The sequence below is a fragment of the Odocoileus virginianus genome, chromosome 30 (genome assembly GCF_023699985.2).
Source record: "Odocoileus virginianus isolate 20LAN1187 ecotype Illinois chromosome 30, Ovbor_1.2, whole genome shotgun sequence".
In the NCBI taxonomy this organism is placed as follows: Eukaryota; Metazoa; Chordata; class Mammalia; order Artiodactyla; family Cervidae; genus Odocoileus; species Odocoileus virginianus.
In genome coordinates this window covers 37,100,686-37,160,624 of record NC_069703.1, presented here as the reverse complement: position 1 = coordinate 37,160,624, position 59,939 = coordinate 37,100,686, and the positions used below count along the sequence as shown (strand labels likewise).

The 59,939-nt window shown below is 52.3% G+C and overlaps 6 protein-coding genes, 1 long non-coding RNA gene and 1 pseudogene across 15 annotated transcripts; 3 read left to right on the top strand and 5 right to left on the bottom strand.

The window, feature by feature from the left end:
* Positions 1–10,499: 10,499 nt before the first annotated feature.
* CATSPER4 (cation channel sperm associated 4) lies at positions 10,500–25,901 on the bottom strand. 2 transcript variants are annotated; one of them, XM_020909223.2, is made up of 11 exons: positions 25,741–25,900; positions 25,540–25,614; positions 24,908–25,051; positions 21,922–22,023; positions 15,209–15,306; positions 14,948–15,068; positions 14,593–14,726; positions 13,141–13,312; positions 12,165–12,376; positions 11,679–11,844; positions 10,500–10,963 (listed from the first exon to the last, which is right to left on the bottom strand). In XM_020909223.2, exons 1-11 carry the CDS (start codon positions 25,810–25,812, stop codon positions 10,916–10,918), a joined length of 1,344 nt encoding a protein of 447 aa, XP_020764882.1. In that variant the 5' UTR covers positions 25,813–25,900; the 3' UTR covers positions 10,500–10,915. The 2 variants fall into 2 exon arrangements, with proteins under 2 accessions (XP_020764882.1, XP_070315066.1); XM_070458965.1 differs by lacking the exon at positions 10,500–10,963 and having other exon boundaries at positions 11,758–11,844; positions 12,156–12,376; positions 25,741–25,901.
* LOC110147610 (large ribosomal subunit protein uL30 pseudogene) lies at positions 15,319–20,617 on the bottom strand (annotated as a pseudogene).
* A 41-nt stretch (positions 25,902–25,942) lies between the features above and the next one.
* LOC110147611 (uncharacterized) lies at positions 25,943–35,800 on the top strand. Of its 2 annotated transcripts, none has more exons than XR_011484762.1 (6): positions 25,943–26,246; positions 26,479–28,039; positions 29,251–29,347; positions 30,015–30,090; positions 32,351–32,432; positions 35,711–35,800. It is a non-coding gene; the product is annotated as an uncharacterized lncRNA (long non-coding RNA). The 2 variants fall into 2 exon arrangements; XR_011484761.1 differs by having other exon boundaries at positions 25,943–26,379.
* Positions 26,528–39,019, bottom strand: CNKSR1 (connector enhancer of kinase suppressor of Ras 1). 5 transcript variants are annotated; one of them, XM_020909216.2, is made up of 21 exons: positions 38,912–39,019; positions 36,069–36,226; positions 35,785–35,966; positions 33,238–33,322; positions 32,776–32,817; positions 32,590–32,694; positions 31,927–31,986; positions 31,753–31,821; positions 31,374–31,475; positions 31,217–31,287; positions 31,066–31,142; positions 30,805–30,911; positions 30,696–30,726; positions 30,126–30,289; positions 29,219–29,292; positions 28,983–29,054; positions 28,144–28,217; positions 27,926–27,987; positions 27,733–27,832; positions 27,429–27,610; positions 26,528–27,174 (listed from the first exon to the last, which is right to left on the bottom strand). In XM_020909216.2, the coding sequence occupies exons 1-21, from the start codon at positions 38,961–38,963 to the stop codon at positions 26,905–26,907; spliced, it is 2,139 nt and encodes a 712-aa protein (XP_020764875.2). In that variant the 5' UTR covers positions 38,964–39,019; the 3' UTR covers positions 26,528–26,904. The 5 variants fall into 5 exon arrangements, with proteins under 5 accessions (XP_020764875.2, XP_020764873.2, XP_020764871.2 ...); XM_020909214.2 differs by having other exon boundaries at positions 32,590–32,817; positions 35,785–36,226; XM_020909212.2 differs by having other exon boundaries at positions 31,753–31,986; positions 35,785–36,226.
* A 4,257-nt stretch (positions 39,020–43,276) lies between these two features.
* ZNF593OS (ZNF593 opposite strand) lies at positions 43,277–43,793 on the top strand. The gene is made up of 2 exons (XM_070458441.1): positions 43,277–43,321; positions 43,601–43,793. The coding sequence occupies exons 1-2, from the start codon at positions 43,277–43,279 to the stop codon at positions 43,745–43,747; spliced, it is 192 nt and encodes a 63-aa protein (XP_070314542.1). The 3' UTR covers positions 43,748–43,793.
* A 290-nt stretch (positions 43,794–44,083) lies between these two features.
* On the bottom strand, positions 44,084–45,077 carry ZNF593 (zinc finger protein 593). Its single transcript, XM_020909315.2, has 3 exons — positions 44,768–45,077; positions 44,466–44,528; positions 44,084–44,371 (listed from the first exon to the last, which is right to left on the bottom strand). Exons 1-3 carry the CDS (start codon positions 44,965–44,967, stop codon positions 44,230–44,232), a joined length of 405 nt encoding a protein of 134 aa, XP_020764974.2. The 5' UTR covers positions 44,968–45,077; the 3' UTR covers positions 44,084–44,229.
* A 1,324-nt stretch (positions 45,078–46,401) lies between these two features.
* C30H1orf232 (chromosome 30 C1orf232 homolog) lies at positions 46,402–50,176 on the top strand. Its single transcript, XM_070458964.1, has 4 exons — positions 46,402–46,485; positions 47,979–48,062; positions 48,172–48,269; positions 49,900–50,176. Exons 1-4 carry the CDS (start codon positions 46,402–46,404, stop codon positions 50,174–50,176), a joined length of 543 nt encoding a protein of 180 aa, XP_070315065.1.
* A 1,094-nt stretch (positions 50,177–51,270) lies between these two features.
* FAM110D (family with sequence similarity 110 member D) lies at positions 51,271–54,403 on the bottom strand. 3 transcript variants are annotated; one of them, XM_020909317.2, is made up of 2 exons: positions 54,281–54,403; positions 51,271–52,502 (listed from the first exon to the last, which is right to left on the bottom strand). In XM_020909317.2, the coding sequence occupies exons 1-2, from the start codon at positions 54,286–54,288 to the stop codon at positions 51,593–51,595; spliced, it is 918 nt and encodes a 305-aa protein (XP_020764976.2). In that variant the 5' UTR covers positions 54,289–54,403; the 3' UTR covers positions 51,271–51,592. The 3 variants fall into 3 exon arrangements, with proteins under 3 accessions (XP_020764976.2, XP_020764977.2, XP_020764975.2); XM_020909318.2 differs by having other exon boundaries at positions 51,271–52,499; positions 54,281–54,402; XM_020909316.2 differs by lacking the exon at positions 54,281–54,403 and adding an exon at positions 52,691–52,787 and having other exon boundaries at positions 51,271–52,499.
* Between the last annotated feature and the right edge of the window lie 5,536 nt (positions 54,404–59,939).

Below are 59,939 nucleotides of genomic sequence, written 5' to 3'. Positions count from 1 at the left end.
TGTGGGTGGCAGAACTAGATACTGGAGGAACTACATCACCCACCTTACCCCACCATTAGAACAAACTCTGGTTTTCAAACTGAGCCTGGAGAGCTCCAGAGCCTCTTTGAAGGGGCGTTAAAGTCTACCCATGTGTTAGGTGGAAGCTGACCCAGCAGGGCACCCTTCCTCCTGCTGCATTCAATCAGAGCTGCTCTATTTTTATATATTTCTTTTTATGTTTGGCTTTTCACAAGAGCCCTTTCCAGGAAAGGAGATAACAGCAGAGTGAGCAGTTAGGAGCACAAGTCAGCTGGGTTAATAACTGACTGTGTGACTTGGGATAATCCCTCAGCTTCTCTGAGCCTTAGATTGCTCATCTGTAAAATGGAAACTTCAGAGGATTATTGTGAAGCTTTAGTGAGACATTGCATGTAAAAAAATTTCTGACCCACAGCACACGCTACACAGTATGTGTGTGTCAATCAGTCATGTCTGACTCTTTGTGACACCATGGACTGTAGCCACTCTCCAGGCAAGAATACTGGAGTGGGTTGCCATTCCCTTCTCCAGGGGATCTTCCTGACCCGGGGATTGAACCTGGGTCTCCTGCATTACAGGCAGATTCTTTAACATCTGAGCTACCAGGGAAGCCCCGCACACAGTAAGATATTAATACATACTGGTTGCGGTTGTGGTTGTGGTAGTTATTATTTTAAAGGATTCTGTGGCTGACAAGTTTGGAAATCAATTTCCCAATCCATCAAACATGGCACCATTTATAAGGGCATTCCTAATCTGATGAGAGACAACATGGTCTCCTTCCCCAAAAGACTAGTCTGATTGCTAAGACTTGACTTCATTCCAGAGAGTTATCCTTCATTTCGAAGGAAATAAAGTCACAACTGGTACCCAGTCATTCATTTCCCAGTCTGCCGGGAGCCAGCACATGAGATCCCACCCATGACAAGGTCATGAGGAGAAGACCTGACAAGCAAGACAGATCAGGACTTCAGGGATTTCAAAAACCTGCCCTGGCGCTCACCTTAAAGATGATCTCTGTCTTTCTGACGCTTGCTATATTAGACTACTCCCTAATTTCTGGACACAGGCAGAAGGCCTTCCCCAATCGATCTCTCTCCAGACAGAATCAACTTAGAACTTTAATCAATATGTCCCCCAGATGGTGGTATCCTATAAGATTATCCAGGATGAAAGGGGTGTTTCAATTTAAACCCCTTTGCTGGCATTCTAGCCTGCTTGGCAAAAGCGTACTAATGCACATGACTGCTCACAACACTTTAATCATAAACAGCATAAAGAACCTGATCACACAAAAGGCCCTAATAGGTACAGAGCCTTTCGGGGGGGGGGGGGGAGTGAGGAAGCCCTATTAGAGAACACAAAAATATTATTCTAAAAGTGCTTATAGTTAAAGATTTGGAAAAATAAGAGTTTAGAATTGTTAATTTTAACCAGGAATGCTAAACAGGGGCTGCCTCGCTGGAGCTGCAGAGTCGTTGTGTGGTAAACCTTTTAGATAAATTTAACTGATAACTTCTGCAAAAAGACTGACTTTGTGTTAACAGGATTGTATTTCTACTATGTTGTAACCTACTGTACCGTGAGACTTCCACTTTTCTGTTTTCTGCTAGGCTCAAGGCAAAATAGAACAATGAAAAATAGACTATACGGAAAACAGCTTTGCATTCTCCTAGGTCATAAAATGGCAATGGGCCCCAAGGCCAGAAGATAATGTACAAAAAATCTACTATGGAAAAAGACTCTCATAAACAAAGAAGTATGCAGAAAACTTCCTGGTTTCATGAAGGACAAGCTGATGTAATGTTAAACTAACTCTGTGTGCTTATCTTTCCCTTAGAAATGTACTCACTTAGGGTATGAGAGCTACGGTAAAAAAATAAAGCAATGCCAGACCCTGCTGCAAACCCCAGTCTGGTCTCTCTCTCTCTCTCTCTCTCGCTGACGCCGTTCATCCTGAGGGTACCCCTGGATCCTGCTGAAGCTGGACCCCGGCACCAGTCCCTCCCCCAAGCACACATACAGCCCAACTTCCTGTCAGAGGGTCCCTTCCAGATTTCTCACAGAGAGGTGGAGTCCACAAGAACGCTCTTTCTTCTCCATGGTGAAGACCTGGGCTCTGCGGCCCTCCTCTGACTTGCCGACGCTGGAGCATCCTGAAAAGGTGCCTTCGCCCAGGACCCAGTGGCGAGTCTTCAGGAAGCAGCTGCTCAGGACCACCTCAATTTTCTGTGGCTGGCAGCGCAGAGCCACCAATGCCCCGGATAGTTCTGTAGGGGACAAGAGCCAGGACAGAGGCTTCGTGAGGCTCCCAGGGTGATGCCATGGGCAGGGGTACTAGTTCTAATCTGGGTGGAGGAAACACTGTGGGGATACGAGCCCAACCCATAGCCAATCCCTTAAAGACTCTCCCTCATGGAAGGAGAGACCCCTCTGCCATGATTGCACTGGGGACCTAATCCCTGGCCTTAGCTGATCCACTCAGAATCTCTTTCCCAGGAACTGAGCCTGCAAGGAGGCGGTATAAAGCCCGAGAGTTGTGAGGCAGCCCTCTCGTGCCTTGTGGGCTGAGATGCAGGAATAGCCAGTGTTTGGAGAGAGGATCAAAGCAGTTGCGGGTACAGAAGGGGGTAAAACAAGACTGAGAGAGGAGAGAGGGGTGACTCGCTGGTTGCCACCACATCCATCGTTCCAAGTCCCTGGGGACCCTGGCTGGAGCCTACGCTTGGGCTCCATGAGACACCCTTGTAATAAATTCTCCTGTTTCCCCTTCTCCAACCCCATTGGCTTCTGTTACTTGCCTGGAAAGATTATTTGAGGAGATAATAATTTGCTTTGTTCTTTGATTTCCTTCTTATTCCAACAGGTAACCTGGGCCTGGGGGTTTTTGAGGGACCTAAACTGTCTGAACTCAATAGCTCTTTCTGTCTTGTAAAAGCCGAGGGAGCACCATTGAGAGTCATGAGAGAGAAGAGTGCATCTTCACATACTTTTCAGGATTGCTTAGCTTCACAAGGCAACAAATTTTGCTTTGTTCCATGTTTTCTGTTTTTTTTTTAATTAATTAATTAATTATACTTAAATCAATTAGCATTGATTTCTCTGCCTCTGGCACCACATGGTGCCCTGATAATGTCAGCACCATGTTTTGGGTGATGAAGGAGAAGCTAATATTTAACCCTTCTGTTCTTTCTGTGTCTGCGCGTTCCATACTTGCTGTTGAATTTGGGATGAACCACTTACAGTTAGTCATTAAAAAGTAAAATATCAAGGAAATACGAAACATTTCTGGACTTGCTTCATTACTTTGAATTTAAAGATTTTTGTTTTTGTTTCCTTTTAAAAAAAAAAATCTCCTTGATTCTATTTTCGCAGGCTTGTTTGGTCAGAAGCATGGACTGAGATATAAGAGCTGATGCTTTGGAAGTTCCCTGGTGGTCTAGTGGTGAAGACTCTTGCGCTTCCACTGCAGGGAGTATGGGTTAGATCCCTGGTTGGGAAATTAAGATCCCACATGCCAACATGGCATGGCAAAAAAAAAAAAAAAGGCAGACTAGTCTTTTTTAGAAAAATCAGAGTTTTATTATATTGAAGTATTGTGGGGGGGTTAGATTTATTTCCACTGTAGGGGACATATGTTTTGTTCCCAGGACCCAGCTTCAGCCCTGCCAAGAGGCTGAGCCTGGGAGGTATTTGCATTGCTACTCACACAGGGAGATCCTGTGACCTCCACCTTTCTATAATATCTGCTACACTTGTCTTGCCTCAACAAAATTTTTGCTCGTTTCCCTGCTTAGCCCTCCAGGCCTCTGCTGGGGTTTTATCTTTGATAACTCATCATCTACTCCCCGCAGGAAGGCTTAATCTCAGATCACTCGCTGGAATCCTGGGGGCTGGAGGTTGATGAGTTGCCCATTCTACCTCTGCTGTAGACCATATGTTTGCACCACCACCCCCAAATCCATATGTTAAATCCTAATAGCCAATGTGACATTATTAGGAGGTGGGTCCTTTGGAAAGGGATTAGGTCACGAGAAGGGAATGGCAACCCACTCCAGTATTCTGGCCTGCAGAATTCCATGGACTGTATAGTCCATGGGGTCGCAAAGAGTCGGACATGACTGAGTGACTTTTGCTTCACTTAGGTCATGAGGGGAAAGCCCTCATGAACAGAATTGGTGCCCTTATAAAAGGGACCCCAGAGAGCTCCCTTGCCCCTTCCATCCTGTGAGGACTCAGTAAGAGGACAGCTGTCTGAACCAGGACGTGGGTCCTCACCCAATTCCAAAGCTACCCGTGCCTTCATCTTGGACTTTCAGCCTCCAGAAATGTAAGGAATAAGTTTCTGTTGTTCATAAGCCAACCTATGCGTGGTATTTTGCTATAGCAGCCCGAACTAAGACAAATTCATATGTCTAGCTACCTTTGCTCTCACTGGAAATCACCTCTGCCCAGGTAGACTTTTTAGATGCCAATGTCTGACCAAACCTCACTAGCTCTCCCATACCCTTTGGACTTAGTTCATCTGGGCCTTCACAGACTTGTGGGGAGTTCTTAGCTGCACTGTCGGGAGTTCCTCAGACTTACCTGAGTGGGCATAGTAGCTGTTATTGCACATACAACCTCCACTGTCAGCTAGGTACTCATCCAAAGCACAGATTTCTGCTCCAGGACTGCTGCTCCCGGTGTGTTTGGGGGCCACTTGACTGACTCCAGTCCTGGCAGAGGATTTTGTTGTCCCTGGGGAGATGGGAGTAAGGGTTGTTGAATGAGCAGCTGTTGTCTCAGGTGACGGGGTCGTGGCAGCCCCAGCACTGGGGGCTGATTCCATCGGAGGGGAAGGTGTTCGCATGGTGGTGTTGTGATGTCTTTCGGACTCTGTGCTTATCGTGGAGGATGTTGTTGGGGTGGAGAGTGCAGCTGTAGTTACCCCTGCCTGAGTCCCAGGCATGTTTGTTCCAGGAACAATTGTCCCCAGGGTGGTCATGGTTAGTGAAACAGTGTGAGTAACAGCACTGGTGGTCACAGGTAAAGATTCTATTGCATCAGTGGTTTTGTCCAATGTCACTCGGGATGTTGTAGCTGACATCTCAGAGACAGTGGTTGTTACGGACCCTGATGACGTAACGTCAATGCCTGATGTGTTTAAAGCCACTGGAGTTGTGATCGTGGCTAATTTTGAAGAGTCAGTTGCCACTGAGGACTCCAGTCCATTGGCTGCAGATCTCGATGTGAATGGGGCTGCAGCTGGAGCACTCTGCTTCTGTTTCGAGGGGTTTGCTGTTGTGGCCATGCTGGATGAGGCTGTGCTTCTGGATGTTCCTTCCTGGGCCTTCAGTGTGGAAGTCATCATGGAACTTGGCAGTGTTCTGCCCTCAGAAGTTGTGGTGATAACTGTATTTAATTTCTCCTCCTGAATCTCATGTGTTGGGCTTGTCTGCTCAGTGGACCCAGCAGAGCTGCTGGTTGGTGATGAACTTAGAGGAGCAACTGGTGTTGTATGTTGCTGGGTCTTAGACACTGTTGTCCTCCCGATTGTTGGTGAAGCATTAGATGAAACTGCAGGGCCATCGTCTCTCCCACTGTTGGATGAAGTTGTGTAGGAATACTCTGTAGTTCCCAAAGCTTCAGAGTCGTTCATGGAGGGTGTTGTAGTTGACCCCCGGGTTGTCATAATGCCTATAAAACAAACAAAAAGAAACCAGTATACCTGTTCCCTCCACCAATCCAGATGTTCTCACTTTACCAAATATCTTTATTGCAAGATTCAATTAAGTAATATCAACACCAACTATATTATTACTGGCTTGCACCATTTATGTGCCAGCTCTGTGCTAATTTTATTTTCTTGGGCTCCAAAATCACTGTGGATGGTGACTGCAGCCACGAAATTAAAAGATGCTTGCTCCTTGGAAGAAAAGCTATGACAAACCTAGACAGCATATTAAAAAGCAGAGACATTACTTTGCTGACAAAGGTCAGTATTGTCAAAACTATGGTTTTTCTAGTAGTCATGTATGGATGTGTAAGTTGGATCATAAAGAAGGCAGAGCGCCAAAGAATTGATGGCCAAAGAATTTCACATTGTGGTGCTGGAGAGGACTCTTGAGAGTCCCTTGGACAGCAAGGAGATCAAATCAATCAATCCTAAAGGAAAGCAACTCTGAATATTCATTGGAAGGATGGATGCTGAAGCTGAAGCTCCAATAATTTGGCCACCTGATGCAAAGAGCCAGTTCATTGGAAAAGATCCTGATGCTTGGAAAGATTGAGGGCAAGAGGAGAAGGGCATGACAGAGAGTGAGGTGGTTGGATGGCATCACTGACTCAATGGACATGAATTTGAGCAAACTCTGGGAGATAGTGAAAGACTGGGAAGCCTGGCATGCTGCAGTCCATGGGGTTGCAAAGAGTCGGCCACAACCTAGTGACTGAACAACAACTGTGCTAGTAGATCTTAGCTGATGCATGCCAGGGAGTGCTAATTTAACTAATTCTGGCAACTATGTCTCGTTATACTTAAAGACTATTCCAGAGACAAGAGTCAGCAAAAGATGGAAATCTATTATCACACTTGATCTTTGATTTCTTTTTATTATGTTCATCACCTAATTATTATTAAAGTAACTTCTCACAAATTTTTATTTACATGCATATGTATGAGCATGATCTTTGATTTCTTAATACCTTTTTTGATGTGACTTTCATACTGCATTGAATATGATTTTAATATTTAAAGGTACCCTTGTGTTTTTTTTTGCAACCTGACCCCTAATTGAAAGCCAAGTGCTTCATTTACTGCAATAGCAGTCAAGGATAGTTTTGACAACCTTCAGTTTTCACCTTGTCTGAGTAAGGTGCTGTTCCAATGTGCAAGCCTTGGTGCCCTGAATCCTCACATCCACCCTTAGGTAAGGACTATTATTTCTATTTATCAGATGAAGAAACTGAGGCTCAGCCAGAGGAAGACATCTGTACAAGGTCGCACAGCCAGGAAGTGGTAGCACTGGATTTGAAACCAGATCCATCAGACTCCAGAGCCCAATGTCCTCCCTACTATGCTGCACTGCTTCACAAAAACACAACTTTATTCTCATGGCTGAGCCAGCTACCCTCTCTAGAGAAAAAGGCCCAAATCAGTTACACTAAGCTGTATCCCTTGGAAACCTTCCTCTCTCTCCTGGGCAATAGGCAGAAATAGGTCCATCACCTGATGCCCTGTCATTGTAACCTTGGCAGTTGTCAAGGGACTAATTCAGAAAAGCGGAGGTGACCCAGCCCAGGTGATGGGCTTGTCCTTCCCCCAGTTAGCTCTGAAGAGACACTGAAACTTCTCCCCAACCCCACCCACATCTGGCATCTGCTTCTTCCAACCCTCACTTTCTTCTATCCCTGAAGAGAGCTACGGGGTCACAAAAGGACAGGAGTGGTGACCAGGATGCACGAAAGGAAAAGCTAGGCTCTGGACCTGGCTCTGTTACTGACTTGCTGTGTAATATTGGGGAAGACCACACCTCTCTCAGTCCTTGCACATCCCACTTAACACAGTGAGGGACTTGGACTTTAGTATCACAAGACCTCTCTAAACCCTAGTGATCCATAGGTCTGTTTGCAACAAAATTCCAGGCTGAAATGAAGAGAGATCCTGCTACAGGGGTCTTGTGTTTTTAGTTTCAGGGACAGATGTTTCCACTGGATCTGATTTTATGTTTTTTTTTCCATGTGGTTAACCAGTTGTCTCTGCCCCCTTTTGGAGAAGTCTGTCCTTTCCCTACTGGTTTGTCAGGCTACCATTGTTATGCATCAAGACTGATTTTCCTGCTCTTTCATTCCCTTGGTTCGCTTGTCTATTGCTGCAACACCACATTATCTTACTGTTACTTTAATGTAAGTCTCAGTATCAGGTGGAGCGAGTCTCCCATCTTGCTCTTCAAAGTTACCTTGGCTATTGTTGACCTTTTGTTCTCCCTCATATGTATTGAAATCTGCATATCAGCTTTTGCAAAAAACCCCACTGTGATTTTGATTGGAAGTGTGTTGCAATTAGAGGTTTGCTAAGAATTCACACGGAGAAGGCAATGGCAACCCACTCCCGTACTCTTGTCTGGAAAATCCCATGGACGGAGGAGCTTGGTAGGCTGCAGTCCCTGGGGTCGCTGGGAGTCAGATATGACTGAGCGACTTCACTTTCACTTTTCACTTTCACGCACTGGAGAAGGAAATGGCAACCCACTCCAGTGTTCTTGCCTGGAGAATCCCGGGGATGGGGGAGCCTGGTGGGCTGCCGTCTATGGGGTCACACAGAGTCAGACACGACTGGAGCTACTTAGCAGCAGCAGCAGCAAGAATTCACATGTATATGATATGGAGGTCTCCTGCCCACAGCAGCTCCTTTGAGAAGCAATGGAGCCTGGCATGGACTCCAAAACCAGACCTGGGACAGACTCCTAGTGCTGTGATGAGCAGACAAACCACTTCATGTCTCCAAGTCTGTTTCCTCAACTGTAAAACAGCAGTGATACCAGTGCCTATTTCAGGGGTGCTCATAAAGATTAAATGAGACAATGCATAGGAAGCACTTGGCACAGTGCTGAGCATACAGTAGGTGCTCAACAAGCAGAACCTGCTGCTGGTAATGATTTCCCCTCCTGTGCTTCTCACCAAAACTGGTATCTGCTTCCTGGGTATTATTTTGCCAAGGAAACACCCGGTCTTGGAAAAAGTCGTGATTCAGGAGATTGATGACACATGCAGTTTCCTGACAGCTCCCCATATCTTCCCCTGCACTGTCCCATGAACTCAGGATCCAGGGCTGCACTCCTCTGTTGGGCTCAGTGAGACATTGCCGGTGGCAGTTGGGGTAGGGCAGGGGAGGGCAGCAGGGGTCCAAGCCCCTGCAGGGGCCCTCAGTTCTAGACCAGATTGAGGGGGAACTAGCCTATTGAAACCCCTAGCTACTGGCCCAGAGCAGATGGAAAGGACAGACAGAAAAGGGGAGATGGCTGAGATGACAGACGACATGGAAGTAGATGAGGATAGCGTCTTGAGTGAGGATGGACAGGCCAAGCCAGAAGCTCTTTGGAGGTCATCCCATCATGTTCCTGCCCTGCCCCCCAAGCTCATGGGTGCCCTAAGGCTTAAGATCATTTAGGGGTGGGTTGGAGATGGCTATGCTCACATAAGTTCTTCCTAGGGACAGACACTAACATCTTCCACCACCTGCTTCCCCTCCCTGGTGAGCCAGAAGATGGGCTGTGAGAGCCCCCAGAGAAGGATGGGTGGAAAGGGTGTGTGTGGATACTCACCAGGAAGATGGAGGGCTCCATCCCCAATTAATAGCAGCAGCAGCAGCAAAAGCCACTGTCCGCCCATCGTTCTGCCGGTCGATAGTCCCGGAGGTCACTGGCAGGGAGTCCTGGTCCAAACGGAGGCACAGACAGCACCTCCAAGACTGTGAGGAACTGCTGGCGCTGGTGTGACCTCCCACCTGCCTGCTGAGTGTCCCAGCCCTGCCCTAGTGTTCCAGACTCCTTCCCAGCAGGCCCCAGGGGGCTTTTCAGGGCTGGAAGCCATGCCCATGGGAGGGAATGAAGGGTGGAGTTTCCCATCAGCTGCAATCAGTGGACCTCTGGGGATTCCCATTCCAACTGGTGACTGTCCCCAAGGCCCCTAATTGTCAGTGTATGCTGAACAGCCGGGCAGAACTCTGGGCCTTCCAGTCTTTCTCTCACACAACAGCAGGGAACCTGAGTCTCAGTCACATGGCTGATCTCATCAGCCTCCCAACTCCAGGGAGTTGAGTTCTGGCCATTTGATTTTAGAACTGGCGCTCAATCTTATCCTCTCCCAGTTGCACCAATGGGCAAAATGAGGCCTGGTGACTTACCCAAGAATGAGCATCCATCAAGTCAGCTCTTCATAGTGTCCACCACCGCCACCACTTTGTCAGACTGAATTGCCTAGCTCAGGGACCTGCTGTGGCTCTCAGTGGTCTTACTGTGAAGGTCCCAAAGAGGTCTCACAGGTCCCAAGTTCTCTACCAGACTTCATTCACCTGAGCCTCAAATTCCTCCTGCTGCCTTCCATGCTCTTCTCCTCCAGAGAGCCTGCCAGGACCCACATTTCATTCTCCATTGACCCAGGATGGAGTTTCCATACCTGCATGACTTGGTCAGTGGTGACCCCATGAGACTAGAGCTCTCCAGAATGAGGACCAGTGTTTTACACCTTCAGAGAGAGAGAGGTAGGTGTTTCCATCAGAGAGGCACTCCCAACCCTGAAGACCAGACTTTCACCCTTCAAATTTAGGCAGGAATTATCTCTCTACCATTAAATCAAAAATTTTCAGGCTGTAGATTCTCTATCCCATTAGAATGGAAGCTCTGGGGGACAGTCAGTGACTCTCTCGTCTGACGAAAGAGGCTTTTGAGGGGGCAAGGCTGCCCCCAAAGGTTTTGGAGGTCTACCAGTCAGACACATTAATCCCAACACAAAACTTTATTGTCGATACATGATACCTGGCCCCACCGGCCTCATCTTTCTCCTCTTGGTACTTGGGCCTGCTTAGACCCCATCTAGTTCTGGTCTAGCAGGGGACCAGGGATGCCCATCCTGAGGGCAAATCCTGGCTGCCCTGGCCAGCACCCCCTTGTGGGCTCGTCCTTGCTGTAAGGCTCCCACTCTTATCCACTATCCTTCTCCATCCGTGCTCCTCTGGACCTGGGGTCTCACAGGCCCAAGTCCTAGAGATACCGCCCCCTTCCATCCCCAGGCATCTGCCCAGGTGTAAGGCAGAGGATGGGCTCAGGCCAGGATGTGCCAAGTCATGCTAGTGATGCAGGAAGATGCAGCAGCTGGGTGTGCGCTCATGCCCATTGGCTCCTGCACTGCCCTCTCAGCGGCTGGTCTTGTGTTTGTTAACATTTGTGTTGGATTCCTGAACCTGCAAACCAAGAGGTCTTCTTGTCAATTCCCCGCCGCCGACATGGCAGAGGCTCCCTTACTCCCCTCCTCCAGCTCAACAGCGGCTCATCCCGGCTTCCCAGGGAAGTCCTTCCCGTCTGTTAGTCTCCTCTCTGACCGTGGAGCTCTCCTCTCAGGCCACAGACACCCATAAGGCTCCCAGGTCAGATGGGATGGGAAGCAGAGAAGGAAACGAAATGTGTGGGAATGTGCCTTGTTCTATGGGGCTTCCCAGGTGGTGCCAGGGGCAAAGAACCCGCCTGCCAATGCAAGAGATGTGGATTTGATCCCTGGTTCAGGAAGATCCCTGGAGCGGGGCATGGCCTTTTTCTCCCTAGAATTTTCCTCCCTCAGGAGGCTGCTCCTCTACGTACCTGACAAGACCTGGGGGGTCCTATGCCCCCCTGGTGGACCTAAGCATCTGCCACCAAGCAGGAACTGAGCTGCTCAAGTCCCCTTAAGAGGAAGCTTGAGGGCGCTGAAGACCAAGATGGCTTAGTGTGTGGAGCCCTGGGCCTCCCAGAAAAGCTGAAATCTAACCAGATGGGCAGTGACTGCTGGGGTGCCTGGGAGCCCAGGGGGGCGGGCCAGACCGTGAAAGAGTCAGAAACCTTGACTAAGGGAGTGGTGGCTGGGCTGGGTGAGGTGAGGGGTGAGCACTGATTGGGTAGGAGAGGGAAGCTGAGAAGCTGCACCTTTTTCCTGTTGACGAGCGCGGTGATCAAGTCTTGCTCGCGAGTCATCTCACGGATGTCCACGGAGGACTTGCTCTCCAAGGATATGTTCCATGACAAGCGCCTCTGCAGTAGCTCCTCCTCCTGCTCCTGGTTGAAGCGGATGGAGCGGACCTCGTCCACTATCCTGAAGGTGGAGGGGTGAGTGCGTTCCAAGGGAGGGGGCTGGGGGGCGGCCCCTCCATCTCTCCCCTGGGGTCCAGCCCCCTGCGCCCTCCCCTCCTTGACTCTGATAGAGACCCAGGCCAAGGCTCAAGGCCCCCTGTGAGATTACAAGGAGATATATATCCTGCACAGACAGGCTGGGGGTGGGGGCTGGGCAAGTCACTTAACCGCTCTGGGTCCCAGGGTCCCCATTATCAATGAGGGTGTGAGGCCAGAAGAATCTGAGGGTCCACTCAGCCCTGACTCATGAGACTCGGGGGGTACCCCCAGTACCCGCCCTACGTGTTGAGCTCATCGCGGATCTCCTTGTATTGCATCAGGTTCTCCTGTATCGCCTCGAGCACCAGGCAAAAGTTGTCACATGTCCTTTCCGAGAGGTTTGTCAGGGGGCCCCCCATAAATGGCTCTTGGGGGACGCCAGGCATCTCCGAACGGGCCACTGCACAGTGCACCAGCGGCAGCTTGTTATTCCCATTTCCCTTCTTGTTGTCTACCTGGGGAAGGGAGAGTGGAGAGGGAAGGATAGCTTTGCCGGGACCCCCTCCCCTGGCCCCTTCCTGCTTGACTTCAGGGGAGACGAGTCTCAGGATGCCAGGGTTCTCATGCCCCTCGTTTCAGCTCCAACCAGTCTTAGCCTCCCCTCCTTGACTGTGGGAGCTCAACTTGAAATGCAGCAGTCTGTCCCTCACCTCTGAAAATTCTCACCCCTTTCCACAACTTAATGCATCCCCCATCATTTCCCTCCTGATAAACCCTACCCAGCAAACCTCTGAAACCCTAAATACTCTCGGGTCACAGTCCACAGCCCTCAACACTTTATACAATACTCCCCACCTTTCGGAAGCTCTACCCCTGGATGAGTAACACTATAGCTAATGTTCATCGAGTTCTTAATATGTGCCAAGTACTGTTCACTGACCCATGAAATTCTCATAATAGCCCTATGAAGTACATAGAATTATCATCACTTCAATTTTATAGAAGAAGAAACTGAGGTTTAGATTGGTTTAAATGCCCTAAGGCCTCCCAGCTGCTCACTTTCAAGTTGTCACAGAGCAAGACATCTAGGAACGCCACACCCCTTAGAAGCCCCAGTTGGTGAGTTGGCACTCAAAGTGAGGGTTGCTGCCTTTAGGCCTCAGGCTTGGCTTTCTTTAGGCCCTCAAATGTGTGAGCACACTCACTCACACACACACACTCAAGGTAGCACTCATATACACTCTCCCCTTCCCCCCTCTGCCCTCCCTATCTCACTCACCTCACTGAAGTCTATTTGATGCTGTTGCCCCTGTCCTGCCTTCATCATTTGCTCCAGATTGGTGGTCACCACGACGACCAACAGGTTGATGCCAATGAAGGCACCGATGGTGATGAAGATGGCAAAGTAGATGGCGCCCCCAATCTCCACTCCGTACTCTCTTGTCTCCATCCTGGAGATGGCAGTCAGGGACCCTATCACCTCCCTGGCCCTTTGGGCCTCAGTTTCCTCATCTACGAGATGGGAGAAATTATCTCAAAGCCTACTGGGACTTCTGTCGCCTCCCTGCTGCTGTGCAGATCTAAGGCCTGACTCCTAACTGTCCCCACAGCTGCTCTTGAATGAGCATCCGCTGTACTGCCAGTGGGCTGTCCTCAAGCCAGCCCTGCAAGGTGAGGATTCATACACCAGCATTATCAAATTTCAGCTACTGGCTGTACTCTTTATCATGTCATTCTTATTATAACTCAGGTTCATGATAGAAAAATCAGAGGGAAAATGAACAGGAAAAAGATCCCACCACCGTTAATACCTATTGCAAACCTTCCATAAAATATTTTCCCAAATAATAGCTTTCGCTCTCTTGCTACACATGTGAATGTGTGAATGTGTGTGCACAATGCCAGTCTCTACTAATCCTCAGAGCAACCCATGACATGGTTAAATATCGTATTATAATCTCCAGTTGACAGATGAGGAAACTGAGGCTCAGAAGGTTGCATGGTTAGTACAGTGGAGCAAAGACTCAAAAGCCCAGGCCACCTTTATCGCACATTCCATGACTTGTCCACTGTCTATAACATAATGGGTAATGAGAGTAGAAGCCCCTTTACCAACTGGGCTTCTACTTTCACACGAGGGAGATAAAAAGAAATCAGTCAGGGGGATCAAGCCCCTGAAATGGCCTGGAAACAAGTAGGATTTGGGCTAAATGGAAAGAGGTAAAGAACAGAACCCAGGCAGCCCTCTGTGGCCAAACATGACCTTGGACAGTGGGTCTCAAAATGAATAAAATGAGACCTTACATTCCTAGGAGTCGAGGCAGTCTGGTGGGCTCCAGTGTGGACTGGGAGCTGCCTTGGGACCCTAGATGCAACCACAGGCCTGCTGCCTGGCCCAAGGCCAAGCTGCCCAACTGCTGAGCATGAAGGGAGACTGTGGTCCATGAACAAGACTGCCGCGGGCCTTTGAATACATGGAGTTTCATAGGGACAAGGCTTCAAGTAGATTACAAAGCTAGAGGTCCCAGCCCCAGGAGTCCGCTTTTCTCCAGTTTAAAGCCCCAGGCACCCTCCCCCCACCTCCTGCCACCCTCATCCCAAGCCCTGGAGCCTCACTCCCACCTGAGAGCCCTTCTCCCTCCCCAGGTAGTTTTTTCTGCCCCTGGATGCCCCAGCCCCTCATTGCCTAGCTCAGCTGGACTGGGGGCCCGGAAGCCCCATGGGCACTCACTGAAAGTCACTGTAGATGTCCACCCAGCCATCCTGGGTGATGCAGATGAAGAGGGTATACAGGGCAACCTGAATGTTCTGGAAATGCTTGGGCACGAACACACCAAAGAGAGTGACCCCAAACACGGAGAACACCTGCCAGAGAGACGGGAGACCCGCCGCGGACTTCACCCACAGGCCTGGGACACAGCACATGCAGAGAAGCTGCCAGGGGAATCGCAGGGAGGCAGGCCTTTCCTCCTCCCATCCCCAAAGCCTCCTTCTTTCTGCTCCAGACACCCTGTATCCCCAGAGACCCAGGGGCCTGTTCAGGAAAGGGGGGGGGGGGGCGGCTGGGGGCAGGGGAGGGCACTGACCAGCATGAAGAAGAGGATGAGGACCATGATGTTGGCCATGTCGGGCACCGACTGCAGGATGACGCGAATGATCCGGGCCAGAGGCTCCACCCCCACGCACAAGTGCAGCAGAAGAAGCGCCCTGCGGCAGAGCCTCTCAGGGCGCCCCCTCGGCCCTTCCCAACACCCCCCCCCCCCACCATCGCCCCACCTGCAACCATCCCCTCCCCTCCCTCCCAGGATCCAGACAGGTCCCTTCTTCATTCCGAGTCCCCAGCTTACCTGAGGGTGTAGGTGATAGCGACGGCATTGAGTTCAGTAACGAAAAACCCCAGGAGCAAGATAAAGATGATAAGGAAGTTGAGGATGTTCCAGCCGTCCTGGGGGGGTGGGCCAGCCCCAGCAGGGTCTGTCAGGCCCAGCCCATGGGTTCATCCTGGGTCTGCCCTCCCCACACCCTCAGGATGGGGGACTCCACGGTGCTCTCGGAGCCGGGCCAGTCACGTGCCATTCACTGCAGTCCTGCTGTCGCCCCCCAAACATGCCACAAAACACCTACGCGCTCGCTGTCTCATACACGTGTCCACAGCCAAGTGCAGTGTCTGAACACACAGTCGAGCCCCTCACACACGCCAGTTCCTAAGCTGATTATCGCCCACCTTGGCTAGTGTGCCGTTGACAAAGGCTTTGCCCTGCAATTAGGTGACCTGAGAGTGTTTGGATGCTCCAGCTTTGTGGGACACAGACTACAGTTAATAAAATGAACATAAATGAAAACGCTAAGGAACAGGGCTTCAATAGCCACTTCAGAGGTGAGCTAACTCTCACTGTAAAGGCACAGTTTGCAAGCCCCGTGTCCAACACAGCACAAGCTCCTTTAGAATACAGACGCAGGAGGGAAGCTCACAGGCATGACAAATTCAGACACAACCACTACGGGGGAGATTTTCTCTAATAAACAGTCTGCCTTTACCTTCGACCAGTGATCCCACTTCTAGAAATCCATTCCACACAAACTCTGGTACAACTACAAAATGACATTTGTAGAAGGCTGAAAATAACTGAAGTGTCCAACAATTATAATAGAACACTGGCTGGCTAAACTACTGCACATTCATTCAATGGAGTACAGAACAGTGAGAAAGGTCTCCATGTACTGACACAGAAAGACCCATTAAATGACGAAAGTAAAGTGTACAACAGCATTTACGCTACGCTACTGTCTGGGAAGGGAGGACTAAGAATATATACATATTTGCTTATGATTGCAAAATAAACACTAGGAGGATAAACGAGATTATAAATAACAAAGATTATCTGAAGAGGGTGGGGGTAGGGGAAAGGGATGAAGGGACAGAGTAGAAACAAGGATTTTGTTTGCTCCTTCCAGGACAGTTTTGACCAATATGTAGCTGCATTAAATATTCAAAAAGAAAACCCACTCCAGTATTCTTGCCTGGAAAAGTCCATGGACAGAGGAGCCTGGCGGGCTGCAGTGCATGGGGTTACATGACTGAGCATGTGTGCACGAGGATGGAGGGAGATGGGTTGGTAGCAATAAAGTGGTAGAACTAAAAAAAAAAAAGAAAAATTTTTTTTTCCCCCGTTTTGAAAAAATATTATTTGGCTGCAACAAGACTTGGTTCCAGCATGTGGGATCTAGTTTCCTGACCAGGGATTGAACCTGGGTTTCCTGCATTGGGAACATGGAATCTTAGCCACTGGACCACCAGGGAAGTTCCAAAAAGAAAACTATTTTATTTTGAAAAAATTACTTTAATGGGAAAAAAGTTCTTAAATTTATTGGGCAGTTCAATAAACACAAGACCTCCTGGTATGTCACATTCAGAGTGTTGGTGCCTAAACAAACACAAGGAGACACAAGGCTGCCTGCCTATAGATCCATCCCTGTATCCATTCAATATTATGCTCCTACTATATGCCACACCTCAAATCAGATCCTGAAGATACAGGACTTCTGCCCTGCTGAGCTCATAGGCTATTTTGAGGGAGGTGGACAGACAGTAAATTTTAACTCCTGGTGACAGACTCCGGGAGTTAGTGATGGACAGGGAGGCCTGGCGTGTTGCAGTCCATGGGGTCACAAAGGGTCGGATATGACTGAGTGACTGAACTGAACTGAGAGGTGAGTACAGAGTGTTAAGGAAACAGAGCAACAACTAACCTAGCTTAGGAGAAACAAGAAGACTTCCTGGAAGAGGAGACATCTGAAGGAGTCTTAAACTATAAGTAGGAGAAAAGCAAGTGAGTAAGTGGTAAGGAGCGTTCATAGACTAGGTGTCAGCATGGACAAAGGCATGAAAGTGAGCAACAGCAGTGTGTGTATATATGTGTATGTGCGTGTGTGCACACTTGTGTGTCTTTAGGAATGTCACTACAAGCAGCTTGATGTAGCTGGAACACCCAAGGGTGAGGCGAGGGGTGATAAGTCTGCAAAAGCAGATAGGAGCCATTTCACAGAAAGCCTTAAGCACAGCTGAGACAGGCTGGGACCTGGCACTCTTTGCTACAGTGCTGCAATGCTTGCACCTGGACACACCTCTACTCCAGCAACAAAATACAAAGAAACTATATGGGACTAAAAATAACTAAGTGCATGTGCAGACGGGAGAAATTCTGGATACCAAAAGACCAAAAAACTCAATTAGCCACTTCTAAAGAGCAGGAGCAAAAACAGGATGCTGGGAGCAAAATCAGGGTATTGCACATGCCCCCTGCACACAACACTACCTAAGGGATGGGCAAACCACCTAAGTCATCCCTCCAGTCTGACCCCAGACACACCCCTACCCCCACCCCATGTAGGGAACAACCTTGCCTCACAGGTCAGGGATTGAAGGAACAAGACAGTCTGTTACACGTTCTCCTTCCCCTCTGCAGCAGCGGGGGCCCTAGAAGGCCTTGCCTGAATCTCTTGTCTGGCCTCCAGTCAGTTTCTATTGATTGGAGAAGGCCAAGAACACGGGTCATATCACAATGAGGCATTTAGACCTGATCCTGTAAACAATTGGAAGCCACTGGAATGTTTAAGGGTACTCTGTCTTGGGCTTTGGGAAAACTATTTTGATGGCAGATGGGGTACACTGGAAGCCATAGCAACACCCTGGTGAGAAGACAAGACAGGAACTAGAATGGGGTACCAGAGCTGCAGAGGTGGCAAGAAAACTGAGAAAGTTAGGTGGCAAAATAGTAATTAATAGACTGTAGAGGTAAGGAGACAGGAGCCACATGAGCACTGGGGGTGCAACTTTGGGGATCCCCATGTGGCTGGGTAATATTTGAGATATTAACTTGCAGATTTTCCTCCCTCCCCTGCCTTCTCCCTTTCCATCCACCCATTAAGTGGGGAGTCCTTGTATACTGGGACCAGGAGAGGGGCTGGGAGTGGGGAAGAAGACGGCAGAGGGTCTCTAACAAGCTTTGGCTTTTGGCACTGGGAGGCTGGCCCCAGATAAAGGTTAGGGTTTGGGACATTCGTTTTCAGCCATCAGTTCTGGAGAGCGGTTTTGCCTTCCAGAGCACGTTTGGCAGTGTCTGGAGGTATCCTTGATTGTCACAGCTAGGAAGATGGTAATGGCATCTAACGGGTAGAGGCCAAGAATGCTGCTAAACATTCTGCAATGCACAGGACAGTCCCCTCCCAATAAAGAATTATCTAGGCCAATTATGTCAACAGTGCCAAGGGTGAGAAATCTTGTCCTTGAGGAGATACGCAGAGTGGCTGGGAAGAACACAAAATTTGCTCGCATTCTCTTGTGCTGATGAAACGCTAGAGTTTAGCCTCGAAAGTGCAGGCCCTCCTAACTGCTCCTGCAAATGAGACAGGCTGGAACCTGGAACCCTTTGCTGCAATGCTTGCACCTGGACAGACTTCCTCAAGCAATACAAATAAACTGTAAGAGACTAAAAATAACTGCCTGCAGGAGCAGTTGGGGCAAATTATGGACAACAAGATACAAAAAGACCAACAGTCCAAATGCTACTTCTGAAGAGCTGGAGCAAAAGCGGGGGGTTGGGAGCAAACACAAGGGGTCAAAAGCAGTAAACAAAAGCAGTACTTGCACATGCCTCCTGCACACACCACCACCAAAAGGGCAGTCAAACCACCTAAACCGCCCCTCCAGTCTGACCCCTGGTCACACCACTACCCTCACCTCATATAAGGAGTCCGGAAAGATGAGCAAAGGAAACTGTTACTTGTTCTCACTCCCCACTGCTACTGCAGAGGCCCTAACAAAGTCTTGCCTGAATTTCTTATCTAGCCTCTGAACAATTTCTACGGGCAACAAAAGAAATCTCAGGGCTACTTTCACGTAAGAAATGCTCTCTCTTAGGGAACAAATATCTGCCTGTATCCTGAAGTGATACATTGAAATATTCACAAAATCATGGTACCTATTCTCCCCTCCACCATGGAGACAAGTAAATATGCATCATCCTATTCTATTTTCTGTTAATAAATACCCTCCCAAGTGTTGTTCTCACAAGCAGGCTTTAAGACATCCATACTTTAGAAAGATTGTTCTAGGTTCTACATTCTGTGTTCTATGAAGTGACACTTCTAAGCCCTGGAAAGCTTATAATTCTAGTTGGTTGTCCTGATAATGGTATTTAAGTGATGCTTCCTTTTTAAGAAGGTATAAAGATTTGATGGGTAATTTTTTTAAAGATTCTTCTTGCACATGCCCAAAGGAAGATAAATCCCTTGACAGAAAATCCAGAAATCCTTTGACTCTAGAAGTCCTATTTAAACAAAGAATTTGAGTCTTTGTTTCGTTTTACATAATGTTAAGATCTGTTCCCACCCAGATCTTTTTTTTTTGTTTGTTTCAATTGTTTACTAACGGACCAGATTACAAAAATAATCCTGGCAGATACCTTAGTTCATCCTTCTAATAAGCCTGTTGATCTGGTCTTCCCTGTTGACAGCATCTCCACCTTCTACAAAATGGGTGGTCTTTTTCTTCATTCCACCTCGTGGAGCAGACAATTTAAAGGGCCACAGGAAGTTGTTTGCTTCTTTGAAACATTTTCCAACGGTATAGATCTCATGAATCAGATCCTCCATGCAGATGATTCCGTATTTCCCAAGAGATTGAGCAATCAATGCATTGTCTGTCAGGGTAATTCGCTTTTTGTTGATTTTGCCATAACCACGCTTGTAGATCAATTCATTTACAGACTTCAGATTTGGGCACCCCCATGCAATGTATGGCTCCACAATTCTCAGCATGTTAACTGATGCCTTGTTGAGCTTCACAAAGGTGCCATTGAAGATCTGCCAGAGGCGAAGGAGCTGCAGCAGCTTTCGAACCTTTGGGCTCACACTGTTGACACCTCTGATCCTGATGACAAATGCCAATTTGGGTTCTGCGGGTTCATAGAAGTTGCCAGCTTTTCGTGCCATCCTAGCCATTCGAATTTCAGTTCTGTACATCTGCCTGTATTCCTTGTGGTAATGCTTAGCTTTTTCATAAATAAGCTTCCTCCTTGCCTTTCAAAGCATCTTTTGGGCAAACTTCTTTCTCAGGCGCTTGATCTTAAGCTCTGCGAAATTCTTTCACTTTTTCTTAAGGGTTTCTGGCACAGGAGGAACCTTCTTTTTCTTCTCTTCTGCACCCTCCATGGTTCCAGCCGGGAAAGAGGGTGTTCCTACCCAGATATCTTTTTGATACTCTCCCAAATAGGAGTCAGCGACCTATAGCTCAAGGACAAATCTGACCAGCAGCCTCTTTTTTTTTTAAGACCCATGGATTTAGAATGATTTTAATGTTTTTAAATGGTTGGGGAGAAATCAAAAGGAAAATAATATTTCATTACATGTAAAATTTAAAGTTCAAAATGTCAGTATCCACAAATAAAAGTTACCTGGAACATAGCCATGCTCATTTGTCTATATACTGTCTATGGCTACTCTGTGCTCTCATAGCAGAGAAGAGTGTTTGCAAGAGACTATATGGCCCGCAAAACTTAAAATATTTACCTGGCCCTTGAGAAAATCATAGGGAAACCTCCCTGCAATGCAATAGGATGGCCAAAAGGGGGCGCTCCCATGCAGTACCACTAGATTACTGGTCGATTACAGGAAGAATTGTTAATTACAGACTCAACAGAATAATCACTAAAGGGGAAAGAATCATCAATTATAGGCCCCACAGGAAAAGAGGTACATAGCATCTCCTGCAAGAAATCTAGCATTCTAGCAACTCAGTTAATAAGACCATCTCACCCTGCACTCTCACTTTTCTCCAACATACTTTGGTTCAAATCAACCTCTCCTAACTGCCTCCTTTTTTTCCATAAAATAACATTCCTCTCCATTTTGGACTTGCTGTGCCTTTTGCTATAGCTTGCTAGTCCTGAATTGCAAATCCTCTTCTATTCCCATGTAAAGCCCCCATTTTGTTTTGCTGGTAAAATAACTGACTTAATTATTTTTAAGGTCAACACCCTTTACAGAAAATCTCTGCTGACCCCTCTGCTCTTGAGGGGTAAATTAAGGTGTGTGTGTGTGTGTGTGTGTGCGAAGTTACTTCAGCCATGTCTGACTCTTTGCAACCCTATGGACTGTAGCCTACCAGGCTCCTCTGTCCATGGCAAGAATACTGGAGTGGGTTACCAGGCCCTCCTCTAGTGGATCTTCCCAACCCAGGGGTAAATTAAGGTGGATACTCTCAGTTGCATTTCTCTGATAAGCAAGTCAAGGTTTTCCCAAGAGCACAGAACTAGGGAAAGCTGGATCAGGAATGGGGACCCAGGAAGCCTGCACTTCCAGTACAAATTACTTTCTGTCACATCACAGACATCTCAGAAGTCGGTCTTTCTTCATGCATGCGCATGAACATACACATGCACTCACACACACACACACTCCTCAGGTTTCAGGAAGGCCAGGTACACAGTGGTGAGGACAGGATGGGGTGCCAACCCAAAGGAGGAGTAGAGGTGATGGCAGGGAGGGCCCAGGATCTCACCTTCCAGAAAATCCAGAAACCATTTAACCAGCCGAGAAGCAGCTCGCAGATAAGGGTGGTCAGCACAATGTCATCTATGGTAGAGAACAACTCATAGTGTTTCTATATGAAAGACAGAGAGAAAGAAGGGCAGAGAGGTCAGTGGAGCGGGGCCGTGGCAAGACCAGGGACAGAGGACATCTGTAGGGAAGGGGAGGCCCAGATTCTTATTGCTCTTCAGCCTCAGCATCTTTGTAGTTCCCTTTAAATTATCCCTTGCACATACGTGCCAGGCACCATTCTTAAAACCACAAACTTATTTCACGTTACCATCACCATCGTCCTGCAAAGTAGTTTTTATTCCCATCTTGCACTTGAGGAATCAGAGAGGTGCCCAAGTTCAAACATTTAGTGATAAAGATTGTTGTCCGACTACAAACCTTTGTCCCTAACCTCTAGAGTAGGAAAAGGGAGGTGGAGAAAGGCAGAACAGACTCCAGGATTGGAGGAAAAGCCCTGGCCCTTGAGTTGGAGGACACCAAGTCCCATCCTTGCTTCTTTGGCTGTCTCCACCACTCCGGCTGCACCAGCTCCCAAATCCCCAGGCTTGGCTTGACCAAACTCCTGAGTATCCCCCTACACATGGGTCCAAGACATGCTCCCGGGGTGGATGGATTGATGGATGGATGACTCCATGATTCTGAATTCTGTTTAAAACAACTCACTTTCATGCCATCTCCTGTTCAGCTGTGACACTGCTGTTGTTTGTGACATGAACAGCTCCCAGCCCCCCGATTCCACTTGCCAGTTACAAAAGTCACCTGGCTCCCCCTTTTCTTTACCTCTGTGGCCCACAGACTCAGGGCTTCAAGCCTCCTGCTCCCCACACCTTGCCACCAGCTCCATCCACCAGCCATCGTGAGGCTGGACAGAGCTTTTTTTTTTCTCTTGGCCACGCTGCACAGCATGTGGGATCTTACTTCCCTGACCAGGGATTGAACCCATGCCCCCTGCAGTGGAAGCATGGAGTCTCAACCACTGGACCACCACGGAATTCCCTGGGCAGAGCTTCTTAAGTTCAGATGGAAGCTGAAGTTTATGGGCTTCCAGCCTGTTCCAAATTCCCAAATGGCATCATGGGCTAGAGGTGTCTACCTAAAACAAGGAAAGGCTTTTTCCTTCCCTTTGTCTTTCCCTTCAGTTCTACCCCATTGGCCACAGGTGGCAAGAGGCTCTCCTTACTGTTTATTGAAAGAGCTTCCTGAACAGTCGCCCTGCCCTCTGCAAGTCATGAGCATCTGTGGCTAAATCAGAGTTGCCTTCTTTACCCACAAATCTTCCATGACTCCCTATGGCCTGCAGAGTGAGGTACAAAACCAGTCTGGCGTTCACAGGTCTCTAGGATCTGAGCTTCACGGCACACACCCTCTACCAGGCTTTCTTAGCATTTTTGACTTGGACTCAAAGAAATATATATTTCACTCCATAATGCTTTCTCTCCCTCTGGCTCCTCCCCTCCCTCTCTTCCCCACCACAGTTTCTACTTCATTCTTTTTCATTTTATTTCATTCTACATCAAAATGCCGCTACCTGCATTCTGAATTGTTTTCATGATCCATTGATGGGTTTTGATCTGCCCCCCAGTCACTCTTTCTGCAAACCCTGGCAGGTGGGTTTCTGCCTTCACCACATCAGAATTAGCTCCTGTCAAGGTCACAAGGGCAAGATCCAAGGGATGTTTCAGAGTCCTTTTCTGGCCTCCTGTCCTAGCCAGATCTAACGCTGTGCTTGCTCCCTTGGTAACGTACTCTCCCGGGGATCCTCTCACTCCTCCAGCAGCTCCTCCTTACTACCCTTTTGCATCTCCTCTTCTATTTTCTGCCCTTTACTTAGAGGCTCTTCTCAGAGACCTCTGTCTTGGCCCCCCCTTCTCACTCAGTACTCAGTCCCAGGCAAGCTCATCCATTCCTTGAGCTTTGGCAACCAGCTCCCTGGATGCCAATCACTCTCACGTTGCCATACTTTAAAGCCGGGCTTGCCTGGATAAACATCAAGGTCCTACTGTATAGCATAGGAGACTATATTAATATCCTATGATAAACCTTAATGGAAAAGAATATAAAATGTATATATGCATGCATAACTGAATCACTGCCAAACAGCAGAAATTAACACAACACTGTAAATCAATGATACTTCAATTTAAAAATAAAAGTAAAAAATAAAAAAACAAACCTTGGCTTTCCAAAGACATCCTCCTTAATATAACTTGAAGATGTTGTGTGATCTGGCTGTTGACTGCCTCTCTGAACTTACCAGTCACCACATAGGAACATTTTAAAAACACTGGCTTTCAATAGGACAATTCACGTATGTGGTGGACTCCTTGTAGGAAATTAAAACCTCAAGGGTAAGACCCAAGTCATAGTGGAGTTCAAGTTGGATACCCAGAACTCACTTCTTCTGCCCAAAACATTCTTCTCAACCTCTTTCTGCCTGGCCAACACCTGCTCATTCTTTATTCTCCACTTAAATGTCCCTTTCTCCAGGAAGCCCTCCTGGCCCCAAGATTAGGTCCAATGCCTCCTTTGAGCTTCCACACACTCTGTGACACCCAGGCATTTGCAATGATATGTTTGTGGTGTCTGTCTGAGACAGACCTTGGTCTGTTGTAGTCACACCTGGCACAGAGCACAGTATCTGCTGCAGAGTGATTCTTGCTCAGTGATTATTGATTAAAATGGGATACCCTTTCCCACAAGACACCCATTGGCCTGCCTCTGCTCACAATGTTTTTCTCCTTTCCTTCCTCTGCAAATCTAAAGCATTTCTCAAAGCTGGGCCCCTTCCACCACAAAGTCTTCCCTGATCTCAGTGCTGACAGGTCCTTGAAAATCATCCCATCCAACCATCATGAAAAGATAAGGAGTCTGAGGCCCAGGGAGGGAGGTGCCTTGCCCCAGCCCCTGTGAGATGAGTGAGAGGAGGGTTCAGGCTGGAGTCCCACCTGGCCAAGCATGGAGTTGGTGCGGAGCGCGATGGTGATGGCGTTGACCACCAGCAGCACGGCCAGCAGCACCTTGGAGGCTGGGTGTCGGAGAAGCTGCTTGACATACATGCGCGTGATGAACTCCTGCATGTCCCAGGCATCCTGGGAGAGGACGGGGGACCTTCCTTCAGGCAGGTGTCACCATAGGAGGCCTCTGCCTGGAAGTTTGCTCTCAGTGAATAGGGACCCATGGGGGCCACTTCTAGGGGGAGAAGTTGCGTGAGAGGGGATCATGGAATCAGGGGCATCAGTGTAGAGGTTATTACCTAAATAGTCACTAAAAGTGGGTCACTCCTGGTTGAGGGGGGTCCTTGTTGGGGTCATTGCAAGGGAGACTCTTTTGGGGGTCTCTGCTGGGGAGTGGCTCTCATTATAGGGGGGGTCCTGTGAGGGTCACAGTCAGGCAGTTACTAACATATCATGGTTGGGGAGTGGGTCACTGCAGGGATCCCTGCTGGGATGTTTAGAAGCAGAAGGGGCAGTTATTCTGAGGGCCTGCTGCCCCATGGATACCGCAGCAGAGGGGTCACTGTGGGGGTGAGGATGGCTGCAAGCCCCCCGACAGGCTGCAGGCTCAGCCTCAGCCTTACCTTTCTGCTGGTGATGTCTCGGCGGTTGATGAGCACTTGCTCCTCTGGCCGCTGGTAGGGCTCTTGAGCGGCCCTCTGCAAGGGTGAGGAGGGGGCCATCAGGGCAGCCCATGCCCCTCCAGACCCAGTCCAGTCCTCTCATGCCCCATCCCACCCCGGCATGCCCAGCCTGGGCAGTGCAGCCAGGCAGGGGCCGCCTACCAAGCGGTTCAGAGGTTTGATGTAGGTGGTGTCGGTCCACTGCTGCCACCAGCTCCTCTGGTTATCTGACATATTGCTCAGTCTCCCCCCTCACTCCTCAAAGAAACGTCACTCCAAGCGCGCCTGCCCGCCCCTCGTGGTGATATCACAGAGGCCTCTGTGACCCCCCCAGCTATCCGCATTCCATCAAGGAACTCCCGGAGCAAGAGAAGCTCCTCCCACTGACCCCTGGGCGTGCCGCAGAGGAGGCACCGGGGAGGTCAGAGCCGGAGGCTGGTGAGAGCAGGTCAGGTCTCTTGTGCAGCCTGGATGGAGACACAGGGGCAGGTCCCTGCTCTGCATCCAGGAGCTGGAGGTGAGACCCAGCCAAGGAGAGAGAAGAGGAGAAAGGTGTCTCGTTCTGGGGTCCTCCTCCCAGCAGACTTCACCCTGCATCCCTGCCCACTGGCTACCCCATCCCACCACCCGTCTCTAGAGCTGCCCTCACACCTGCCTTTCCATGGAGGGTATGTTTCCCCATCTGTAGAGGAAAAGGGTGGTCTCTATTTGTCACCTGTTCCCCCCTGGAGATGGGGCAGGACAACTCCATCTGAAGGGCTGGGGAGAGATGGACGTTAAGGAGAAGCCCCCACCATCCTGGTAGGCATGGGGCTTCAGGTAGAGGTGGGCTGTGCAGTGGGCTACTTACCAAGAGCATTCACCCCCGTCTGACGGCGTTTCATCCCCGTTCCCTCCCAGAAGCAGATTCCAGATTCTATATACTATAGAAGTCAAAGCCACATGCAGATTCATGTTAAAGAAACTGACTTTATTTAGTTGAAAAGTATCTACTGGTTCAAGTGAAGAACTTCTGTACAGACTGGCTTGGGGAATGGAGATGTGCTGAGGGGCGGAGGGGGCACATATAGAGCACAGGTAAGAAAGAGTTCTTGCACCCCTGCCTCTCGCTCCTTCCTTGGCACACAGCTCACTTCACTTTACCCCATTCCAGGGCAGGTAGAGGGGCAGAAATGGCGAAAGGTGGAGCAGAGGCAGTCAGCTTGGGGCAGAACCACGGACAAGCACTACCTCCAACTCGGAACAGCATGCAGGGATGCTCTGTCCTAGATGTGTCAGAGGTGGTCCTCAAGGCCGGAGGTCGGAAACTTAGGGTACTGGTCAAGGTTAGAGGTCAGGAGGTCGGGGGTCACTCTCTGGAGTCAGGGGGCAGAGAGGGGAGTGCTCCTCAGGGTCAGAGGGTGGCGGGTGGGAAGACTGTTCCTTGGGGTCAGAGTTCAGGACTTGGGAGCCGCCCTCGGCCTGCTCCCCTCCCCAGGCCCCCAGGCCCTCCGAGTAGAGCTCCTGGTTCTGCTCCTTCCACCGGCGGAATTTCTCTCCCGTAAGCTCGGGGTCGCCCAGCACTTCCTCCAGAGCCTGCAGCTCCTGCAGCTTTGCCTGGAAGAGGTGTCGGGGTTAAGGGGCCAGGATCACCCGTGGAAGGGGCAGAGCCCGAGCCCAGAGCTAGCTCCGGGGCCCAGCGCCCAGATCCCAGCCAGCTTCAGCCCCCATCCTCAAAGTCGAGAGCCTGGCCCCAGGAACCCAGAACTCGGCCTGGTCCGCGGCCGAGCCCAAGAGGGCTAGACATCTGGACATCAAGCCCAGCTAGACAGCTAGCCCAGCGGCCAGCCTCCTGTGCGCCCCCTGCTGACCTTGAGCGTGCTCTGCAGTGCGCGCACACGGTGCACTCGCTCATTGAGCTGCGGGTCTCGGTTGCGCCGCATGAAAGAGCTTCGCCATTGCTCCTGAGTGAGGGGCTGCTGCTGGCCCAGCAGGGACACGCCACCCAGCCTCAGCCCCCGGACCATTCTTTCGAGGGCCCCTTCGCTGCTGTCTGTGGGAGGGGGGAGCAGAGTGAGGGTGTGCCGGCCCCCCTGCCCCCAGCCCTGTCTCAGCTCCGTGCCCGCCCCCCAACTCCCCCACCCCCACGCCTCCACCCCCGACTCTGCTCCGCACCTGTTGCCGCCGGACTGAAGGAGGTCTGCGGGCTGCCCTGCGGGGTGGCTGCAGGTGATGGATCTCCATGGAGCGAACTCCTAGCTTGGGCCGGGCTGGGCTGCGGGCAGGGTGGAAGGAGAGGAGGGTTATCAGTCTGAGCTCCACGCCCTGCTCTTCACCGGGCCACCCCCTCCACCAGCCCCCAACTCACCGAGGCTGAGCAGGATCCAGCCTCGTCGTCAGGATCTTCGGCTTCCGTCTCGCTGTAGCAGTCTGGGGTGGACAGGAGCCGTTGGGGTCACCCACTGAAGCTTCACAGGGTTGGGTAAGCCATGGGGTGGGCTTGGGGAACTGGATTCCCAGCCCCCACCCCAGGAAAGCAGAGGCTCGGGTGAGATTCAGTGGGATCCAGTCCTGTGAGACACCCACCTTCCTCTCGGGGCAGGGAAGCCCGGCCTGGAGACTGGTACTTGGAAATGCAGGTAATGAGATGACGCACCCACCTGTGGAGGGGCAAATGGGTTTCAGGGAGTTTCCACTGAGTCAGTAAACTGGGCTGGAGAAGGCGATGGCAACCCACTCCAGTACGCTTGCCTGGAAAATCCCATGGATGGAGGAGCCTGGTAGGCTGCAGTCCATGGGGTCGCACAGAATCGGACACGACTGAAGTGACTTAGCAGCAGTATGCTGGGTGTCTGTCAGTCGTCAGTTCAGCCACTCAGTCGTGTCCGACTCTTTGCGACCCCATGGACTGCAGCGTGCCAGGCCTCCCTGTCCATTACCAACTCCTGGAGTTTACTCAAACTCATGTCCATTGAGTCGGTGATGCCATCCAACTGTCTCATCCTCTGTTGTCCCCTTCTCCTCCCACCTTCAATCTTTCCCAGCACCAAGGTCTTTTCAAATGAGTCAGTTCTTCACATCAGGTGGCCAAAGGATTGGAGTTTCAGCTTCAACATCAGTCCTTCCAATGAATATTCAGGACTGATTTCCTTTAGGATGGACTGTTTGGATCTCCTTGCAGTCCAAGGGACTCTCAAGAGTGCTGGGTGGGGCTTTCACTTACATCATCTTCTAACTTAATCCTCAGAGCTAATCTGAGAGATAGGAATTCTTATTAGTCCATTTTATAGAAGGTGAAACTGAGGCTTAGAGAAGGGAGTGTCTTGACCAGCCCTCTCAGAGAGCTGGGATCTGAATCCAGGCTCCTGAGCCCAGACCCCGAGCACTCACATGCAAGCTGTGAGGGGTGAGAGGGTGGCACTCACATACTCAGATCCGTCAGGGTATCAGCAGCAAAGATGAAGGGTTTGTACACGTTGTGGGTGAGCTGGAACACACTGCCGGGGAGCAGAGGGGCCTCACTCACCTGGGGGTGCCCATCCCGAACCCAGGGAGGCTGGCCTGGGAATTCCAGCCACCTGCTGCCCCTACCCCGCCCCTCCTGTCACCTGCCTCTCCCTTTCTTTCCCCACCCCTGGCCTGTCACAGCCCAGGACTTAACTATTTTTTCTTTTGATCTTGTCCACTTTCCAGACTGTAGTTGGAGACATTGATGAGACCCTCGGCCTTCTCATCCTGCGGGATCACAGTGTGAGGGTCAGCTTGGAGCGCCAACACCCTTGAGGCCCAGGCAAGCTCCTAAGGGCAGGGGTGGGGTGGGGCAGGGCATCTCCTGGGCTGTCTAACTGCTCATCTCTCAATGCCCAGGGCTCAGGGCAGGAAGCTGGGGTAGGGTTGTGACCAAGGGGTGTCTCTGTGCCTGGAAATGGGAGGCAAGCTATCCAGAGCAAGAGCCAGGAAAGAGGAGCCTGCTCATACATCTGCTCCATTGCAGACACAGACCAAGCTGCTTCACAAAATGCTCTTCTCCTTGCCTGCTTTTCTTTCATCTTTTCATCTAACTAACATTCAGGCACTATCAGGCACTAGTTTCTCAGGAAGCCTTCGCCACTCTTCAGGTGGACTGGTCACCTTTGCAGGGATCCCACCCACCCCTGGGCTCTTCCTTCATCACATTATATGTTCCTGTATTGTCCCTGTGTATTCATCCCTGTCCACACTGGCCTGAGAAACAGAAAAGGTCTAGTTCTTTCCAATGTCCCAGAGCCCAGCCCAGAGCTGGGTATACAGTAGGCACCTTGAATGTTAGTGGAATGAGCAGACAATTGCTTGAGCAATTAACAGAAGGGGAAGGAAAGGCGGGCAGGATCAGTGATTCTACATGGCCTGTGATAAACTTTTCCAAACTGCTTTTGCACACACCCCAGTTCTCTCTGAAGAGTGTTCCCATTTTACAGATGGGAACGCTGAGGCCCACCTGTGACCACCAATGGGCCTGGACGGTGGAGGAGGAACAGGAGCCATGGTCCTGAGGTGACTCACTTGTGCATGTGTGTATGGGGTCTCACCTGGGGCTGGCGGTACCAGTAGAGTGTGTGTCCCTTGAGCACGAACCAGCAGCGGCGCCAGCGCGGGCCCATAAAGCCCCCGGGCACCTTGCGGAGCAAGAGCCAGCCATCACAGTCGGGCAGGCCCAGCTCCCGGCACGACACCCGCCGACGCGTCGCCACGCCTGCAGCAGCAGGGCACAAGGGTCAGTGAGGGGCTGGCGGGGCATCCCAGACCCCTAAAGTTGCTCCCTGGCCCCGCACGAGCACCCCCAGCTGATGTTTCTGAACCCATGCTCTGTGCTTGGATTGTGAGAAGGGTCAATTCTGGGTGGGGGTGACTCTTCTTATTTTAAGAGATGAGGAAGGTGAAGATCAGAGAACGAGCTGTTTGCCCAGAAATCACAGAGCTGGTGAGAGGTCTAGGCTGGGAGCACAGGCCTGTCTGACCCCAGAAACAGAACTGCGTCTGGAAGAGAAGTGTGTGATGTGTGCCGGGAGGGTGGTCTTGCCCAGCCTTGTAAAGCCTTCTAAGAGTGCCTCAGATCAGAGGAAAACCCCCCAACCTGCCCAGCCAGGTGCATTTCATACCTTTTGATTTCCTGCAGCCAGGGACAGGACTCTGAAAGGACCACAGGCAGTTAGAAAAGAGTCTGCATCCAGAGCCACACACCCCTCCGTGCTGAGCCCCTGAACTTACCCTATCAGGGTGTTCTGGGCGCTCTGGAGTGCCTGCTACCTCTGCCGGGTGTGTGGCTGGGGTTGCAGGGGGGCTGGGCAGGGGCTCGGGGCCAAGGGAGGTTGCGTCTGTCAGGGCGGGAGGAGAAGAGAGAGAGAGGCTCCATGAGCCTCAGACCCAGGCCCAGAGGTAGGCTGGGGGTGTAAGAGCCCAGGGTCAGAGTCAGACACCCCACATGCCTTGTCTGGGGACACCTGCTAACACGTGGGGCTTTGATATTACCTGTCCAGGCAGGAGAGCTGGGTCCAGGACTTGGGTTTGAAGACAGGTCAAAGTCAAAGATGTCTTTAGAGGGGGTCCTGGAGCGATGGGGGACAGATGAGGTGAGCCGTGGCTCACCCTCCAAAACCCACCCGGGGCCCAAGGCTGTTACCTGGGAGACACGGAGGCCGGAACCGGTGATGGGCTCACTGGGCATGGTGAGTCCAGGGGCCGAGGAGGGGTCTAAGGAACAACCAGAAACAGCTGATGGAGCTGGGGCCCACACCCGGGTCTGAGAGAAGACTGGGAGCAGGGAGGGTGGCAGGTACCTGTTGTGGGGTCTCCGGCACCGGGACCTTCTTCAGCACTAAACTGACCCTGTCTGGCTCCTGCAGCAGCTCCCTCACTACGTTTTTGTGAGGCCAGCCCACCTAGGGGACGGGGACACGGGGCTGGACTGACCTGGACGGGAGCCTCTGGGGCAACCCAACAGCCCTCCCCTCAGATCACTCTCTCAGCCTCGCGCTCAGCCTCCCCTCGCCCTCCTCCAGGAAGCCTCCTGGAGCCCCTCGGACCCATGTGAGCTGGCTGACCTCCCGGCAAGCAGCTCACCACCCCGGTCCCCCGAAGGAAGGGAACCTCTCCACCCACCAACCAGGGTTCTACTCAGGAACCCCTTCCTCCCACCGTGCCCGTCCCCTCTCTCACCACCACCTGTTCGTTGACCTGGACAATCTCGTCTCCAGGCAGGACCTGCAGCTGGGGGTCGGTGGGGACCTGGTGTCGGAGGTGGGGTTCAGAGGGGTGCACCCTCACGGGGCTTGGCCGGCAGGTAAAGAGGACTGTGGGGCTGGGAGGCGGAGACGGGTGGAGGGCTCTCACCTGGGCGCCCACTCGAGACACAAAGTGCAGGCAGCTGCTGGTGGTGTGGATTTCCAGGCCCTGCAAGGCGAAGGCTGCGGTCACTGAGGGCCGGGTGGTTGCAGGGCCAGCGGGCAGGACCCCCGCTGGGCACCAGGACTCACAGGCGGGTGGAAAGGGGGAGAGAGCTGGTCTCAAGTTGGCACCGCCCGACTTGCTTTGTGACTCAGGGCTTGCTGCTGTACCTCTCTGGGCCCTGCCTCCTCTTCCCCCAAGGGCTGAGGGGCACAGATTACTGACTTCTGAGCTTTCAGATTCTCAGCAACTCTCCTGAAGGCTTAAGCAGGGACAGGAGCGGGACAGGGCAGGCCTGGGGTTTTCCCAGCTGGTCAAGGATTGAAGCAAAAAAGTTCATGTCCTCTCCCCTTCTCCCCTAACCTGCCAGGTCCGTGTCCTGGGGCTAGCATGTGTCACCCGAGACCCCACCCACTGCAGCCCCTCTGGACTGGAGAAGGGGCTGAATGACGGTGAGACCCCAGGGGAGGTCCTTTGGACCTTTGTCTACAGAAAGGACCATCCAGCTGTAACAGGATAGGACTCTGTGGGATCCTAGAATCAGATTTCCAGGCCCACATGAGGCTGCTTGAGGGGACCAGAGGTGAGAGGTGAGAGGTCAGGGCTCACCGAAGGATCGTCCAGCGGCACTCGCTTTAGTACAGCCTTCTGCTCCAGCAGCTCCTCCGGGCAGCAGCTCAGGATGTTGCAGCAGATCCCGGCCACGTGGCTGCTCTGGCAGATGGAGGGCAGGATGGAGGGCAGCCTGAGTCCCGTCCCACCCCATCCCCCTGGCCCGCTCAGCCCCTGACTCACAATCCTCAGGACTTTGCTCTCCTTCTCGGCCGCTGGACAATCCTGGAAGCAGAGAGAGAGTGGGGGCCGGCCCTGAGCAGGGTGCCCTGCCTCCTCCTGAGGGCAGGGGGGTTCCCTGCGGTCCCTCCCAGCATACCCTGTACCCTGGCCCCTTCCCAGAACGACATGGCAGCAGAGCTTCGGCCCCGAGGTCCCATCTCCCTGACCCTGGGCCCCCAGAGGTCACCACACATGCCCTCCCCCGCTCCACACCCTCCTGAGATCAAACTTGCTGAGCTGCCCCTGCCAGTTAGGAGCCCCCACACCCCCTCACCCCCTCCCCAGTGGCCGGGCCTCCTCTCTTCCTGCTCTCGCCGCTCCCTGCTGTCACCCCCGATCTTGTGCTGATTCACAAGTTATAAAAAGCTCTAGCCTGACTTGGTCTCTATAGCCTCGGCCAAGCCTGGCCTCTGGATCTCCTACCTCCTGCAAGGCCTGGCCCAGCTCCCCGCATAATTCCCCAATCGCCTGGCAAGATGAGAAGTCATTTAAGTGGGAGAAGAGGTACCTGGCAGAGGGGAGGATGGAGCAGTGGTTAGGGGACTGAGCTTAACAGTCAGCTCACTGAACCACCCTGAGCCGACTACACATCTAAGGTCCTGATGGGTTTTGGTTTGGGGTGAAGGAGATGACTTTTTCCAGTGGTCATGTATGGATGTGAGAGTTGGACTATAAAGAAAGCTGAGCGCCGAAAAATTAATGCTTTTGAACTGTGGTGTTGGAGAAGACTCTTCTTGGACTGCAAGGAGATCCAACCAGTCCATCCTAAAGGAGATCAGTCCTGGGTGTTCATTGGAAGGACTGATGCTGAAGCTGAAACTCCAGTACTTTGGCCACCTCATGCGAAGAGTTGACTCACTGGAAAAGACCCTGATGCTGGGAGGGATTAGGGGCAGGAGGAGAAGGGGACGACAGAGGATGAGATGGCTGGATGGCATCACCGACTCGATGGACATGAGTTTGAGTAAACTCCGGGAGTTGGTAATGGACAGGGAGGCCTGTCATGCTGCGATTCATGGGGTCGCAGAGTCAGACACGACTGAGCGACTGAACTGAACTGAAGGAGGTGACTGATACATCAAAAGACTTTAGCACAGGATTTATTTGTCAAGTGTTTAATGAATGCCAGGCCCAGTTCTAGGCACTGGAGAGACATATTAAATACATAATTGCATCAATAATGATTAGGGACTTCCCTGGTGGTCCAATAATGATTTATGGGCTTCCCTCATAGCTCGGTTGGTAAAGAAACCACCTGCAATGAAGGAGACCTGGGTTCAATTCCTGGGTCGTGAAGATCCGCTGGAGAAGGGATAGGCTACCCACTCCAGTATTCTTGGGCTTCCCATGTGGCTCAGCTGGTAAAGAATCTGCCTGTGATGCAGGAGACCTAGGTTCAATCTCTGGGTTGGGAAGACCCCTCTGGAGAAGGGAAAGGCTAACCACTCCAGTATTCTGGCCTGGAGAATTCCATGGACCATATAGTCCATGGGGTCTCAAAGAGTCGGACACGACTGAGTGACTTTCACTTCACTTCACTTCACTTCACTGGTGGTCCAGTAGTTAGGAATCTGCCTGCCAAAGCAGAGGATATGGGTTCGATCCCTGGACTGAGAAGATCCCACGTGCCACAGGGCAATCATGTGCCACAACTATTGAAGTCCGCAAGTTCTAGAGCCCGTGAGCTACAACTATTGAAGCTTCTGCACCCTAAAACCTGTGCTCTGCAACAAAAGAAGCCACTGCAGTGAGCAGCCCCCGCATCCCACAACTAGAGGAAGCCTGCCCACAGCAAGGAAGACCCAGTGCAGCCAAAAAATAAATAAAATAAATAAAAATTCAGAAAAGATTTAACTTCTACTCCTGCGACCCGTAGGAAACTATGAGTGTGTAACGGGAAAGGCTTCCCCGAGGAGGTGACGTTAGAGCTGGGACCTCTGGGACGAGCAGCGGCCAGTGAAGGGGGCAGCCAGCTCCTTATGCGGTGCTGCTGATGAGACACGGTTACAAGCTGGAGGTCGGGTGGGAACCTAGGGAACCCAGCGCCCTTAAGTGAGTGAAATCGCTCAGTCCTGTCTGACTCTTTACGACCCCATGGACTGTAGCCTGCCAGGCTCCTCTGTCCATGTAATTTTCCAGGCAAGAGTACTGGAGTGGGTTGCCATTTCCTTCTCCAGGGGATCCTGGGATTGAACCTGGATCTCCCGCATAGAAGGCAGACGCTTTACCATCTGAGCCACCATGGAAGCCCCATTACAGACCAATGTGAAGCCCCTTACACAGACCAATTAACCTTTTTTGGCTAGTCCCACCATATTACTCCTTGGAGGAAAGTTATGACCAACCTAGACGGCATATTAAAAAGCAGAGACATTACTTTGCCAACAAAGGTCCGTCTAGTCAAGGCTATGGTTTTTTCAGTACTCATGTATGGATGTGAGAGTTGGACTGTAAAGGAAGCCGAGTGCCGAAAAATTGATGCTTTTGAACTGTGGTGTTGGAGAAGACTCTTGAGAGTCCCTTGGACTGCAAGGAGATCCAACCAGTCCATCCTAGGTGTCCATCCAGTCCTAGGTGTTCATTGGAAGGACTGATGTTGAAGCTGAAACTCCAATACTTTGGCCACCTGATGCAAAGAGCTGACTCATTAGAAAAGACCCTGATGCTGGGAAAGATTGAGGGTGGGAGGAGAAGGGGACGACAGAGGATGAGATGGTTGGATATCACCGACTCAATGGACATGAGTTTGGGTAAACTCCGGGAGCTGATGATGGACAGGGAGGCCTGGTGTGCTGTGGTTCATGGGGTTGCAGTGAGTCAGGCACAACTGAGCTACTGAACTGAACTGAACTGAACCATATCTGAACAAGAGCCAAGCTCTCGTTTTCTCTCCCAGGTCCCTGGAGGAGGCCATGGATGTGGAGGGTCCCCCTCACCAGTCACTAAGACCCTGGGAGGAGACAAAGGTACCTGTTGAGCCAGAAGAGGAGGGAACGGGCCTCGTGTACCAGCTGCACGGCCGCACCAAGGACATCTGCAGGGGGCTCTGCACAGCCCCCCAAGCGACCTCGGGCCAAGCTCTGGAATGCCCGGGTTCCCTCCAGCAGCCCCTCTGTCAGGCTCCGCAGGTTCTCTGACTGTAGCCCCGCGCTCTGTACAGAGAGGGGGCAGGTTAACTCCGGCAGGGGCCAGCCCCCTATCAGCATCCCCAGGGTGGGCAGAAGCTGCAGCCAGTTGGGCCGCCATCCACTCACCAGGGCCCGGAGCTGTTCCACCCCTTCCAGGATGATCTCCTGGTGGCCCAGAGGACGCACGGTTAGAGCCTCCAGGCTGCGGGGGCAAAGCTGGAGCAGGTACTTGCCAGGCAGCTCCCAGTCCTCAAAGCAGTAGCCCTGCAGGGAATCGTCCAGGCCTGGAGGGAGAGCAGGGGTCAGCGCGGGGGATCCAGGGGGGTGTCAAGGCCTTTCCGGTCAGTGGAAGAGCCTTTCTCCTAATGTCAACCCTGAGGCCAAGGCTGTGTTCTGTCCTGCCCATTTCACAGATAAGGATACTACTGAGTTGAGACGTAGGATCACACAGGGGAGTGGTTCTCAAAGGATGGTTCCCCAGACCAGCAGCAGCATCCTCATCAGGGGACTTGTTAGAAATACAAGTTCTGGGAATTCCCTGGTGGTCCAGTGGTTAGGATTCAGCGCCCTCATTGCCATGGCCTGGGTTTGATCCCAGTCAGGGAACTAAGATCCCGTGAGCCATGTGGTGTGGCCATAAAAAAGAAAAATAGCCAAGACATGGAAACAAACTCAGTGTCCATTGACAGATGAATGAATAAAGAAAATGTCACACACACACACACACCTGCATACGTGCACACACACACAAATATTCAACCAGGAAGAAGGAAATCTTGCCATTTGCAACAACATGGATAGACCTTGAGGGTATTATGCTAAGTGCAATAAATCAGAGAAAGACAAATACTGTATTATCTTACATATATAGAATCCAAAAAACCCAAACTCTTAGAAACAGGGAACAGACTGATAATTGCTGGAGGTAAGGAATTAGGGAGTGGGAGAAATGGATGGGGTGGTCCAAAGGTATAAGCTTCTATTTATAAGTCAGTTTGGGGGGTAGAATGTACAGCATGGTGACTATGGTTAGGATTCTGAGCTTTCAGTGCTGTGGCCTGAGTTCAATCCCTGGTCTGGGAACTATTAATAAGATCCTGCAAGCTGCGTGGTGTGAACTTATAGGCAGGGTCCAGCAATGTGCTTTTTAACAAATCCTGCAGGGGTTCTGATGCTTGGGCAAGTCGTGATTGATGAGGCTTTGGAGTCAGGGAGACCTGAGTGATAGCAACTGAGCAAGTAACTGAATTACTCTGTGCCTGTTTCCACCTAAAAAAATGGGGAAAATAAAAACACATCACTTCTAATCATGTCTATTAAATGACATGACACATGTCAACAGCTTGAGCAACTCCCTTGGTTCAGTCAATAACAGCCTCCACACTATGTGTTGCCAGACTCTCTACCATGATCTGCAAGGCCCCGTACGATTCGGCCACCACCTGCCTCTCCAGTCTCATCTCTTGGCACAGCCCGTCAAGCTCAACGATCTCGATCCAGAGCACTCACTCCCTGCAGCTCTCGGGAGACTCTTTTGCTTTTCCTTCATGGTCCCTGAAGGTGCATTTCCTTCTGCCTGAACTGCTCTTCCAGCTCCCTCATGTTCGTGGTCATCTAACTTCCTCCAGGAAACCTTCCACAACTCCCCAGGCTGGGCTGGGGCCCCCTGCGCCTCCACAGACCCCTGCACCAGAGCACCAACCTCTCCTACTCCATCACGAGCTCTTCCAAGGACTGGGCTTTAAAATAAGTGTTCATCTCTAATTCCGGCCGGGGCATAAGGCAGACACTCAAATACTATGTGCTAGGAAAAACTTAAGACTTTATACACATTAACACATTTAATCTTCACCAAATCTATAAAGTAGAGATATTGTTATTCCCATTTTACAGATGGGAAAACATACACAGAGAGGTTAATAGTAGGCTTTCTCCCTCTTTGAAGGAACCCCTGCCATTCCAAGCCAGAGTCCTTTGCGGGGTATGTGTGTGACCAACAGCCCTCCCCCATCCCCTGTGTGACATCAGGAGCCCTTCACTAGGAATTCATGAGCTTTTACTTCCTGGCCGTGGGCCTCAAGCACCCCGCTTCCCGTGCACGGTGAATGCGCTGTGTTGTCTCTCTCCCAACAGACCGTGACACTGAGCCAGGCCCTCATCACAATTGTCTTATTTGGTCCCACCTCATGAGATCAAAGTCGCCTTTCCCATTTTGTGGATAGGGAAACGGAGACTTGTGGTCACCGAACTGATGAGCGGAGGGGCTGGGCCTGGAACTCAATCTGCGAGTCTGACTCCAGCCCTGAGTCCCGGCTCTTCCCAGGGATGGTCACCCTGAGTCTGTCCCCAGATGACTCCAGCTGCCCCCCTCCAAATCTGGCTCCCCCTAGGAGGAACATGGTCCTCATATCCCATCTCCCGGCTCCACAGCAGACCGTCCACACTTCTCTGAGTTCGCTGGCACCCAGGGCCCTTTCCCACCCACCTGGGCTCATCTTCCCTGGAGGTCTCGGGAGGGGCTGGGCCTGGGCTTCTGCTCTCGCTGGGAGCCTCAGGGTGGGGAGAGGGAAAAGACACCTCCGGCAGGCCCTAGTTCAAAGCCTGAGCAAATCACTCGTTGGCTTGGTGTAGAGTTTTCAGCATCTGAAAAATGGGATTAATTACAGCCCACTGTGCCCCGGGGGCAGAGGGAAGATGAGATACACTGCAGGTGGTCGGCTGGGGCGACACTTTCTGTTTTCATTACAGAACCACTGCCTGGGCTACTGGGGGGAAGGAAGACACCCCTTCTGGGTCCTCGGGGGACCCCACCGGGGTCATCTCGACTACCTTTCTGCCGGGTTCACGGAAGACGCTCTGTAAATACTTGCGGACTGACTAACCGACTGACAAACTCGGCAGGTCCTTTCTGCTTTCGCTCTCCCCGGCCCAGGACCCCTCAGGCCCAGCACTGCCCCGGCCCCACTCACCTCTCAGCCAAGCCGCCACCTTCCTGGGGGTCCAGGTCGCCACTGGCTCCATGGCCAAGTTCGGCCCCTCGGATCGGCAACTGCTCCGCCTCGCCCGCGCAGGAATTTCCGCTCCCAGAGCCCCGACCTGGGGAGGGGCTGGGCTGGGCCGGGCCGGGGGCGGAGCCACGAGCACACCTGGGCCCACAAAGCAGGCCAGGTGAGGCGCTCTCACGGCCATTGGCCGGCCACCGCTCCATCTCCTGCCCCGCCCTTCAGGCAGCTCAGAATATCTGGGCTGCCAAACCTGGGGGTGGTGCCACGGGTGTGTGACACGGGTGACCTCGGAGCTGACCTGGGATCCCCGCCCAAAACTGGCCTCAAATGGCAGGACGCGACCTGACCTTCGGGCCTTCTCAAAAAGGGACCGAAAAATGAGCAGTGGTCACAGCAGCGAGGCACAGAAAGGTTAGGAAGCCAGAGCCTGGGTCCAAATCCCAACCCTGCAGCTTCTTAGCTTGTGTGACAAGGCCTAAACCGACCCACCGGGCCTCAATTTCCCTGTCTGTAAAATGGGTATTAGCTCCTACTTCAGAGGGCTGTGCAAAGTACCTGAATTAATAGCTATAAAACCTTTAGAACTGGTTTCCAGCCCCCTCTTTGTTTTGCACTGTGGACCCTTTTGACGGTCTGGTGGAAACCCTAGACCTTTTCTCTGAACATTGCTTTTAAAAACATAAAGCAAAATGCTGGAGATTGTGAGTACAATTACTATCAAAATATATTAAAACCCACAAATTTATGATATAGTAATATGCATTTAATATGTATCAATAACAGGACTGGCAAATTAAAATTTCCTTTTCTAATGGCATCAGTGTATTGTTACTCAGCATGAATAACATTGAATTGTGGGGGTGGTCTCTGAGTCACCTCCTCATACCTATTGGTCAGCGAACAACTACAGATAGGCGTGTGAGAGACTGAGAATCTGAGTCATCAGTGCGAGAGCAGGTGGATTCACCATTTGGCCATTAACCCTCTACTGGCCACAGTCAATGGCAGCTCTGTTTTAGGAGCGTCTGAAACAGAGTGTGATTTAGCAGTGGGTTAATAACTGTCAGCATTTTGAAATCGTTAATGAGCATAAGTAACATTTTGAGATGCTTGTGATAACCACAATTTGATATCAAAATATCTTTGACGTCTACTGGTGGCAAAACCACAGATACTACTAATACTTCAATCCATGAAGAAGGAGATGGTAAATTTTGGTGAGAGGTCAGTAGAAATAAATATATAATTTTTTTGCCATCCAAGTTGATGAGATGGGAAGCCCAGGTTAAGAGCTTTCCTTTTAGAACAATGTCTGACACATACTAAGTGTCTGCAGTTATCATCATCATTATCATCCCAGGCCAGGGAACTCCCAGGACTTTGGAATCAGGCAGAATTAGTTCCACGTGAGTTTAGAATTAACATACACATGGCTGTGTATACAACAGATAACTAGCAAGGACCTATTATATAGCTCAGAAAACTAAACTTAATGTTTTATAATAACTTGTAAGGGAAAAAAGAGTCTGAATATATATATTCTTATATTCTGTATTTATCAAAATCACTTTGCTATACGCTTGAAATCAACACATTGTAAATCAATTATGTGTCAATTAAAAAAAATCAGTTCCACTTGCTATGTGACTGAGTCCACCTCTTTCACCTCTCTGAACCTGTTTCTTCGTCTCTAGAAGAGCAGGGAGGGAATTAGGCCTTAGCTCTGAGGATGTCCTTTAATATTTGAAACCTGTAACATGAGGTAGATCTGAGTTATTATTGCTTTAATTCTGTGGGGAGGGGCCTGGGAGGGCTGCCCCCTCTGTGTCACCTAACTTGGACTCTCTACCACTGCCTCCAGAGCCTGTCATGAACTGAATCATGAGAGACCCAAAGTCTGAATTTGGTCCACGGGTGTCCATGTGGTGTGTGTGTGTGTTAAATATCATTCAAGAATGTCACATACAAACTGAGTCCTCTGGAACTTGGCCAGCTCTGTTGACCCCATTCTACCTTCGCACGTGGCATCAAGCATGAATGCAGATTGTCAGCTGCTTCCTTCAAGGGGATGCCAGCTCGCCAGGTCCCCAGAGGCCTTGCTCCCTCATTTGTGAACCAGCAGGCTCAAATTTACAACTTGGCCCTCACGTTTCTGGCTTTGTCCTTGGTCTCATGTCCTCCTACCCTGCTCTCCGTGTATCCCTCTAACATCTTCTGTGTTGTTTCCTCCTTTAATGTTTTTGCCTCTCCCCACACGAGCCTCCCTGTGGTGCTCCAATAAACACAGACGTATCCCCATCATCCTGATTTCATCGAACACCTACCCTGAGCGGGCACAAGATCTAGAGGTGAGATGCCAGCCAGCCTGACCTCCCTGAACTCACAATCCTGTAGGGGAGAATCCAACAAGAACTCACCACTTGTACTCAGATCCTCCCTGAAAAGGCCTGGGCGCCTAACAGGCATATTGGTGCTTTTACTGCCCCCCGCACCCACTGTCCGCCCTGGAGCACCTGGCAGGGCTGAGAAGTTAGAGGCGTTGTAAATGGAAGCTTCTGCTTTTTTTTCAATTTTTAATATGGATTTTTAAAATAGATTTATTTATTGGTTGCACTGGATGTTCACTGCACTTTCGCTAGTTGCTGAGAGTGGGGTCTAATACAGAGTTGCGGTGCGTGGGCTTCTTACGGCAGTGGCTTCTCTTGTGGAGCACAGGTTCTAGACGTGGGCTCAGTAGTTTGGCACAATGGCTTAGTGGCTCCACGGCAGGTGGGAACTTCCTGGACCAGGGATCGAATGTGTATCTCCTGCATTGTCAGGATTCCTATCCATGGTATCACCAGGAAAGTCCTGCAGCTTCTATTTTTTTTAAAATATTTATTCATTTATTTGGCTGCACCAGGTCTTAGTTGCAGCATGTGGGATCTAGTTCCCTGACTAGGGATCGAACCTGGGCCCCCTGCATTGGGAGCTCAGTCTTAACCACTGGGCCAACAGGGAAGTCCCTGCAGCTTCTATTTTTAAGGTAGTTTTATGAGTTTATAAAAGGTCTTTGAACTTATTTGCGGCAAAAATGTCAAAGGTAATAGTAGCTCATTAAGTGGAAGGAAAGTGAAAGTGTTAGACGCTCAGTCCTGCCCGATTCTGCGATGCCATGGACTATAGTCCACCAGGCTCCTCTGTCCGTGGAAAGAATACTGGCAAGTCTCCAGGCAAGAATAATGAAGTGGGTTGCCATGTCTTTCTCCAGGGGATCTTCCCAAGCCAGGAATCGAACATGGGTCTCCTGCATTGTAGGCAGATTCTTTACTGGCTGAGCCACGAGAGAAGCCCAAATGGAAGGAGGTTGTGTCCTTTCCCCAGCAAGTTCCCATCCCATTGCCCAGAATGGGCCACTGTTAAGTTTTCTGGGTGTTCTTCCCTTCTCTCTATAGTATATGCAGACACTCTACATGCTATTCTGCAAATGCACTTTTCTGCATTTTTATGAGATGGTCAATACCAAATGAAGTCATACACATAAAGTGCTGAGAATAATGCCCAGCACAAGTTATTTTTTTTGGCCACGCTTTTAGGTCTTGCAGGATCTCAGTTCTTAGACCAGGTATTGAACCCGAGACATGACAGTGAAAGCCTAGAATCCTAACCACTAGGCCACCAGGCAATTCCAGGAAATTTTTGTTAGTACACCTCAAACAGCTTTTTCAATCAGTAGATGCAGATCTTTTATTGAAAGGAGGGAAGTTCCTATAGGAACTCCATCTTGAGGAAAGGGATGAAATATGCCTTCCCCCAAGGTAGGTGTGGTTGATCTAAGAGAAATCAAGTAAAAAAGGCCTGCCCCTATTTGGAAGGGGTGCTAAAGTTACCCAACCCCTCCTCTGCTGAGAGCTGACGGGTGACATCCAATTACCTGAGGCAGGGACAGGGCCAAGACCAGGGCTGGGGAGGCCCTCCCACACCTGGTCCAGGCCTGAGACTTGTCCACAGTCAGGCAAGGCCTCTCCTGCCGCCCTGGCTTGCACTTCCCGGTGGGAGGGGGAGGAGCTGCTCAGGCCTGATGCTGATCTCTCCTGACAGCTGCTCCTAAGGCTGGCAGGGCGGGCCGGCGGGGGAAGGGACAGATTTAAAGGTCTAGCTGCCCCGCCCCCCGCCAGACCTGGGAAGGCAGACGCTGGTGAGCATCCTCTGAGGGCAAGGCTCTCTCACATATGAGAGTCAGGAACCTCTATGCCCTGATTTCCACCTCTTGGTATCATGGATGAATGCCACTGGTCCTCATTCCGGCTTTCACCCCACAGGACATCTAGGAGACGAGCGGCACCCACCATGCGATTTCGACGCCTGACCCCTGGCTACTTCCGAGTGCTACAGGTAAGCACCCCAACTGATGGCTTCCAGCACCGACCCCGTCCGCCCCTTACCATGGCCGGGATGATACCCAGTCACCAGGCTGTCACGTTCCCGGCCGCCTGAGCAACCAGGGCCCAGATGGGCAGTGAAGCGAGAGGGATTGGGGTGGAATCTCCCTGGGGCAGCGATGGCATCCATATCTCCTTCTCCCCAGCTGTAGCTTCTGAGCCCCTTCCCACCCCACCTGCCTTCCCAGTAGTCTCGACTGACCCCTCAGGCAGACGCTCTGTGCATCTCCAGATGCAGATAGCCGGGGAGCTGAAGGCAGAGCCCCGGAGTCCGCTGGCGGGGATTGTGGCTGCAGTGCTGGCTATCCTCGGGCTGGGCGGCTCCTGCTATGCTGTCTGGAAGATGGTGGGGCAGCGGCGGCCGCCACAGGCTCCATGACGAAGCAGACAGCCTCTCACCTCGGCCCCTGGATTCACAGGGGCTACAATCTCAGGAGCCTCCTTCTTTCTTTTCCTGGGGGTCACTCCCTGCCCTCATTGTAAGCAAGAGTATAAACCTGATCCTACCCATCACCCCACACACACCTGGGCTCCAATGGGGGGGTCTTCAGCACAGATGCCAGGATCCCTGACGGATGGCAAGGATGCAGGCTCTAAGGCTCAATCAAGCAGGGAGTAAACACTCGGTCCTGTACACAGGAGTAGTAGAGAAATCTTTACAGGGCTTGAATTTGGAGGAGTGGCCCAGAGGTTAATGAGTCAGAGGCAAGCCCTATTTATACATTTCCTTTATTGGAAGGGAGGGTATCTGGAAGCGGCCATCCACTCCCCAAACCAAAGGAGATTGGCACAGTCTCTCCCAGCCTGGCCGCTGTACCACCGTCCATGGGCAGCTCCTCTGCCTCGCATCCTCAGGCCAAGTCATGTAGACGTGTCCATCTCAGGGACCTCAGTGGATACTTCTGTGGGCACTGCCAGCCGCTGGGGAGGAATATAGGAACCCATGCCCGCTGCCCTCTCCGCTTCTTCCTGACTGTAGGGCTCCACACTCAGCTGCTTCAGCCTGAGAAAAAAGAATAGGAATTGAAAGCTGACCGGACGGCAAGCTCTGTCTGCGCGGCAGCCCACCCATCAATCCTCCCCTTGCTCCTTCATACCTCTTCTTGTGATCTTTGGATCGGAAGTGGGTCTTCAGGTTGGCAGAATCGATGAAGTACCTCCTGTAGGGATGAGGTGGGTAGGGAGGAGAGTTAGAAGGTGATGCCTCTCAGGGTACACCTATTTCCCTGACCCTAGCTCATTGCTGACGCTAGGCTCCGGGCTTGAAGGCATGGGAGGCCGGCAGACCCACCCAGGTCCCAAGAGAGGAAACCCTGCACACCCCGTGCCCGGACCTCACACCCCCGGCCCGTACCGCGGACCCTTCTCCTCCTCAGGCCTGGGCCTGGCGGGAACTCACGCGCAGGCCAGACAGCGATGCAGGCCGCCCCCTGGCAGATCGGGATCCGGTTCAACGCCTAGGTCTGGCCGGGGCCGTGCGGCGACCTGGGGCCGCAACTCGCGGTGAATCTCATCCAGGTCCGGCCGCCGCCGCTTCGCCTTCATCTGACGGGCCAAGGAGTGCGCTCGGTGCGCACCCGTACGGCGGGAGCGACCCATGGTGGGTGACACCGGGATCAGAGGTCCCAGAACCGAGCTGGGAGGACACGTGGGGGCGCTTCCGGACGGCTAGATGACGTCATATGACGCTCTCGGATGGGTCGGGCTCCACCGGACCGCCTATGATGACGTCACTCGCGCGAGCCGTGCTTCGAGCGCCCCCAGGCGGTCGTCGACGTCACTGACTGAGCTCGGGATCCGGCCTCACCAAGCGTCCCCTTCCGTCACTGGAGGGGGCTCGGTGATGTGAGCCCTGCGGGCATTTCGGCCGGTCCGCTGGCCAAGCCCATCCAGCCTGGTCCAACCGATTTCAGCGCCGTCCTCTGGCCTTGTCACACCTTCCTGGTTCCCCCATCTTAGATTCCGCGGTTGAGGGGAGGGGGGAAATAGTGTTGCATCTCTGGGAGGCACTGAAAAATGTCTGTGATGTTAATAAATGAATAAGTGAATAAGAGTGAAGACATTTGGGATCCCGGCTCCCACAGGGATACTTCTGGTCCTTGGGAAAGCCCTCGCCATTGGAAACCCCTCCCCAGTTATTCCTCCCAGAGATCACAGTGCTCAGGCATCCTGTCAGAGACTCAAGGGGGTCAGCTCCTCTCACGAGAAGCGGAGAGTCTCACAGAAGGACCTCCCATCTTTGACCCCTTGTTCTGAGCCCTGGACTCTCAGGCATCGGTTGGCATCAAAGGGAGAGAGCAGCCTAGATGGTGTGTGCTCAGGCTGGGGAGAGGGCCAGAGAGCCTTTCCCCATGCATCAGAGCCAGGTGTGTTTTTCCTTCCAGGTTGACCACAGGAACTCAGCAATAATTCAGGGGCTCCAGTTCTTTGGAACCTGTTGCCAGGAAACAGGGAGACCAGCACGTGCATCCCTGGGGAGAGGAATCGGTTTCCAGCCCAAAGCGGTGAAATGTAAGCCCAGGTCACCCAGGGGAGCCTTGGGGCCTTCCCGCTCCAGCTCATAGAGGCTGAGTGCAGATTTAGGGCAGAGCCCTGCTGGCGGCACAACTGGTATGGCTGCAGCCGCAGAGGCACCACTGTGGGTCCTGAGCCCAAAGACTTTGTGAATAGAATTTGTGAATGGAAAAGAATTTTTCTGGAGCCTTTGCAAATAATCAAATTCAAGAACTCCTAGGCCCAGGAAGGAGGCTTCTGTGAAGAAAGATGTCTTCATTATGTTTTCATTATTCTTGCAAATATGGGTCAAGATAGGGGCTGAAGTGGCAGAAGGTGGGTCTCACCACAGACTCTTTTGGATTGGGTTCACCTGCTGGGCACTGTGCCATCTGGGGAGCCTGGTGCATCTTTAATGAGGTCACCTGATGCTTGGGACAGGCTCTCAGACTCACCAGCTTCCTGGAGCCAGACCCACTGGGTGCCCCCTGAACCACCAGCTTCCCGTGCCTGGGTGCCAGCCCTGTTTCCCATGCAGCCATGAGCCAGGCCTTCTGGAAAACCTACAAGTCCAAAGTGCTACAGACCCTGAGTGGGGATTCTGAGGATGACCTGGCAGAGGAGGTGGGTGCCATCCTGCTTGCTGGATGGGGCATGCGTAGGGGGCAGCAGGAGTGAAAGGTACGAAGAAGGAGAGGGGACTGGTTCTGAGGAGGGGAGGGGAGAGAGAGAGACATGGACTTGTGTGGAAGCAACTGGCAATTCAGGGATGACCAATGGCATGGTGAAGTGTCAGAAAGTCAGGACATTCCAGAAAACCAAAGAAGAAGGGAAGACTTGGGGGGGGGGGGGCACCTGAGGTGTGGTCAATGTCTCCAAAGATCTCAAGGGCTGTCACATGGAAGGGATCCTTTTAGACCCATGGGCAGCACCCATGCAGATACACTCAGTTTGACACACGTTTCTAACAGGCAGAGCTGAGCAGAAGTGGGATGATTTGCTTCGAGAGGAAGGAAGCCCCTGGGACTGGTGGTAGGGGAAGCAGCATTTGTTACACTGAGGGTCACTGTAGCAGCATCAGATCAGAGCCATTACTTGGACCATGTTTGTTCTGACATTAAAGAAAAGGTTTTTGAAAAGGGTCTTACCTCTGGAAAGTAAAAGTGAAAGTTGCTCAGTTGTGTCCGACTCTTTGTGACCCTATGAACTGTAGCCTGCCAGGCTCCTCTGTCCATGGAATTCTCCAGGCCAGAATACTGGAGTGGGTAGCTGTTCCCTTCTCCAGGGGATCTTCCCAACCCAGGTCTCTCCTGCAACGCAGGTGGATTCTTTACCGTCTGAGCCAACAGGCATGGCGATTACACAGACATGGCAGAGGCAGGAACTAGTTCTAAGGTGTGTATGTCAGTGTGAATAAATGTATGTCTACACAGGTTGGTGTCCAGGGCTGACCCTGTAGAAGCGTCTGTGGGTCAGTATAGGGGTTGGTGTCTGTGTGGAATCCCCAGTTAAGGGGTGTGTGTGTGTGCAGGTGTGAACAGGTTATAGGTATTTTCAGGTGTATACATTTGGGGCAGAAGACTATGGAAGCATTCACAGGTATTGTTTTTGTATGGTATGCGTGTTTGGGTGTGTGTGTACATCTGTGTACCTCCACACTAGTCTGTGGATGGTGGAGAAGTTTTGTGTGCTGAGTGGGCCTCCATGGACCTGTCTGCAGTCGTGGAAGAGCACAGGTGTGAACTGAATGAGCATCCTTGGGTAAGTGCCTCACAGCACATGTATCTATGTAGCCATATGGAGTCACACTCAGGTACAGGTGTGTGTCTGCATTGGCGTGCAAGCCTTTGTCCATATGTTTTGCAGTGTGTATGAATGTGTGTGGGTGGGCAGGTGTGTGAGCTCACAGGTCTACTCTGCAGGTAATGTGTATGACAGGTAGCTTTGCACAGAGGTACAAATACCTGTGTGCAGTCTGGGAGGGTGTCAGGGGGCTAGGTGTGTCTTGGTCCATGGGGTTTGGAGTACCTGCTCTGTGTGCGTCAGGCTGGCAGGAGGGAAGGGAGGTCGTATTCCTCTGGGGCCTCTCTCATACTGGGTGGGGTCTTGTGTCCCAGAAGGAGAACCCAGTGTTAGTGGAGTCTGAGATGGCAGAACCCACTCAAGAGGCCTTCAACCCCATGTCACAGCTGGCCCGCCGGGTGAGTTCTCCTTTTCTCTGCCCCAACCCTGGGGAGCTGGGCAGATGCCTCTGTGGAGTCCTGGGAGGTGTGCTGGGGCCCTCCTTGACTCTCAGCCCCTCTCTCCCAGGTTCAAGGGGTTGGGGTGAAAGGTTGGCTGACGATGTCGTCTCTGTTTAACAAAGAAGATGAGGACAAGCTGCTGCCACCGGAGCCCTGTGCTGAGCAGTACGTGTGTGTTTCAGGGGAGGCCATCTGAAACAGACCTGGGCACCCTCTTCTCCCGTGTCCTTTCTTTCTGCTTCGTCTTTCTGACCATGGAGGACTCGGGAGGGTCAGCCCCGGGCTGTTCCCGTTTCTCTCTCTCTCAGCAGGAAAGAGGCCAATCTGGGAGATTAGATTAGATCTCGAGAGGAATTTACCAGCTGTTGGGATTGAGATGCTACAAGGTATTACCGTTTCTCTCCCCATCCATGTGGGAGGGATCACCTCCCTAGGATAAGGGAATCCAGGAGAGAAGTTTTGGGTGTTTGGAACAGAGAGTGGTTCAAATCAGTGGTTCTTGAGTATTGGTCTAAACCCTCATCCTCCCAGGGAACTTGAGACAGACACAGATTCCCAGACCTTCCTTCAAAGAATTCTGATTCAGCGGGTGTCGGCTGAGGCTCGGGATCTATACTTTCAGCGAGCTCCCTGAGGACTTGAGGGTAATAGTTTAGGAACCACTGTCTTAGCAGGTCCTTGATGCTGGGGGCCACAGGGTCAGATCCAGGGTCTGGTCTTCCCCCTAGCTCTGTTCTGGGACACACTCCATTTCTGCCCTTTCCTCCAGCCCAGTCACACTTCCCTTTTGACAGCCCCCACCCCCCATTCTTTTCTTCCTTTGGATTCCCCCCCGACCCGCCCATCTCTCTTGCCCCCGGGTTCCTTTTCTCTCTCCTGCCCTTTGACTCTCCCTACCTCAAGCTTCATCACCGCTCCTTGATTTACCTTCCCGACATCTCTTTGGCCTTAGTCTTTGATCTAGGCCTTTCTCCTTCCTCGGGGTCCCTGCACCCGTTCTCTCCCCAGCGTCCCCCATTTTTCTGGGCCCTCTTTCCCTCTATCTGGTAAACCAGACCCCTGTTCCCGCCTCGCCTCTTTCCCCCGGGCTCTGCGGGTTTTCCCGGAGCACCGCCTCCAGAATCTGACCGCGCCCCTCCCCCTCCCCGCCCCCCAGATCTAACCTTTCCCTTTGGGTCCCACCACCACCTCCCATCCTTCCGCCCGCTCCTCTCTCAGGGCTCCTCTCCCCACCTTCCCGCAGCCTCCATCTCCCCTCCTCTGGCCTCCTCCCTCTCCCCGAGTACCTACCCTGAGCCCCTGAGCCCCTGAGCCCTGCTCTCTCCCCGATCTTGATCCCGGCCCCTTTTTCCCAGTGAAAGTGAAAGTCGCTCAGTCGTGTCCGACTCTTTGCGACCCCATGGACTATACAGTCCATGGAATTCTCCAGGCCAGAATACTGGAGTGGGTAGCCTTTCCCTTCTCCAGGGGAATCTTCCCAACCCAGGGATCGAACCCAGGTCTCCCGCATTGCGGGCGGATTCTTTACCAGCTGAGCCGCCAGGGAAGCCCTGACCCGCTCACCTAATGCCCTGACCCCTATCCCAGTGCCTCTGAGTACTCCTCCCGCCTCCAAGCCCAGACCTCCTCCCAGTCTCCCGGGTCCCCGCCCCCCCCCCCCCCCCACTCATCCCCCCCAGCCGTCGACCTCGCCCGGGCCCCACTGACCCCACGACAGGTCCCCTGATCCCGCCTCCTGTCCTTTGTCCTTTCCGGGGTCTCCCGGCCAGCCCCTGACCCCGCCTCTCTTCCGCAGCCCGCTGGCGGCGCAGCCCGCCCCGCAGGCGGCGGCCGAGGCGCGCGGGCCCGGCTTCTGGGACGCGTTAGCCAGCAGGTGGCAGCAGCAGCAGGCGGCCGCCGCATCCATGCTGCGCGGAGCGGAGCCCACCCCGGAGCCGGACCCCGAAGCCGGGGACGAGGCCCCCGAGCGCCCCGAGCCGCGCGAAGCCGATCCCGTGGCCGGTTTTAAGTGGGGCTTCCTCACCCACAAACTGGCCGAGATGAGGGTGAAAGCGGCGCCCAAGGGCGACTAGCAGGCCGGCCGACAGGCCGTACTGGGCGCCCGCTCCTCCCCGCTTCCGCGATAAAAACCTGGCCTGACACCTCCGGTGACCGCGTGCTTTTATGTCCGTACGGAGGCTGCTTTGGGGTGGGCAACCTCAGGCTCGGGTCCAGCTGGAGTGGTCCTCGCCTTCTGCCCCCCAAACCTACAGGGAGAAAAATGACCAGAAACATCCCTGGTATCAGGACAGATTGCATCTTACCAGTATGCACCAGTCCTGCCGCCCTCTCCAGCCGCTTTTAAATCGACAAACTTTCCTTGTGGCCTTGTCCCTGTACTAGGGGAAGGTCAGGGACTAACAAGAGAGCCCAGACTACCAGCGGGTCCCACACAAGTTGATAAGTTGAGGCCCAAAAATAAGGCTGTACTTGGGAGCTCAGAGGAGATGAGGCCGGCTGGGAAATTCAGGAGTTCCTGCGAGCGAGCGAGAGAAGGCATATATGGAATTTTAGATGAGTGGAAAGAAAGGGGGAAGGTAACCCAGCTAAAAGTAAGAGAAATGAATAAAGACTTGGAAGTGTGAACGTGTGAGGAAAACAGGTGACCTTGTTTTAAGGGGGAAAAAGGCAGTGACAGGTGAGGCTACGGGCTGGCAAAATCCTGGTTTGAAAAGTCCTTTATTATCCTGATTCTGGATCCACCCCATTTCAGCCCTTCAAATACCTAGTAACCAAAATGGGCAGCAAAGCTCCAGGAATGGCTTCAGGGACTAGTGAACCCCAGATTTCTGGGAGCAGACCCCTCCCCCAGACTCCCCAAGGGCGCTATTCCCCGAAATAGTTTGGACCCCACACCTGTTGGGGGGGCGGTCAGTGGCAGAGATGATCATACTAGTGCTAGTGTTAGTATTATACTAATTGAGTAGTGGCCCTAGTGGCTTCGTTTATTGAGCACTTCCTCAACTTTGCCAAGCGCTTTGTGACCATTTCAAAAATACTCTGATCAACCGAGGGGGTGTCGCTGCGGTTCCCAGAGGCGGAGTGCCGGCCCAGGGTCACACAGTCAGTCTGGAAGCCACACTCCAAAACCCTTGCGCATCTGCCCTGTAATCCAACTTTCCGAGTCTGTTAAAGAACGTTTTGACTTTATTCAGCAGGTTCTCTGATCTCCCACCCCAGTCTTCACTCGCCTCCCGGCCTCCACAGGGGCCGCGAGACCGGCTCCCTCCCGTCCTCAGTGCGCGCTGGGAAGGGCCTTCGGGACCGTTTGGTCACAAGCTCCGAAGGTTCACGAGTGGACGCCGCGATCCAGAGGGAAGGGCTTGCCCCAAAGCACTCGACGCGTGAGGCAGGGAGTCCCTGCCCTTGCCTGGGTCCAGCCCCGCGCCCGCTCCTTGCCCTTCCCCGGACCCCCAACTCCAGAAGAGCCGGCCCCCGAACGGCGGCGGTCACACCTCGGACTCGCGCGGTGGCCCGCGGGCGCGCTGGCAGCCGTACAGCCACTGGATGACGCGCGCGTTGCGCTCCACCACCGACACCTGGGGGCGCCCGTCCCGCTCCGAGCCCGCCGCCTCCGAGCCGCCGCCCTCAGCACCGTCCCGGCGATCTGCGCCGCCCTCGCTGGACGTCCAGTCGCTGGCGTCCCCGGAGCCCGGCGGCGGCGACTTTCCGGGCTGGGGGCTGGCGTCTGCGCCCCAGCTCTGCGGAGAGAAGCGCTCGGCCCCCAGCACCTCCACGAGCGCGCGCTCCAGGCCGCAGTAGTTGAAGAAGCGCTCCTTCTCCGACAGGGGCAGCGAGCACGTGGGGCACAATGCCCGCTTTCCCGCCGCTTCCGGGGCATCTTGGGGCGCGGCCCAACCCCCGGGAGCCGCGGGTCGCTCCGATGAGCCTGAGCTGCTAGAGGCGACGTCTCGGGGGCTGCCCAGGAAGAGGCGCCGCACCAGCCCCTGGCCCTTGGCGTTCTCTTTGTTCACCGAAGCCTTGCAGTCCCGCTTCTGGCGGTAGAAGATGAGGGAATCAGGCCTTGGCAGTCGCCTGCCACTGCCCCGGCGGGCGGGCCTGGGCGTCCTGGGCGATGGAGGGGGCCCCAGCTCGTTGCAAGGGTGCGGGGTGAGCGGCCCGGGACCCCCACGCAGAGCCGGCTCCTGGCGTCGCGCGATCACCTGGTGCGTCTTGACATACTTGGCTTTGTCGGCCTCCAGCCTCTCAACGGCGCTGGGCGTCCGTCCCCGGGACGGGGTGGAGGGAGACGCCAGGAGCATTTTAGCAGAACTGGGCAGGACAGTGCTCCATAAGCCACTGGAGGCAGGCAGGTAGTGAAGGAGCTGAGAGCAATTGGCTGGGGCTCCCTGGGACCTGCTGGGGAAAGAGGAATGGTCAGGGGGAGAGTAAGAGATGACCCTGCCCCTCTCCTGAAGGCATTCCTGAGAATAAGGTCAGCCAGCCACCCCTCCCCCATGCAAGTCATCCAGGTGCCATGCCCAGGGGGCAAAGGCTCAGGTATCCCTTCCCCATCCCTCAAAGACAATGGGCAGGGGCTTTCTGACCATCCAGAGACGTAGGCCCTTTTGAGCATGCCCCATTATGGCCACAGGGCCATGCCAAGCAGGCATCAGCAAGCCAGACCCTTGGAAAAGGAAATGGGGCTGTTCCCCGGCCTGGTTCCCGAAAGTAGCCTCAACCGGAAAAAATACCTCTTCCCAACCTAGCAACTTTGAGTCCAAGACAAGGAGGCTTCCCAGCCACCCGCTGGTTCCAGCAGGACCCACCCATCCCGCCCCCAAGCAGAGAGGTCAGGGACATAACCACAGGGTAGGAGCCTCCGGTAATTGCAGCCAACTGCCCTGCCCAGGCCCGCCAGAGCCATCATGGAAAGAGAGGGAGATGGTCAACCGCATCACTTCCACCAGCTATCTGCCACTCAGTCTGTGCCCCTTCGAAGGGAATTCCAAAATGCCCAACTTGTAAACATCACCTTGTTTGCCCCTTGCACTTCCATTTCATAGAAGAGAAAACTGGCGCCAAGAGGAGGGGGTCTTACTGAGAGTTTGGGCCCAGGACTGGAACACAGGTTTCTTACTATGTAGTTTGAATCTCACTTGTCTATCAGAACTTTCCCCTATCTTTTGCTTTTATTCTTGCTGCTTTAACACCAAACGATTTCTGCAAGAGATGGGCCCCTTACCTCACTAAACAGTTCCTTCCACTGATTCTTCCCAGGAACTTGTACTCCCAGAAACCTGCCCTCTGGGTCCCTCACCCTGAGACCCCCATGACCCCTCTCCTCCACCTCCCTTTTCTGCTGGGGAAGGGGGCCCGGAGGGATTGTAAATCAAGAGCTGACAGTTCCCTTGGCAGTAATAGAATGGGCCACCCACACAGCCCAGCACACTCCACCCCACTTCTGTTTCCCTACTCCTCCCATCCTCCATTCAGCTGAGAGGGACACAGAAGTTCTAGGGGCTTAGGAGACCTGGGCTGGAGGCAACTAAGGAACACAACTTGCCAGGGATAGGGGGAGGGGACCCCTGGTGAGGGGTATTGGAGTAGAAACTCTACCAATCCCATTCACCCCAGGGCAGCCTGCATGAGTATAAACACACACACACTTACATACACCCACTTAGTGTCCAGTAAGCCAGCCCATAGGTATCTGGTGACTGGGAACCCAGGCAGCAAGGAGAGCCTGGCAGTGCCCTCCTTCCTGCCTCCCAAAGACTCAACTTGGCAGCAGGTCTGATTCCAAGGTCCCAGGAGGGCTCTGTGCTTGTCTGACCTCATGGGGATCCTCCTGTCCCCTCCTCTTCCCAGCCCTGAGCAGGAGGCTATAAAAAGTTCCTAAACACAGGGACCAAAATAGTTTGCTGTCCACTGCCTCTTCCTGGCTTTCTGGGCTCCTTGGTGCCCGACCGCAGACGTTCCCTCCCTAGAAGCCTGGCAGACATCCTTGTACCCTCTGTCCCTCTACCCACCTTCTCCCAGCACTGGGGTTGGTGGGCCGATGAACTTTGCCCAGCTTTCAGCTCTGGACACAGATGTGGGCTGGGGGACAGTGCTGCCTGGCTTGGTGCCAGCCTCCATGCCCTTGGGCACCTTGGTGCCCTCCCACCCCAGCCCCGGGCTCAGGATGCACTCACCTCTGCATGGGGAGGCTGAATGCCAGGGTCCCCGGGCAGGTCCAGACTGAAGGCAGGAGGGACAGCAGGGACTGGAAGTAACTTCGGTGGCAGCCAAACCTCACTCTCCACAGGAAAAGCCAAGAGAGCCTCCACCCCCCAGATTAACCCTTGCCTTCCTGACCTGGAGTCTGGCCTCTGTTAACTCCTTCCTGGTCACAGTCTCAGAGCAGGAGAGGACCCTTGGACCATGTCCAGCTCCTTTATTTAGCCAGTGGTCACACAGGCCCTGGCAGCTTAAGTGGTTTGCATAGAGGCACAGTGAGCTTGGGGCACAGCCAGCACCCCAAACAAGGTCTCTGGTTCCCAAGCTTCCTCCAGAGGCCTGGGGTGGGGACAAGCTATTCACGTGGGGTCAGCCCGCTCTGCTGGACCTTGGCGGATCCTCTTCATTCAGAAGGCAGGGCAGGGTTCTAGTATGCCATGCTTTTTCCCTCTGGAGCAGGTTTAGACCTGCCCTGGCCTGCATGTGTGGAAGGCGTCAAGCTTGCTCTCCCTAGGGGTGAGGCCAGGAATCTGCAACCTAAATGTGGGGACAGAGGTGCTGCAGATACACAGGGTGAGCCCTTCCCAACAGGTCTTGGCAGGAGGGTCACAAGGGACCCCACTGGAGGGGCCTCTGCCCAAGGTCCTCTGATGGCAAATGTAATTAGCTGGGAAGAGGGTAATGAAGGGATGGGTCCAAGCCTGGGGAAAGGACCTCCTTCCTTCTTTGCCCCCATCGGGGACTTCTAGAGCTGGCAGTTTCTTAATTGACACCTCACTTCTCAAGGGGGAGTCCTGTCCCCACAATGCTGGTTCCAGGACCGCACCTCGTCCTCTCTCCCCACGGGGCAAACTCTGCAGCACCCAGAGCCCCAAGACTAATGCCCCTGCCAAGGGGTCCCTGCACCACTCCCCACTTTTCACAAATCTCTTTCCCTCCCTTCTAGCACTTTTTAATGTTTGCAAAGCACATTCATGCCTTTGCTCTCTGATTTCCTTTGTCCCCCACAAAGACCCTAAACAGCAGACCCAGCAGGGGTGACCACCCCACTTGATAGGCAAGGAAACAAGATTGGGGGTACCTAATTCCAACCCCAAATCCACTGTTTCTACTGCACCCTCAGCCTGGCAAGTAAGGTAGTAAGTCTGAAAATTACACGGCCCATCTCCTGGTAACGGATTTTATTACCTAGTTAAAGGGAGTTTTTTTTTTTTTTTTGGTCCATCCATATTGTGTTGTTACAGTGCTCTACAAAATGCTCTCATGTACATGATCAGAATTCATCCCCAGGACTACGTTTCAGAAGTAGGTTTATTATTTTCTCCATTGGATTGCTAAAGAGAATGAGGCTCAGATAGGTGAAATGACTTATCAAGTGGAATACTTGTTAACAAGTATTGAAACTGATAGATGCTAGGCACTGTTCTAAGTACTTCACAGAATGATTAACACATTTAATCCTCAAAACCACCCAATGAAATAGGGACTTTCATTCTCCTGGTTTTATGGATGAAGGTTGGGGTGCAGGCCAGTAGCCTTGAGATCTGGTCCTGAAGGGGTTAAGCATGAGGCCGGGCAGAGCCCAGCTGGGATGCTGTCAATGGCAGGAAACCTGGCCTGTGAAGGAGGGGGAGGATGGGGCTGTTGTGTCTGAATCTTATACAACCCCCATCCTTTTGGTCTTAAAGGAGCATCCGGGTTGGGAAGAAGGGCAGGCAGGGGCCTCCTTCTCAGCTCTGGACAGACACCAGGTTACAGAAAGAGGGGCCTTCAGAGTCAATGCAGGTCACTGCCCTGGAGTGGCCCCCAGTCTGACAAGGGTGAGTGGAAGTGAGCCCACCTCCCTTCAGGAGTGGTCAAGAGCTGGGGAGGCACAATCCCAGCCCTGGGAGCCCCCAGTCAGAGTGGGGAGACACAGCCCTGCCCCCATAGGTCTGGATGGTGCTTGGTCAAAGAGCCTGCTCTCAGGAGCTCCCAGTCTGAGAGGTGACAGTACTCTATTCCAGGAGGTCACAGTCCTGGAGAGCAGAGTCATGATGTCAAGATCAGATAGGCTCGGTTTTGTGGATGAGAGAGCCCTTGAAAGAGTCAGCCTTCAAAGAGGGGGAGGTAGTGGACATCATGAGGGGAGGCTCCAGCAGCCTGCCCTGCCTGTGTCTTGGCCACACTTGACTTGAACCGGATCGCTTATCTTTCTAGTCATGGGTCCCCAGGGAGAGCCCTAAAGTGATTCCTTCCGGCCCCAGAGCCAGGGCCTTGGTTGAGGGGGAGGCCAAATCTGAGGGACATTTCCTTCCTGACTCTGAGCTCCTTCCCGGATCACCCCGATCACCCTTCATCTAGGATGAAGACAGATGGGAATGGGCCTGAGTCAGAACTGGCTTCTTCCAGGAGAGGGTGGTGGGAGGGTGGGGCCACAGCTCTGGCGAGTGTTGGGAATCAGGAGACCCTGCCGATCCACCTTTAAGCCCCAGATCCACACTGTCCCAGGGCAGAAGTGTGTGTCAGTGCCTTTGATTCTAAACCTGATCCATCCCTCACTGGCTGTGTTGCCTGAAGCAAGAACTTAACCTCTCTGAGTTCCCTTCTGTGTCAAGGGGGGAAAAGACCAGCTTCAGTGTGGCATGAAGAAGTGGTGCCTGAGAAAAGCACCTGGGGCCTCAGGTGCTGGTAAATGGCAGGAGTCTTGACCTCTTAGGTCTTGTCCTCCAGCACCTAGCTGGCTCCTTTGGCCCAAGTCTCTCTCTCTCTCTCTTTCCCCCCAATCCCTTAGCCTCACTCTCAGCCACCTTCGACAAGTCGTTTTGAACACTGCCCTCTGCTTGGGGGTCTGCAGATGGGTCAGACCTGGCTTTTGCTTTCCAGGAGCTCAGCCTGCTGCAGGAAGGTGGGGTGGGGTGGGGTGTGAACCGAGGTGTGAAGGTCTGATCACAGCTCCAGGGCAGAGCAGAGCTACTGTAACAGAAGATGAACAAAGCAGGGGCCGTGGGAGGGGGTACAGCATTTGCTCTGCCTCGGGGTTGGGGGGTGGGGGTGAGGCGGGAAGCTTTCAAAGAGGAAGGGTATCGATTTGGAGTCTGAAGGGCATTTCTGATGGGGGTGGGATGCGAGCGGGGAGAGGTTGTGAGACGATGGGGACAGGGAGCAAAGGCGGCTCAGTGAGAGAAAGGGGGGCGGTCAGAGAAGAGGTGGGGGGCTCAGAGCAGGGCACGGGGTTCGATCGAACGTGGAGGGTTCAGGGAGAGAGGGCGGGGCTCAGGCTGGCGTCTATGACGCCCCAGCACCCCCAGGAGGGGCCCCCCCCTACCCCCACCCCCGCCCCGCCTCCGCCTGTAGCGGGCAAGCCCCACAGAGATTAGAGCAGCGGTCCCCTAATTCAGGGCTTTCCGTTTCGGAAAGAATCTCGGCCGCAACAATAGCCCGGCGCCCGCGCCCCCTCCCTTCTAGGGAGGTGTCTTTAAACGTTTTTCCCCCGGAGCACCTATAAGTCGCCAGTGAACCACGAGAAGAAAATCGGATTTCTGCTGTCAGGAACTGACAACCTAGAGTTGGAAGAACAAAAGCCAAACTGAGCGATTGCTCTGTGCTAGGCTCTCGGCTCCGGGTCTGACTCTCAATGGTACCTCGCTTACTCCTTCCAAAACCCTGCGTTGAAGTCAGTGAGGAAGCCGAAGCAGAGAGGGGGGCGGAGTGGCTCACCTAGGGTCACGCGGCTTGCAAAGGGTAGAGTTGGGACTCCGGAGCCGGCTCTGACCCGCTGAGCCGCCCTCCCTGCCTCGATTCCACCCCTTGGGTCCGGCAAGTCGGCTCTCCCTGCTCGCCTGTCCGCCTGCTTCGCTTATCTGTTGGTTGGACAGGACTTTGTCTTCAGGACCCTGAGCCAGGACTGGAAGGAGGGAGGCCCCGACTGCAGTCTGCTCCAGGCCTCAATCACCTACTACTCCTGTCATCATCCTTACACCCATCTCCAGCATTCCACCTTCCACCACTGTTTTCACCTTTAGACTGAGCACCAGGAACAAAAAAGTCTCCACTAAGGAAAATAAAGGAACATGCGGAAGGGAATCAGGGGCTTCTCCCAGAATGCAGTGACAGGTCTATCCTCCTACTTTGACAAATACACCTTCATAAAGACACTCTGAAAAATATTTTGTTTTGTTTTGCTTTTTTATACGGAGAACATCATCAAAGTACCAAAGATGACTGTATGTAATTGTCGTTAAGGATGTACAGGTGTTTTGTTAAAGGAACAACAATATTAGATGAGTGAAAAAACAAAGATGTCATAATTCATATATTATTATATCTTCATTCCATAAAACCTATTTTTCTTGCTTTGATTTCAGCAAAATGATCAATTGTGTTGCTATAATTAAATTTTCACATAATTTGTATTCTACTGATTGAAATGCCTAATTAAACAATCTTCAGTCTTTTTTAGTTTTTGAAAATTTCAATTTGGGGAAACTTTGTTGTGTGGAGGTAGTAACAACTAGAATTGAAAAAAAATTCTTTTTTTTAAAAATAAAATTCTTAAAACAATTCGTAAATTTAGAGATGAGCTATGAATGTTACATAATGTGTAAACATTTAAATGGTGTCTATATGATAAATTATCATTAGCATAGAACATATTACAATTTATTTTAATGGCATTATATAAATCCCTATCTCTTGCATCACAATTGTTACCATCTCATACAGCAATGTCTAGTTTCATAACAGTATAGAACTGGGGCCAGGCTTCTTACATGTAATGTCTTGCCTGCATTTACAAATTAAGTGCAAAATGTATTGTTTAACATTGCAGAATGTTCCTCAGCCATCATATGCTACTATGCAAACACCACGCTACCCGCTGAAACACGAAGTGAAGCAAGAAAATGGATGCTGAGCCCTTGCTCGGAAACAATACCCCCTTACACCCGAATCTGTACATTAATGTGCTCTGAGAGGAAGGATTTGACAAGCTAATTAATTTGTATTTTCTCTTACCTAAGAGCTTTCTCCAGTCTTCCCCCACACTCCAAGCAGTGGCTGTCGGCAATTTCAGCAGCAGTGCAAACCTACTGGCACTGGGATGCAACGTCTTTTGTTTGGAGGACAAGGCAGGAGATGTGGAGAAGAGAGTTTATTTCCCTGGGGCCGAGTGCAGTTAGGTCTGAGCAGATGTTGAGGGTTATGCCTTACTCCATGCAGCGCAGAGCACTGGGTCCCAAGTGGCAGATGCCCATGTGGTCCTTAATAAATGACTTTTGGGGTACTTCTGATATCAAGGACCCCCTAATGGGCAGGAGCATCTCTGATCACTTGTAACGGTGGCACTGAGCTACGGTCACCGAGGTCCTGTGTCACACTGAACATACTTGATGTTAACATTCCGAGCCATGCTAAGTTGCTTCAGTCCTGTCTGACTCTTTGTGACCCTATGGACTGTGTAGCTCGTCAGGCTCCTCTCTCCATGGGATTCTCCAGGCAAGAATACAGGAGTGGGTACCCATGCCCTCCTCCAGGGGATCTTCCCCACCCCAGGGATCGAAGCCATGTCTCCTGCAGCTCCCTCATTGTAGGCAGATTCTTTACCACTGAGCCACTGGGGAAGCCCTGATGTTAACAAACCCTTTTATTTATTTT

What these genes read in the sequence shown, in the direction of transcription:
- CATSPER4 (XM_020909223.2), bottom strand. Translation starts at nt 25,812, where the DNA reads ATGTCAGATAACCAGAGGAGCTGGTGGCAGCAGTGGACCGACACCACC. An exon ending in CCAACTCCATGCTTGGCCAG is followed by an intron (nt 22,024 to 24,907) that starts GTGGGACTCCAG and finishes TCTTTCATATAG; the next exon opens with AAACACTATGAGTTGTTCTC. An exon ending in TCATCCTCTTCTTCATGCTG is followed by an intron (nt 14,727 to 14,947) that starts GTCAGTGCCCTC and finishes TCTCTCTGGCAG; the next exon opens with GTGTTCTCCGTGTTTGGGGT.
- CNKSR1 (XM_020909210.2), bottom strand. Translation starts at nt 38,963, where the DNA reads ATGGAGCCAGTGGCGACCTGGACCCCCAGGAAGGTGGCGGCTTGGCTG. An exon ending in GGTGGCGGCTTGGCTGAGAG is followed by an intron (nt 36,227 to 38,911) that starts GTGAGTGGGGCC and finishes CTCTCCCTCCAG; the next exon opens with GCCTGGACGATTCCCTGCAG. An exon ending in CTCCTCTTCTGGCTCAACAG is followed by an intron (nt 33,323 to 35,784) that starts GTACCTTTGTCT and finishes CCCCTCTGCCAG; the next exon opens with GTACCTCTTCTCCCACTTAA.
- ZNF593OS (XM_070458441.1), top strand. Translation starts at nt 43,277, where the DNA reads ATGCGATTTCGACGCCTGACCCCTGGCTACTTCCGAGTGCTACAG. An exon ending in GCTACTTCCGAGTGCTACAG is followed by an intron (nt 43,322 to 43,600) that starts GTAAGCACCCCA and finishes GTGCATCTCCAG; the next exon opens with ATGCAGATAGCCGGGGAGCT.
- ZNF593 (XM_020909315.2), bottom strand. Translation starts at nt 44,967, where the DNA reads ATGGGTCGCTCCCGCCGTACGGGTGCGCACCGAGCGCACTCCTTGGCC. An exon ending in CATCGCTGTCTGGCCTGCGC is followed by an intron (nt 44,529 to 44,767) that starts GTGAGTTCCCGC and finishes TCATCCCTACAG; the next exon opens with GAGGTACTTCATCGATTCTG. An exon ending in TCCAAAGATCACAAGAAGAG is followed by an intron (nt 44,372 to 44,465) that starts GTATGAAGGAGC and finishes CTTTTTTCTCAG; the next exon opens with GCTGAAGCAGCTGAGTGTGG.
- C30H1orf232 (XM_070458964.1), top strand. Translation starts at nt 46,402, where the DNA reads ATGAGCCAGGCCTTCTGGAAAACCTACAAGTCCAAAGTGCTACAGACC. An exon ending in TGTCACAGCTGGCCCGCCGG is followed by an intron (nt 48,063 to 48,171) that starts GTGAGTTCTCCT and finishes CCTCTCTCCCAG; the next exon opens with GTTCAAGGGGTTGGGGTGAA. An exon ending in CCGGAGCCCTGTGCTGAGCA is followed by an intron (nt 48,270 to 49,899) that starts GTACGTGTGTGT and finishes TCTCTTCCGCAG; the next exon opens with CCCGCTGGCGGCGCAGCCCG.
- FAM110D (XM_020909316.2), bottom strand. Translation starts at nt 52,719, where the DNA reads ATGCTCAAAAGGGCCTACGTCTCTGGATG. An exon ending in AGGGCCTACGTCTCTGGATG is followed by an intron (nt 52,500 to 52,690) that starts GTCAGAAAGCCC and finishes TTTCCCCAGCAG; the next exon opens with GTCCCAGGGAGCCCCAGCCA.